The sequence below is a fragment of the Strix aluco genome, chromosome 3, assembly GCF_031877795.1.
Source record: "Strix aluco isolate bStrAlu1 chromosome 3, bStrAlu1.hap1, whole genome shotgun sequence".
In the NCBI taxonomy this organism is placed as follows: domain Eukaryota; kingdom Metazoa; phylum Chordata; class Aves; order Strigiformes; family Strigidae; genus Strix; species Strix aluco.
In genome coordinates, this window is record NC_133933.1 from 74,785,130 (window position 1) to 74,856,909 (window position 71,780).

Genomic DNA, 71,780 nt, shown 5'->3' on the forward strand with positions numbered 1-71,780 from the left:
GGATATTAGGAAGCATTTCTTTACAGAATGGGTTATTAGGCAGTGGAATGGGCTGCCCAGGGAGGTGGTGGAGTCCCCATCCCTGGAGGTGTTTAAGAATAGGGTTGACATAGAGCTGAGGGATATGGTGTAGTTGGAAACTGCCAATACTAGGTTAATGGTTGGACTAGATGATCTTCAAGGTCCTTTCCAACCTAGATGATTCTGTGAAATTCTGTGATTCTGTAATTTTTTACTCTTCTTAAGAACTTACTTTTGGATATTAAAACCTATTTGACAAATGAAATGTTTGTATTTTTTAGCTGAAGCAGTGTCCTCAGTATTATGATGTCTCTATTATTAAAATATAATTTTTTGTTTCTTGATTGTCCAATTATTTTATGAATGTTTTTGAGGAGTATTTTTTCATCTTGGACTGTTCTCTTTTTCAGCCTATGTTCATCTTCTACATAGCACCACCACAACACCTAGAAGGTCCTACAGGCCCAATGCTATTAGTACTTTTAAGAAATGCAGTCCCTAATTAATCTGATGTAAACTTTATATGGTTTTTTACGGCTTTTATGGGATTAAGCCTACCTGTTAGTATTGCTCAGGTGAGGGAAACTACAGCCGCTCAGCTCCAGCCTGTTAGCTGGTTTTGGGAGGTGTTGGGAAACAGCGGGCACTGGCAGCTGTTGCGGGGAGGCTGCCCCCTCGCTCCAGGCAACACCTTCCCGGCACTCCCGCTTTAGGTACGTGTGGGAAGGCCACGGAGCAGCACAGGCCAACTCTTAACCACTTTATACCCTTTTAACACACCAGGGGAGGTGACCGACACGCCACAGCCGGGCGGCCTTTCCAGGGGGCGCCGAAGGCCGCGCTGGGGGCTGTGACCAGCCGGGCGGCCGCCGGCCCAGGCCAGCCGCCGGCGGCAGCGGTGCGCGGGGGCAGCGGGCCCCGCCCTGTCACAGCCGGGCCGCTCCGAGCACACCAGCCCCTTTTCCGGTCACAAGCTCTGCGACGAGGAGTTTAAACCTAAACGTAAGCCTAAACCCGAGTCTGCGCGGAGGCGGGGGCTGGCAGCGGGATGCCCACCGAGCTGCCCCGGCCCTGCCACCGCCCCGCCCGCTTTCCTCTCCCCGGAAGTGACGCTGGCGGCTGCCGTCAGAGCAGCCGGAAGCGCCGTCGGGAGCAGTAAACAAGCCCCTCGAGAGCCCGCGGCCGCCGCGCTTCCATCTTGGAGGAGCCGGGCCCCGACCCGGAGCCCGCCGCGGACCATGGGCGGCGTCCTGGGCCTCTGCTCTCTGGCTAGCTGGGTAAGGCGGGCGGGGATGAGCGGTGCGGCGGTTCCCTGCCCCTCACTGCCCGTCGCAGGCCCGGACCCGGCGGTGGTGCTGCCCCACCTCCTCCCCCAACCCCCCCCCCCCCCCCCCCCTCCCCCCGGGCCTCGTCCGTCGCCTCCCCGGGCCTTTGTCTCCCAGGAGCGGGGGCGGCTGTGGCGCTGCCTTCTCGCCTCAGGCGCGGGGAGGCTGCGGGCCCGCTCCCACCCAGGCTCTCTCCACCCCGAGCGGCCACCGCCCCCGCTCCTCCGGGGTAGGGCTCACTCCCCGGCAGGCTGGCGGAGGCGGGCCCTGGGGCGGGTCCCCGTGGGGGTCCCCCCAGCTCGGGCTTTGCCGGGTGTCCCCGGGGATCGGCCGAAGCCCGTTCGCTGGGGCTGTGGGGAGCTTCTTACTTATTCGGGCAGGCCGGCCCGTCGCGCTGCTGGTTGCTGCTTAGCCCGCGTTACTGTGCGGGAAGTGTTGTTATGTGCGCTGAAACTTCCCCTCCCCAAATCTGTAAAGGAGTCAAAATCTAATTAAATGCTTTGAAATTCAGCCTTTTTTTTTTAAAAAAAAACCGCCTGTTTTCCTGATCCTAGTAATTGTATTTAATTCCTCCTTCTTACGGCTTTGTCTGGAGCAGCTCCACCCTTTGTAGCACCTTTGTCTTACCGAGCCATCGTTTTCTCACGGCACAGTAGTCTGTAGTGATGTGTCACCACCATGCTGAGCGTTGTCAGGTGATTTTTCTTAATGGGAAACAGTAGTTTAAGATGGTTTTAAAACTGTTGGCACTATGCAGAAAAGCAGGGAAGTTGGTAGAGATCCTACATGGCAGTTCTCAGTTGAGGCACTGCTGTCTTATCCTTAAGCGATGGTGTCTTTCCAAGTCTAGTCCCTATGCAAATAGACACAATGGGGTGGATTGTGAATCGTTAGACGTCAGACTTAAAAAGGTCAGTGGGATTGTGAAAACCTGAATTTTCCATACCAAAAATATTGTACCATACTTGGACAAATGAAATTGCGTGTATTTAAACTGTTCATATACACAACTTAGTGGTCTAACAAAACCTCATATTGATTCAAGCGCCTATTTTTTGTGCTATCAAAATACACGGACTTTGGTTCCCCTAGTACAGAGTGATATTTAATTAGAGAGATGATACTTAACTCCTTAATATTCTCTACAAATTCTGTGAAATGATCTCAGAATTGGTAAATTTATATGAGCTAAGCTTCCAGGCTGATATGCATGTAAATAAGCAACTAGAACACTGATAATATCCTGTTAATGAAGTAGTGTTAGTATTCATTTTGCTTTAATTAACATTTTTAAACACTACTTAATGGATTAGCCAGTTAGGCTTTAATTACTAGCTGAATATAGTTAACGTTAACACTTTAAATTATTGTCAAATACTGAGTGACGGTATAACTATACATTCTAATTCAAATACTTAATATATACTACGTTTCCAAGTGCATAAACAGCCTTTCTGATATCTTGCTGGTGTTTGTAGTGCATGAAGAATCCTCTTGGTTTTGAATGTTTGTTTCTGCACAGAGAAATGAGCATGTAATCTTGATTAAGTCAGATTTATTGTGGGTAACTGACCCCCATTCCTTCCTTTAAAGTGCCCGAACAAATAAGTTTGGGTTGTTTTTGTTTTGGTTTCTATACTCCCCGTCCCTAGTGGTTTTAAAGTGTTGTTTTTCTTTCCACATTTTAAAACTGCAGCTAATCAGCATTTAAAGCCTATATAATAGCTCTTATAGGAGAAATCTGCCTGTGCTGGTCTCTAAGGATATGTCAGTATAAACGCCCTTTGTGGCTCTGAAAGAGAAACAAACTGAGGCTGAAGTAGCAGGGGAACCAGATGTAGTGGAGTTTGTGCTAGTTCAGACTGTGCCACGGCCTGGAACACTACTCCTCTTTTGTCTGGGAAGACTCTGCTGCCGGCATTGCTTCAGCTGTGTAGCTTCTCTGGAAGGCCGTGTGTTGTGCCATGCAGAGCTCCTCGGGGTAACTGACCCCAGCATCTGGCCTCAGACCTTTATTCTGGATTTTTTGTGTGGTGTCACTGCCGGTTGTAGCTCTGTCCTACTGTGTGCTGATCAGGCAGTGTTTCAGTTTAGGGTTTTTAAGAGCAAAGATGAGCCTGTTGGGCATGGGGGGGAAGGCCTTAAGAGCACTGTCATCTCACCAAAAGTCTTCTGATTCTGATGACCTAGATTGGTCAGGCAGTGCCATTTTCACTCTGCTGGGTCTTGCCTGTATTGCATTGTTCTCTGAAATAGCTCAGCTGCTGTTTAGCTCACTTTATGAAGGCAAAGATCTTGATTGAATCAGTTCCTTTTAAGTGTATGAGTATGATGTAGCTAAAACCTGACTAGGCCCAGCAGGGGACTTAGTGTTTTTGCGAATACTTAATTCAGTATATAATCATTCAGTTACTACCCCAGTAAGAAGATTATGTTTGGTATTAAAAACTTGTTCTGTGTGCGTCAGGGACAGTAAAATTTGACTTTCAGTGGTTTTGTGGGGTTTTATCTCTCCTGAAATATTCCTGTTGTTATGTGTTCCTCCTGCAATTTCCACTGCCGTAGAGAATGAAGTGACTAGTTCAGCAGGCATGAGTTAACTCGTCTGCCCAGCTGGCTGCTCCCAGAATAGGTGTGTGGGTTATCTTTTCTTACTTTGCCTCAGGGAACACCACTGAGCTGCTTATTTTTTTCAAAAATGTATAGGGATACAAGTTGGTTGGTAGGTACAAAAGATACTGGATAGCAATAGATTTATGTAGTTGTGACTTAGTAACTGTTGTCCAAGCTTCCTTACAAAAACAAGCTCAAAACTAATTGCAGAGTAACTCTTTGTCTGCATCTATGACTAAGCTGAGTTTCACCTGGGGAGTTAAACTTTGATCTATGTGGTAGTATCTTACTGTTCATACTGTAGTATTTTTTGTAGGAGGCATGCTCTGAATTTAGGAAGAAAGTGACACAAACTGTCCTTGTCTCTCCTGCTGATAAACTCAGTTTCATGAGCTCAGTGTTCTTTCCTTTCTGTTCTTTTTGAAGTCTGTTACTTGTTAAAGGGCTTTTGCCAATAGTATAATGTGTATTTAGTAGAATGGCATATATTTTATTGTGTGTTGCCAAAAGAAAGAGAGGCTTGGACTGTAATGTGATTCCTTGTGAAAGTGTCCAACTTGTACCAATAGTATCAATTATCAATAGGGGTGTCTTGTTCAGAGGTGTGCGTGATCAGAGCTTGTAAGCATGAGCTGTTGGGGGCGAAATGCTTTAGAAGTTGGTATTGGAGCTCAGGCACTTAAGTGAGGGCTGTTGCCTTGTTTGGGACACACTGTTTCCCAGTGAGGACAGCCATCTTTATTTCAGCCACTGTAAGCCTCCCATTGCTCTAGAAACAGGCGTTACTCTGTGTTCCCCTTGATGCACTCAGGAGGAAGCTGCTCGAGTTATTTATGTATTTAACAAACAACACTGGGATTCACCAGAGAAGTGAGTTCTGATGCAGGGACCGTCTGGTATAAATTTTCTGCAGCAGATGAGCCTAGGCTTACATTCTACTCTGCCAAACTCAACCTTTTATTCAACAGTATCTTTAAAATATATTAATGCAGACAGAATTAGTTCAAGAAAGTAATTTTTTTAACAGAGAATAGAAATGTTCTTCAGTAGAAAGGCTATTTGTGTGTGTAGGAAATAGTGTAATACATTAGTACTATAAAATCCTGGTGCATCCTAAGCCAGTATTTGCCATACATTTCCTGCTTACTAAGCATAGATACCCCTAATGTAGTTTCTTGCAGTCATAAAACAGCCTTAGAGGATCATCTGGTCCAATCTTTTGTGGGAAAGGGAGCCTAGATAAGATGATCCAGCACCCTGTCTAGTCACATCTTGAAAACCTCCAGTGATGGGGGCTCCCCCATGTCCTTGGGGAGGTTGTTGCGGTAACTAATTGTTCTCACTATAAAAAATGCCTTTATTATATCGAGATGAAACCTCTTCTGGAATCAACACTTTCATACTCTGTGTGCTATAATGATACTGAGTGGAGGAGGAAGTAAAACAGGGCAATATAATATCTTTTACATACTGAAATAGTTATAATGAGAATCTACCTAGTTTCACTTTTAGCAAGACAAGTTTAATAGTGAAGTTTGCTAATCTACAGGTGATCCTGTAGCATAGCGGAGTGAAAATGCTTGGATCCTCTGTCTTTGGAAAGGAACACAAGTACAAACAGAATACAAGGAAGTTATTTGAAAGACCCAGTTTGTGGGTTCAGTGTGTGGGTCTGGTTGAACCTGTAAGAACAGTAATCTGAGCCTTTTCCTGAGGGCTTCTCTGGAGGCTGCCTGTTGTGGCAGTCTTGTCTGCTCTTCCCTGCAAGCCCTGGGGCCTTCCCGGTGGCAGGCTGCTGGCATTTTTGTTTGTCATATGACTAAACTTTTAGGAACTCTTTCTGACACATGCCAGTCTTACTGGGTGATTGACATTCACTGGTCATGTGGCCGTGTCGCTAGTCATGATCTCGTGTGACTGGGTATCTTTGATGATGTGGTGATTAACACCTGTGGCTTTTGTCACATGGCAGAGGTGTCCCTGTGTGTGTGCTGGGGAGAAGGTGAGTTTTACCCTGTTCAGTATCTGTCAGAGGTTGCATTGTCTGTTGTAGCTCAGATAGGGCAGCGCTCGCTCAGTAACTTTGCCTTAGCTGGAAAATTCGTGGCCTCCAAAATTTAGCTGTTACTTGCTCACAAGGATTTTCCATGTCTTCTAGGCAAAATAATTTATTTGTAAATTAAAAACAAACAAAAAACAACCCCAAAACATTTTGATTGTGCCTTTCCTCTTTTGGCTTACGTTTACTTGTGAAACCTTGCCCTTTGGCTTCCTGAATTGTCACTCAGCAAGTGGCAGAAAATTGCAAAGGGGGATGAAGTATGTTTCCCGCTCCTCCCGCCTCCCCCCGGTGAAATAGCACTATCTGCTCCCTTTCCTTCTTCCCACGACTTTCTGTTTAAGAACTGAATACAGGTAAATTTTGTCCTCTATTTTTTTTCACTCGTATCATTACAGCTGTACAGCATTCCTGTCCACTTTTGCTGTTGATATTTGGTAGCAACGATAATACGTGTGGTGTGTGTTTGCTTTGTTCTTGTGGTTTCTAGGTTTTACATCAGGTAAGTTAACTTTGTCAGCTAACAGAATTAGGCGATATGCAAGTAGCTGCTAAATATGCATTTTACCTATTGTTTGTGTTCCAGTACCGCTCATGACCCCGGTGAGGATTGTGGCCCAACTCTGCCAGATGCTAAAAGTGTACCTTGATGGCAGTTGTGCTCAAATTTTTTTCCTGTGGTACATTACATTTGTTTAATCTCTGCAGCTGTGGAAGGAAGGAGGTAGTTGTTAACTAAAAGCAATCCTTGCATCTCAGCTGAAATTAAATATAATTCAAGAGAACAAATGAGCCCGAATGCAGTCTTTATTTCCTCTGAATGGATAAATGATTACTTTTGACAGAGCACTAATTTCGCTGTACGGTGGCGAATTAGGAAGCGCTGCCAAGACTCTTCAGGGGCTCTGTAATGTGTTGCAGCGACTCAGTCTGCCCTAGTGTTGGGATGCATAGGATGAGTCATGTTCCATCATAACTTCTGATGATCTGTGCAACGGGATTAAATACTGAAATCTAGCAATGCAAAACTTCTTAAAGAGTTTATATTCTGTCTCTCTGTCAGATACCGTGCTTATGTGGAAGTGCCCCGTGCCTGCTTTGCCGATGCTGCCCCAGTGGAAACAACTCCACCATAACTCGGCTGATTTATGCATTCTTTTTACTTCTTGGCGTGAGTGTTGCCTGTGTGATGTTAATACCAGGCATGGAAGAGCAGCTGAAGAAGGTCAGGTTACTTCTTTGCTTAAGTGTTTGGTAGAAGTGTCACAGATAATTGTAAATGACATCTTGAAAGCATGGGTTTTATTTGGAAATAAGTAATCCTGCTGCCGCCTGTGCTTCACAGTCATCATTAATTTGATTGTAGATCAAATAAAGAATTTGTGGGATAGTCACTGCATAGATGAAAAGCACTAATTAGAAATAAAGGTGCACCTCTTTAATAGCTCAGAGCAGAAAAAAATATCTCGTATCAAACAAGAAAATGTAATTTATGTATGTGGAGTTTTAAATTACATATTTTGGAGATGTTTGTATTTGTGGCATTTGATTTTGATTGCTGTTAATAAAAAAAAATAATCTAGGATGTCTTCTAGTTTCATTGTGCTGTACTAGTCAAAATTCTATTTTAAAGTCTGCAAAAGCATAACAAAAATATTTTTCACTAATGATAGTAGCATATTTTTCACTAAGGAAATTAGGAAGTGCTTATAGGATTTTACAGTTTATTAGTTCATAATATGAAGATATGATAGCTCATGTAAAAATTACAGAGTGATAATTTGAGTTATGGGGGAGGGCTTATAGGTTCACTGAACTCAGATTGCACGTGCTTTGGTTCTGTTAATCATTTTGCTGTCTTCAATTTTTTCCTAGTAGGTAGTAAGTTCTGTTAGGCATGCTTTTGATTTTTCTTCTCCCCAAATGATCTGTAAATGTTTATTTCAGTGTGGTGTAGTAACCACATTAGAGCTTCAGTGAGAGCCACGTTAGTCACCTAGGAAAGAAAATTACAGTCTTCTGCAGTGTGGTTTGATTTCAGAAAGATGTTGCTCATGTCTGGTAATGACTGGAAAGGATATTCTCAGCTGTTTCATACGGGAGTTACAGATACTTCTGGTTGATGGTGATGTTACTTTTTGGGGGAAGGCTGTTTCTGTTTTAGAGAGATGTGAAGAGGCTGCCTTCTCTTAGCTGTGTCATGAACCTGATAGTAACTGTCAAGTCAAATTTACCAAATCACAGATCTTTTATTTATCTCCTGATTCAGATCAACATGTGAAAACTGTGTATCTTTGAGAAGTTCTGAAATGGCTAATACCCCCCCCTCCCCCGTTAATAAGATTTGTTTTTATTTAAAATTTGCAGGATTTTTTTCCTTGAATGTGTTTAATATTCTGGTTGGACTATAACTGACAATACAGCCCTTCAGTATCCTATTGGCTAGCAGTGTTAATAGTTGCATAATATTACAATATTAATGAATTGTATATTAATTAATTGCGATTAGGTATTTACTCACAGAAAGCCTTTTACAGATCACTGAAGTATCTTGTTTTTATCACAGATCCCTGGATTTTGTGATGGAGGGATGGGAACAACTATTCCTGGTGTGCATGGCCATGTGAATTGTGATGTACTAGTTGGTTACAAAGCTGTGTACCGAGTGTGCTTTGGTATGGCCATGTTCTTCCTTCTCTTCTCCTTACTGATGATCAAAGTGAAGAGCAGCAACGACCCAAGAGCAGCGGTGCACAATGGGTAAGATACAGAAATGAGGGCGGTGTGTGCATATGAGATACAGCTACTGTGAAAATAAAGCCTGTGGCTGAGCATGCTGGTCACATTTACTGTTCCACAAAGAATTTCATAGTAGCTAGAGGAGTGTTGTTGCAGTAGAGGGCATTCAAAGTTATTAGAGTTCTTAGACATGGCAGATTAATTTTTGTAAGAGGAAAAGATACACGTGACTGTCACTTCTCAGAGCCTGAACTATGACAATGGATAATCTGTCCGGAGGTTTCCCAAGATTAGAGATTCTGCTTTTGTCCAGAGATGACAATATTCAGACATGAATAATGGTACTAAGTTTCATTCCACTGAGATTTATTTCAACAAATGGAAAGATTAAAAAGCTTCATCTGTCCTCTAGGAATTACAGTCCTCTTAACTTTGATGTTTGTAAGGGCTTGCTCTTTTCTGAACAGTTTTATTTTAAAGATTATAACAGTTATATATATCGCTATATAAATATATAACATACCTCTTTCCTCTGTGCTACCTTTTCTTCAGTCTCCCCTCTGCATAAAGAAGAGCAAGTTATGCATTTAGTTTCTGAGCTTCCCAGTAAATTTTTCCTTTGTATTTCTGCCATTTGAGAATTCTAACTATAATGATAATGGTGGAATTTCAGCTTGCGAGTTGACAGAAGTGGTAGCTTTCATCCAGACTCAGCCTATGTGTAATGTAGCTTCTTGAACCAAGGAGATGTAAATATTTGTAATAGGGCATGGCACTAAAAAGCATAAAACCATTTATGGTGCCTAGTCTTGGTGGTCACAGTGATTGCTTAGACTACTACTTTTTCAAGATGATTATACTTAGCAGAAGCTGTGAACAGCTGAGCCATAAAATTAAAGAAATTTTATATTCAGTATAATAAGGTTAAGCATTTCTAGCGCAAAATGAGAAACAGTTTCAAATTATTTCTGTAGGGGAAAAGAAGATAATTAAGACTGAACAGAATATTGCTTTGTTTACTTATTTTGTTTGTTTTGGTCTAAAGAAAAAGAGGCCTGGTAAATGAGCAGTAGCTCATTTCAGCCTTTCTCTCCGCCCTGCTTTGTTCAGGAGAGCGTATTGTTACAAGCAAGAAGAAAATGGTTCAGATACTGTAAAAACCAAAGTGTTGATATAGAATGTAAAATACACCTTTTACATGATGTGTAATCCTTTTACCTAAAAGTGCTTCTTAAGTGTTTGGGATCTTCTTGATACCCTTATCTGGGGTTGTGCTCCCCCGTACAAATTTTGGTTTTATTTATGCAGCCCATAGCAGTTTACTCTTCTTAACCAATCTACTGTCAGCACTAGGATAGAAGGAAAAATGATACTCGTTAACTGTTACTGGTAAAACATTTAATAATGTTACTTCCAACACTTCTGTAATAATTTGTTGCTTCAGTAGTATGCATTACAGGTAGCTTTATGAAAACCATGGTTCTGATTTTTGAAATTGTATGTGTCTTCAGTAATACTTTGATATGTAATCTTTCTGTCGGTGATCTGAAATATTCAGACTATTAGATTTTCCCATGTATGTGTACTACCTTTCTTTCATACTTGCATGCAAGCCCATTAATGTGATCCAGTGCCAATGTTAACCTTCTTTGCTTTTGTAACAGCAGTCAGAATGGTTTCTTGCCTCAGGTTGATGATGATGATGATAAAAAAATCAGTTATAATGTATTCACAGGATTGTTGGTGGCTTGCACAGAATGCATAGCAACTGTAGGTGTTACTTCAGACAAGTATTGTTTTTGGCTGTCACATGTTGGATGGATACAGTGTTAAGATCCCTTAAAGTCTGGAATTAGAGATGAAATTTATACAAACGTGAACCTGTTCTTATTTCTGTAATTGAGAATGACATTGATTTAAAATAAAATTCGACATGTGGATTCAAAAACTAGTTTTAGTGGGGTATGTATTACACCATAAATGTTATAAGTTAATTCAGCTTTCAAACTGGGTTTCTTCACTTCTCTATGTCCCAGTGAATTAGTCCATTTTTCTAATATTCTTCACTTCTGTCATCTCACATAGTTCCTCTCCACACAATTGGAATTTATTCTTCTGGTCACCATCACTTGATTGTAACAGCCAGAAGGAGAGATTGAACTTGTGCAAAATACGGGAAGAAATGGGAAGGGATAGAAAGCTTGAAAACTGTGCAAGTGTTTGACATCACGGGGGTGTGATACATGTCTCTGTGCTATATTCAGTTTTGAAGTACATATAGATGGTACTGTGCCTATATTTGGAGCTGCCTGTCACTGTGATTGGAAAAAATAGTCTTCACCTTCTTACAGTTTGTTGGCCTAACTTTTTGAAGTTTGCTATGCAGGGTATATTTGTACACAGTCTCTATTTGGGGTGAGTTTGGTAAATCTTTGGTGGAAGATATTTTCTTGTCTGCTTTTTTGTTTGTGCATGAGTTCATACCTTTTACTGGGAAAAAAAAAATCCATTGCTATTGCAGTGGAACAGGGACTTAGAATTTGATTGTGTCCTTTCTGTGAAGGATAAATCCTTTACTTTTGTAGTTGTGATAAATCCTCATCACATGTTAGGCCTAAAGAGTCTGAAGTTAGGTGGGAAGAATCCAGGCTTTTGTACATCGCTCTTGTAGGAAATAAATCGAGACCGGTAGGGAACTCCAGCATAATGTTTTCTGTCACTGTAGGCACCAACCAGATCTCCTACCTTTTTGGTTTTGATATTAAAAACAGGTAGGGATTTTTTTTAACCCATTTTTCAGATATGCAGGCAGTTCAGTAATCTCACTAGTAAAAACCTTCTTAAAAAAAACCAAAGCAAAACTCACAATTACATTCCACCTTGGCTTCATTTGTAATACGTGAGTGAGGTATCTCTAGGAAATGTGTAAACTCCATGTCAGTCTAGCACAGTTTAAGCATGATTTTCTGGAGAAAAAGTCTTGAGCAGATAAAATAAGATTTTTATCCTACTTCAAAAGAAGTGCATTAAGAATGAGTGAATTAAAAAACAACTCTTAAGAATGTGCATTTTGTATACTTACAAGTTTTTGTGAATTAGATCAGACTTCAGCAGTTGCCTGACTTTTTGGTTTTTTTTTTTTATTCCCTTTAGATTCTGGTTCTTTAAATTTGCAACAGCACTTGCAATTAGTGTTGGAGCTTTCTTCATACCAGAGGGACCATTTACAACTGGTAAGGGAATATTGTCTTCCACTGTATCATGGTGCAATCCTAACTGGTTTTAAAACAAAACTAAGTGCATGCTGGTGTTTTATAGCTTTAATTGTAGCTGTGTAATTATAGCACTTTCCTGTGTTAGGAACATTAAGACAGGTTGGTAAATTATCTATGGTTCTGAACTGGTTTTGTTTTATTTCTCTTTTAGTGTGGTTTTATGTAGGTATGGCTGGGGCGTTCTGCTTCATTCTTATTCAGCTGGTCTTGCTAATTGACTTTGCCCACTCCTGGAATGAATCTTGGGTTGAAAAAATGGAGGAAGGAAACTCGAGATGCTGGTATGCAGGTAAAGGACTGTACTACAATCAACTTGTAAATTTCATTGTGTGTTATGTTAAATAAATTATTCAGAGTAGTGCATTTTACCAGAGTGCAGAAGGGCTGCTTCATGCATAAGTATTGTTTTCTCGGATAGTGTAGTTCAGCTCCATTGTCTGGCTGTCCTTTTGATGGCAAGTTAAGTAAGAGAGGGGCAGCAGCCTCTGAGATCTAATCCCTGGGAGCAGGGGTTCAGTTTATAATAGCAGAGAAGTGGCAGTAGTAGGTTTTTGGGTTTGGTTTTTTTTTTCCAGCCACAGGTTTTGTTACATCTCGGTGCTGATTAAAAATGAACTAGTCTGTTACTGCTTTATGTGAGCATAAGCATCTCAAATGCTTTTTCTTTCTGTCATTCTTAGAATGTATATGCTGAGTGAAAGACTTTGATAGTGAAGGAGAGTACAAGTAATCTCACTGGAGAAATAATATGTTAATATTCATGAAGCATTTCAGATGTAATAGATTAGCTGTTAGAGAAGACAGCACAGCTTGTCCGTGCAATGGTCACTTCACTCTAATGTTTTTAATAAGATGGAATTTGGAAATAAGACTTTGTTTTTTTTCTATTGGAGAAGTAGCTCTTCAGTTTCTTTTTTAAGCTTTTAGCCAAAGTGTATGTGGTATACCTGTATTCCTTCATACTTGCTGCTCTTGGTTGCTGTTAGAGCACTGGAGAATCAAGTATGACTTCAGGCTTCCCCTTTATTGTGTTCTTTCTTTTCAACACCTCAGAGTATTGAGAAGAACTTATTTACTTTACATTTCAGTGCCCAGAGCTGCTCTCCAATTGTCATTGTATACCATATCCAAAACCTGATAATCATGCAATATTATTTGTTTTAATAGTCTTCATTATTAACCAGTTTAACTCTGTTTTTGTCTTTTCACAGCTCTGCTGTCAGCTACAGCTGTCAATTATCTGCTGTCTCTAGTAGCTATTGTCTTGTTTTATGTTTATTACACTCATCCAGAAGGTTGTTCTGAAAACAAGACATTCATCAGTGTTAACATGCTGCTGTGTATTGGTGCTTCTATAATGTCAATTCTGCCAAAGATTCAGGTATAGTTTTGATTGTTACCTTTTAGGGGTTTTTTTGTGTTACCAGTCCCGGAAACCTATAATATAATCGTGCCTGAGACTTTTGTTTGCCTAACTTTGCTGTGTCATGACTACTTTGTATAGGAATCTCAGCCAAGATCTGGTTTGCTGCAGTCTTCTGTCATCACAATTTATACAATGTATTTGACTTGGTCAGCTATGACCAATGAACCAGGTAAGTGTAGTAACCCTGTGTGGCTTTTTGGGTAACCAGTTCAGCAGTAACTTGTATCTTCACCTTTTTGCAAGGCAATGTTAGAATGGGGTACTATAATGCATGCCAGTTAGAGGCAGGACTCACTCGTTCGTGTTCTCTTCCCCCCACCCCAACTTTCTGTAATAATACTGAAGAAATAGTTCTTCCAAAGATAATGTGTTTTTCACTTGCTCTTATGTTTATCGTATGGAGGAATTTCTACCTATTATTTACAGGACTGTAGTATTCTAAAGCTTAGATATTGCAGATTACCATCACTCTTCCAAGGTGTCTGGAAGGTTCATCTCCCTACCAGGTTTAATGTTTCTTACCTGGTGACTGAGATGCTACTGATTGTATTTTTCTGAACTGAGGATTTAAAAAAAAAAAAAACAACTTTATTTAATTTAAAAATTTATCAATTTGTGTCTGAAAACAGCTGATCATCTATAAAACAAACAAACAAAATTCAGAAATTCTGCTGATTAAAAGAAACAGCCAAATATTGATTTTGGTGTTTTTAATTGGGTCTCTGGCCCTTTTATCTTAATTATGGACAATCTTCTGTGCTTCTGTGTAACAGCACACATGAGTCATATCTAATTCCTGCAGTAATTATGGGGAAATAAGATTGTCTGCTACTTACGGCTGTTTCATCTGTTATCTGTGGATGCTGGGGGTTGGGAAGTGTTGTTAATATGAAACCGAGTTTGTAGCATTCTTTTCCAACTCTGAGATGACTCTGGTTACCCCATGTATAGAGTATATGTTTGTCAAACTTCTAGTGGTAGAATTCCTAAAGCTTAATATGCAAAGCATTTTTATGTTGTTGCATCTAATTATATGAGATGGAACAGTAAGGCTGTTGATGCATATCTTAAGTTTAAAATCCTTTTATCTGCTTAAAGAGACAGATTTTTAGGCGACATACTGTCATTTGCCTGCTTTAGAGAGGCTCAGTAGGCTAAAATTAGATTCAGAGCTTTTTTACTTCAAGGCAGTCACAGTCACAAAGTTCCTTTCTATTACCATGCATTCAGTGTGGATATGTAGTATTAAATATTTGTTCTGTTCTTGTTTTATGTAAGTTCTACTGTAATTTCCCCCACAGATAGGCGCTGTAACCCAAGTTTGCTGAGCATCATTGGTTACAACAGCACCACCATTCCAACCCAAGGTCAGGTAGTTCAGTGGTGGGATGCACAAGGAATTGTAGGACTGGTTTTGTTTTTGCTGTGTGTTCTCTATTCAAGGTAAGATTCCTTTAAAAAAAATTCCTGCTAACTTGTATTATTTCTAATTGTCAGATACTGAATTGTGTTTATTTGGGTAACTGTGCTGTGTGCTTTCCTGTCAAATACAGCATCCGAACATCCAACAACAGCCAAGTTAACAAGCTGATGCTGACCAGTGATGAATCAACACTGATAGAGGACGGAATGCCCAGGAGCGACGGCTCCCTTGATGATGGAGATGATGTTCACCGAGCCATAGATAACGAGAGGGATGGAGTTACTTACAGTTACTCCTTCTTTCATTTTATGCTTTTCCTGGCATCGCTGTATATCATGATGACGCTTACCAACTGGTACAGGTATTTATGTTTGATAACTTACTGCACTCATAATGAACATCCAAGATGCTATCTTTTGCTGGACAAGGAGGCATAAGTTATATGCTCTGAGGAATGTAGGTCTTGAATGGGACTTCTCAAGGGAAGTATATTGTTTGAGCTACATTAAATGAATTGTATTTGTAAATTGGAGTAGCCAACCTTGTTCACATGTGCCTATCATATTTTCTAAGATAATTCTAAGGTAATTCTCATGATTCATTGCTGAAATACGTCCTGCTGAAGTGGACAGGATAGAGTCTTAAATTCTATAACAACTAAATATAAGGGGAGATGGGACATGTTACATCAGCAGGCTGAGGGAGGTGATCCTTCCCATCTACTCAGCACTGGTGATGCCACACCTGGAGTGCTGGGTCCAGTCCTGGGCTCCCCAGTGTGAGAGGCATGGACATACTGGAGAGAGTTCAGCAAAGGGCACAGAGCTGGTGAAGGGACTGGAGCATCTGTTATATGAGGAGAGGCTTAGAGAGCTGGGACTGCTCAGCCTGGGGAAGAGAAGGCTCAGGGAGATCTCATCAATGTATATAAATAAATACCTGAAGGGAGGGTGTGAAGAGGACAGAGCTAGGCTATTTTCAGGGGTGCCCAGTGACAAGACCAGAGGCAATGGGCACACACTGAAATACAGGGTGTTCCCTCTGAACATCAAGAAACACATTTGGATTGAAAGGGCAATCACATGCTGACACAGGTTGCCCGGGGAGGTTGTGGAGTCTCCATCCTTGGAGATACTCAAAAGCCATCTGGGCATAGTCCTGGTTAGCTGGCTCTAGGTGTCTCTGCTTGGGCAGGGGGGTTGGACCAGGTGACCTTCAGAGGTCCCTTCCAACCTCAGCCACTCTGTGATGGCGTCTGGTGGAAAGAAATCAGGTTGTCTCCTCCCTGAAAAAACCCTCACAATAAAATAGTCCTCATATATGTGAATTTTTATTATGTTAATGGCTTGAGCAGATGTTCTTCAGAATTTGAAAATGTAAATTATGGTCTCTAATAATTTGTTAAAGGACAACTTGTATCAAAACAGCAACCTTCAAAAGCAACTCTTAATAGATAGTACTGCTGTAGATGTGATTTGTGGCCCAGCTTGGGTCAATGTGACATCAAGATTATTGGTTCTTCTAGGTGTTGTCTTTTGGCAAGGTAAAACGCATTATTTGTATCTAGAAATGCTGTCCGTTCCCTGCCTTTCCACAGATTTGCTTAAAGATGCCTCATAATTATTTCTGCTTCTTGACAGCTTCTCTTACTAAATATTTTTTGGGCTACTGTTGCTCTCCACCTTCCTGTGACACCAGCTTACAAATGGTGTTCTTGTACAGATTGGTGTGAACAGCCTGGAAGAAGGGTAGAAGTGTCCTTCAAGGTGTGGAGCTGCAGTGAAAATGATCTACTGTGAAAACAGTGCTGACGAGTGGCTTACTACACAAGTATGTCATAATGAAACAAAAATAGCAAATTCTTTTTTCTTTCTTTCACAGTCCGGATTCTTCTTATGAGACAATGACCAGCAAATGGCCGTCTGTCTGGGTGAAGATATCTTCCAGCTGGATTGGCATCGTGCTGTACGTGTGGACTCTGGTTGCTCCGCTGGTTCTTACAAACCGTGACTTTGACTAAGCTGTGCTGCTCTCTAGGGAGATTGTGCTAGCTTCACCGCGTCTTTGAAACAAACAGTATTCCCGATAATAGTGCAGTTGTAAATATGTGTGTGTGCACGCGTGTGTGCGTGTGCTATCCATGTAGTATCCCCCGCTTTCTTCTGCATGATCACCTTGAATCATGTCTTTTGTCATTTCACTAAATGACGTTTTCTAGCTGAGCTCAGTGACAATTACTATAATGATGGTTTTCATAGGATTACTCCTAGATTGAGTGCTTCGGGAGCATTAGATGTAAGATCAAGACCTTTTGGAAGCAGGTTTTTTTTCCCCTCAATTGCATTAAATAGCTGTAGGAAAAGAAGTGCAAGTGTTAATTAGGGTAACAAAACAGTGTTAGACCAGGCTTTGCAAGTGAAGGAGGAGCTGCCTTTGATCCCCGTTGCCTTGATTCCAAAGTAAGTCTTGAGTAAGCATTGTTAAGACTCAAAACTCTGCATGTTGGAGTTTACAGGACATCTTGCAGCATTTTGGCGCTAACGGGCTGACCTTTTCGTGTACGGAGGGCAGCAGCACCCTCAGCCCAGATGTTAAATGGGGAAACTTCCACCTGAAGCTGCAGAGGAGCTGATGTCCTCCTGGGTGCTGTTGGGTTGACGTTGCAGACAGGAGGACAGACACCCTGGGGAAAAACATCCTGGTATCAGATGCTCCAAAGCATGTTTTTTAAGGCACTTGTTTACAATGTGCATCTATGTATTATTCTTTTTTTTTAAAAGTAGTTTAAATGAGATAGCTGTGCTGTAATTTATTGCTGGTTTGTATTTCTTGGCTAAGCTACAATCACAGAGTGTGTGAGGAGCCAAGTGGTGAAAACTGTGTAAGCCCTTTAGAGGAATTTTTTGAGTATTGTCGTTAAAAAAGAAGTGGAGGAAAAGGAGCACTGAAATTACAGTAACTGAAGGAGGCTTGCATTAACTGAGGCTTCAATAAAAGTGTTTCTTAATATATTTGGGGCTCTAAATTTTGAAATCTTTTAATGTATTAAGTATTTTGCTTGTTGTCCAGTGCCAGAGAAGGACTTGAGCCTAAAAAGTCTAAATCTAGGCATGAGGCAAGACATTAATCTGTTTGATTAAAATACTGTATAGTTCCTGTGCAGTTAGGAAATCTTAAATGCTTTTGTGCTTGCTGCTTTGTCAGGGCAGTGTGTAAGCTGCAGTATTTGTATGTTACTTGCTACAATTTGAGACTAGAGCAGCCTGACTGGGAGTGACCCTTGAGCCTTCAGCAGATGTCATGCTGACCTGTCACCGTGGTGTTTATACTGTTACTTACTCTTGCTGATTGTTCTCTAAGCTTTTATTTTATTTCTGCACCTAAAGACTGACATTTACTGCAGAAGTCTGACACGTCAAACTTGAGATGGTAAGGGAAAGATTAGTAAAGGCTTGTAATAATTTGGAATATGTTGTTACCTTATTAATAAATAAATTTGGATGAAAATGTCCAGTGACTTTTGATGTCTTGTACTGCTGCCACATGGGGCTAGTATGGGGTTTCATGTTGTCTCCTCTTCTGCTCCTGGGATGCTTTACAGCACTTGTCAGCTTCTGAGAAGTGACAGCTGCCAGCTGTCTGCCAAGTACCCTGGTGTGGCAGTTCAGCAGTTCCTTGCTCTGGGGCATCACATGTAACCCCTCGTGTGGGGTTTCTTCTGGTTCTTCTTTCTGTGCTCTTTGCACCGATCTCTGAAAACACAAACATGCTTCACAGAGGTGACTGCTGTCCTGCTGCAGTGACTGCTGCTGTGCATCCTGTGTGCATGTTTGGGTAAGACACCTGAGCACCAGCTTTAATGCAGCAGTTCCTGAGGCCTGGAACAAATATAGTCACTGAATCAGAAGGATGACCATCACCTGTGTCTCTGGATTCAGCTGCTTGTGTGAGTGGCTAGACTATTCCTTTAAAAAAAAAAAAAATGCAGTGCTAGTTGTGCAAGATGTTTTTCCTGTTGCATGTATGAGGTTACTAAAACCCAGTTCCTCCCTTCAGTGGAGCATCTTCCCCGGTGGAGCTTCTCAAAACTGTCTACAGCTTTGAGGGCAGAAAGGGAAGAAAACTTTTCAGTTATGGTTTAACTTACTGTTTATATTAAATCAGGAGCTCAGGGTGAGATGATTGAAGTTAAAAGTGTCAACTGCACCTTGACTGAGTGTTGCAGTGACCCCTCTGGCATTCAGCTGTGCGCTATAACTACAGTTAAGTTCACGTGAACAAATGCAGGCGGCTTTGGTAAAAGCAACACTGAAAACACTGAGTAGGGGTAGAGCTCTTCAGGGGAAGTAAAGCTACAGGGCTCTGCCACAGTTTTTAGAAGAAAGCAAAGGAGAAAACATTGTGTACTGCTAAAGGAAAACACAGTTTGCTGCATTGGCCACATGTTTTGGAGGCTTATAGGTAAACTTTGAAGTTTGGAGATAGATGAAACTATTTTCCACCAACCATGCCTGGAAGCAGACAGACCTACCTCCTTGCACAGCTACTAGGGCATGAAAAACACCAGCTGGCACACACAAGAAGAGACAACTCTTAACAAGTGTCACACTTAAGTAACATTTATTTTCTCAGAGTAGATGGTCCAGGTTAAAAGCACTCATGCAGTTGAGGGGCCTGGCGGCTGTAAAGAACTTTTCCCCAGTTTGTGCTATGTGTGAGCACTTCCACTGAAGTGAAAGTAAGGCAGAACCAAGATTGAGCAAGGTACAGGCACTTTGTTCCCAGTTCAAGCAGGGAAAAAAAAAAGCCTACATCAGGTCCTGGTCCCCCCCACCCCCAAAAAAATCCTCATGTTTGTTAAATAAAACATTGTAAAAAATAGAAAACCTAAGATACAGAAAGTCAGTGCTCCCTAACCGTACACTACTAGTTTATGCCATCATATGTAAGACCAGAAGTATAAGAAATCATAAAATCAAAGCTTACTGTTGACAAGTGTTCAGTTAGCTGGGCCCTTCAGCGATACGTATCATACCAAGTACCTGGCAGCAGGACAGTAACAGTCTGACGTGGTAGTGCCAGCTGTGCCCAACAGCCTGTCTAACCACGTCCCTAAACAACTGCTTGGAGGAAGTAACATAGGAAAAGTATTTTAGATTCCACGTTATCTGGTTACATAAAACAGTGATTTACAAAAGACTCATATACCAAACAATATTCTAAATAAATAGTTCATCTTCATGACTATATACAGAGTCCCCATGACATCAGTTATCCAAGAAGGGCATGTCTGCGTCCATGGGCACCGGGGCAAGTTCACATAGATAGAAGAGCGTGGCTTCGCTGGCTTCTGCCTCCGTCAGCGGCTCCAGCCGCACCAGTTTGCTCTGGGTGGGCTCGGGATCCAGGCTGCTCTCCAGGAGCTCGTCCACTTCCAGGGATTTGTCAACAGCCGAAGGAGTTTCAGCCGCCCAGCTCCCGCTCTCCATGGCAGAGCCCGGGTTCCCATCAAGGAATGCAAGGAGTGGAAACGCTGTGTACTGTATGAGCTGCTTATCTAAGGGAAAAGAAATGCCCAAACCATGATCAGTTCACAGGCCTTTCTACATGCAGAAGGAAAAAACAAAATCCAACCCACAGAATTTATTTAAAGAATAATCAATAAAAACCATTATAGGTGTTTAAGTGAGTGATTGAAGAATTGTTACACTCATGCATATAACATTACTTGTTCAGATTCTCCTGCAAAAAAGAACAGCTTCTCTGCACCTGGTACAGTGCCAAAAACATAAAAAGCAAATATAGTGTTTTAGTTATTTGCTTATCAGCATGACACAAAACCAGGCAAAGAGCAAATAACCGAGATGGTTTTTAGAACAATGCTTCTTCAGCAAAACACTGCAACTCACCTGATTTAGGCTTGGAAACTTGTGAAGCTGTGGGACCAGCATTATTCTTGGTGATTTCTATTCCCTTTGTCTCCATCTGGAAACAAAAGCAAAATCTTCAACACACACTTCAAGCCTTTTCCAATGTCACTAGAGCACACAGCTGACCAACTATTAAAAAAAATTAAGTTGTTCTTTCTGAAGGGATGCAGTGATATCAGCTACCCACACTAACAGACCCTGGCTGAGAAAGTGTGAAATGTAAACACAGGCTGACTCAAGCAAGAACCAAAACTAATGCCCATAAACGAACAAGACAAATCCAAAGAGCTAGATCTTCACTCTGCTGCTTATTCTTGTCTTTCTTTTCCCACCAGACAATACAGGTGCAACCATTCTGACAAAGTATGTACCATGTTTGCAAGTGCTAAAATCTTAGAGGATACAAAAGTCAAGAGCCTGGTACAATACACAGATACTGGCCTCAAGGTAGTATGAGTTTTAAATGACACTAATTAGTGTGCTTTTCCCTTTTCTGCATAAAACCTAACAAACAGGATGAATTCAGCTGCAGCCTTCCTACTCTCATGGAAAGCCTTCAAAGCCAGGGCATGAAAAAAGTGCTATTATACCAGTAAAGGAAACAATAAAGGATGAATGTTTGCATCTCTCACTAGTGTGTACATCGAGCAATGGATTTAAGACTTACTTTGGCATTAGTGATATGATCTGTGGGATTCATCTGCACGGAGCTTGTAAAAAGCTGAATAAGACAAAACACATCAAGTTTTAGGTATATCGATGTTGCTAGTAAGAATACAAGACCATCACATCTGCCTGTGTGAGAATAATCCCTATATTTAATGTTTTCACCCTCTATCAGGATTAGAGTTTATTTACAGGTAGTTACCACTTTCACAAAGACAACCTAGCTTTGGAGCGTAATGGTTTGGAATTCCATGAACCTCAGTCACAAAGGAAACTGCATTAACATCTGACAGTTTGCTGCAGTCTGAAAACACTGATTCCTCCTTACGTTGCTGCATAGAGAAGCCTGTGTACAAAAAGGAAGAACACACCCTGATCAAATCTGCAAGTGACACCAAACTGGAAGGAGCCATGAAAGCTGCTGTTAAGAGGGATCTCAGCAAGGTGGAAGAGGAGCCAACAGGCACCCTGTCCGGTTCAACAGCCGGATGCACTTAGGACACGATAACCTCACGCACTGGCCCACGTGAGGAAACAGAGAGACAGGGAGCAGCTCCTCGGAGAGGGACCTGGGGGTCATGGTAGGCAACACCCTCCCATGAGCCAGCAGCAGGGCCCTGCTCCAGGGCAGCATGCTCTGGGACAGGCAGTGCGCAGCCAGGAGGTCAGTAGAAGCAGTCATTTCTCTCTGCACAGCACCTGAGGCCACGTGGGGAAGAGCCTCCAGTTTTAGGCCTCCCAGTACGAGGGTGTCCAGAGGGCCACAGGTGTCTGGGGGCTTAGGCCATGAGAGGCTGAGGGAGCCTGGCCAATCTTGTCTGCAGAGGGCAGACAACGGGGGATAACTGCACTCTTCCACTGCTTCTGAAGAGGTGTTATGGAGGAGACAAACTCCAGAAGTGGACAAACGACAAGAGGCAAGAGCTACAAGCTGCAGCAGGGGAAATTGTGACTGACTGAAGTAAATTCTTCACAAAGAGTCAAGCACTGGAACAGGCACCCGAGAGGCTGTGGAAGCTCCCATCTTCAGAGATTTCAGAATTTGAGTCAATGAGGTCCTGAGCAACATGATCTAACTTTCAAGTTGGCCCTCCCTTGAGCAAGGGGGCTGGACTAGATGATAAGCACAGATCCCTTCCAACCTAGACCATTCTACTCAACAAACATCTGAAGAGAAATTGGGAACATATACATACTCCTAAAAAATAACCTGAAATGGCAGAAAGACTTCTAAAATAAATGCCAAGAACCTTTTCAACCCCAGTTCATTGAGAAGACCACAGATTATGTACTGGGCTATTTCAAAGCAACAGCATTAATCTAACTGGTGTTTGAGTTTACATAGCAACAAACGTAAGCATTATCTCATTAAGAAAGCCATTCTTTAATCAAAAACTTAAGCATTTGCTTGAGCAGTGGCATGGCACCGAGAATTATACCAGTGCCCCAGAAACTGGCGTTCCTCAGGCGTCAGTGTTGGGACCAGCGCTGTTTAACATCTTTCTTGGTGACATGGACAGTGGATTGAGTGCACCCCCAGCAAGTTTCCCTGATGACACCAAGCTGTGTGGTGCGGTTGACATGCTGGAGGGAAGGGAGATGCCATCCAGAGGGATCTGGACAGGCTGGAGAGGTGGGCCTGTGCAAACCTCATGAAGTTCAACAAGGCCAAGTGCAGGGTCCTGCACATGGGTCAGGGCAATCCCAAGCACAGATACAGGCTGGGCGATGAGTGGATTGAGAGCAGCCCTGGGGAGAAGGAATTGGGGGCATTAGTGGATGGAAAACTATGAGCCAGCAATGGGCACTTGCAGCCCAGAAAGCCAACTGTACCCTGGGCTGCATCAAGAGAAGTGTGGCCAGCAGGATGAGGGAGGGGATTCTCCCCCTCTACTCTGCTCTCGTGAGACCCCACCTGGAGTCCTGTGTCCAGCTCTGGGGCCCCCAACATAAGGAGGACATGGACCTGCTCGAGCGGGTCCAGAGGAGGCCACGAAGATGATCAGGGGGCTGGAGCACCTCCCTTATGAGGATAGGCTGACACAGTTGGGGCTGTTCAGCCTGGAGAAGAGAAGGCTCCAGGGAGACCTTATAGTGGCCTTCCAGTACTTAAAGGGGGCCCACAGGAAAGATGGGGTGGGACTCTTTATCAGGAAGTGTAGTGATAGGACGAAGGGTAACAGTTTTAAACTGAAAGAGAGTAGATTCAGATCAGATGTAAGGAAGAAATTCCTTCCTGTGAGGGTGGTAAGACACTGTAACAGGCTTCCCAGAGAAGTTGTGGCTGCCCCCTGCCTGGAAGTGTTCAAGGCGAGGTTGGACGGGGCTGGAACGAGATGATCTTTAAGGTCCCTTCCAACCCAAACCATTCTGTGATTCTATGATACACATATTTGCAAATATTTACAACTTGCCTGTTTTAAAGGAAAGAAAGAAAACAAAATCTGTTGTGTTTTAAATCTATTTTAAATGGTAACAACCCACACAAATATTTTCTGTAGTGTATTACCAAAATACTTAAACAGTGAAAATTACATCGACAAGGAGATCTGGATCTATGCTGAACTGTCGTCCTGATAACATAGCTTGGAAGTCCTCTAAACTGCAGTCGATACTGTCAAGATAATCCAGAAGTTCCACTCTAGAGAGACAAACAGTATTTTATTGCTGTATGCCTTAACAAAAGGATTAGAAATCCACAATAAAGCTTTACACAGAGGTACTACATGCATTTAAAAATCTTCACCAGAACTAGAATGAGCTAAGTTTTTCATTAGAAACAATCTCTGTAAAAAAAAATGAAAACTTTTAGCATCTTTAGAGGAGAACCCAAGTAAAGCAGACAGGTGCTCCAAAATAGGTATTACATCAACATAACACTATGACATGACATCAGCAGAGATGCACTTCTTGCATCCAGGTAGCCCTAATGCGTCCCCATCCACCTTCAAGAGCTACACAGGTAAATCCTGACAGTTTAAACAACGATATCCACACATTACACTGTCAGGTTATCCACCTCGACTCACTCGCTTCATGAAGAAAATCAGAGGTCCTGTCTTACAATACTTAAAAGGTGACCTATAAATCTGTAGTTCTCAATAGAACCTACTATTTAGTTCTTTTTACTTCAAACAATCAGTTCTAATACTTGAAAAAACAAAAGATCAGGCTACTCACTTTCCAAGAAGATTTATATTCTGTGAAATTACTCCATTCTCATTGAGTATGGAATCCATCATTGAGACTGGATCTTCTGCAGTTAAAGTTGACTGGTTATTCAGCTGTACAGCACTTGACATGAGTGGGTTTGTACTGTCACTGACAGGGCTGAGGGGATCATGAGGTGGGAGAGCAACTGATTCTGTGCTTTTATCCCCTTGAATTACGGGGGCGTATTCCTCTTCGTTATCATCTTCCACAATTACAATATCAGGAGAATGACTACAGCTGTAATATGAGACAAATGAATTAAAGCATTTCATACACTTACTTAAATCGGTACTATTCCACAGATTTAGTTACTTCTCATTTTAGTCAAGCTACTACAAATAAATAAACTTTCCTACTGCTTTTTAATACAAAACACAGCAAGATACTCTCTATATTCCATTGATATGGTGCTGTAACAGTCAATGCAGTTAATGCAGCTCAGCTAACAGACACTGTTGTGCTAGATCACAATAACAGCTACTAAAAAGATACAGGAACACTGATAGTTTTTGCATTAGAACAGCTATAAGCTTGCATATAAATGTAAAGTATGTACCAAGTGGACCAAAGCATATGAGGCCATCAAACCAGACAGACAATATATATTTTGCATCTTTCCTGTTGAACAGAATCAACTCTGGAACATGCATAACAAAGAATCTCAGTCAACAGTGTTGTAGTTAATTAACCTTGTTATGTATACCAGGAAAGCAACCTAAAAATCAAGAAAGAGTCTCAAATAATTTGCCTTCCTCCCTGTTCTGGTTTTCTTAACCCTTAAGCAGCTGTTAGCTGTGCTGCCTCTCCATCATAGCCTTATCTTCAGGAAGCTTTTCTATCAGAGAATGCATTCCCAGACATCAGCTGAACAAGAAGAGTTCAGGTACCAAGCTAGAAATATCTAAGTTTTATTCCTTGAGGCATAATACGTGCCCTATCAATACAAAGCAACTCAGGAAGAGAGCTGCATCACAATCCCTGGACCAAGTTTCAACTGCTCATAGCTGAAAGATTAATTACTTTTATAGTGTTAAGTACAGACAGGAAGGAACACAGTCACAAAACACTTGGGACTGAAAAAAACCCCTGAAATTAACTGGCTTGATAAAAGTTCAAAGACCACACCAACACTTGACAAACAGCACATGCAAATCATTCTCCGTAAAAATCTGTAAAAGCAAGGGAAGTCATTCCTGTCTGTATTCGTAACCAAAAGTAAGATGACATCACTTACTCTGTCTTTGGACAAGTAAATATGCAATAACACAGACTGCTTCCCACTACTTTCTATCCTCAGCATATTAAAAGTCCAACAGTCAATTAACTATTTGGAGGTCAGTGAATTGGAACCTAGTGTGAATTCACAGATGAAAGCTTCTATATGTGAAGGAGTACTGAATAATTCTGGTCACTTCATTAAAAAAAGAATTATCTAATACATCTGAATTATTGCATACACTGGAAGCCAATTATCTACATAGACTTCTAGAGACTTCTTACTTGGAAGAATCTGAAGTGATATCTTCATTTGCTTCTGGTTTAATGGGAAGATTTTCTTCATCACCCATGGGATTTTCTTCATCACCCACATGCCCAGTGACATCATAAATAATGATGTCATCTGAAATCTGTTCCCTTTGTTTTAAGCCCTCATTTCTGTTGAGAGGTACCTGAGAATTATTTTTAAAAGAGACAGGGGACAGAGGGACAATAAGCTTCAGCATTCTGACAGTTATCATTGTATCTTACAATGCTTCAATTCTAAAGAGGTGTAAGAGCTTTCCTAAACCTCAGAGATTACAAGCTGTTTGTACAGATCTACATTTAAGAGAAAAACCATACAAATAAACGAACAAGCTGGAGAATAGCAGCTACAGAAAAAAAAAAATGGCTGGCAAATACTACAGGCATAGAAATAAAAATATACTAGCACTGTCAGCAAAAGCAACAAAAAAGCTGCGACAACAGGACTACACAAGAACTAAAAATATTAAAACAGTGACTGCCCTTTAAATAGTACTTTGTTATAAAGCTATTAATTCTAGTACCATGCTACAGCACTCATTCTAATGATTTCCCCACCAACCATTACTTGGACAGCACAAAATAACTTTCAGCGTCATGACACATTCAAATGGCACAGGAACTTGACATGGTTTTGCTGGCTTGGATACTGCCTTGCAGAGCAACACGCTGGATCCTTGTCCCTGTGTAGGGCCAGGGGCGCCTAACTCCCAGAGATAACACCACAACATACATATGCTATTTCTAACAGCACGGCTATTCAAAGCAAACTGCTTTCAGTGGGATCACAACAAGCTGTATTTAATACACAGTTAACTAGCTTATACATGCTTATATTGAAAAGTGAATGGTGATCATCAACACACTTGTCTTCTGAAGGAAACACAACATGGCGTGTCACTTCTGAAAGTTGATAGCTCTCAGTACACAGCTATGTTTTATTCCTCCTAAGACAAGCTACCTGATCTGCCTGCCCCCCTCCTGTCCTTCCTTCATCACAACACAGAGTATGCATAAAAGAAAACTTACATGGTGGTTACTTTCAGCTGGTTCTTTCACAATGTGTTGAAATACATTTGACTTTGTAGGCCCATTAGTGTTTAGAAGTAGAGGCCTAAATCAGAAGAGTAAAGGAAGAAAGCCATCCTGAAACTAATTCTTTGGTTTTAGTCAATAAAACATGTCAGTATATTGACGGACAGCAAGTTTTCAAGACCATATTTACCTCTTGCGTTTTAGGCTCACTAGTTGGTTATTCTGCACCAAGGTAACAATAAATTGTACAATCTGTAAGGAAGAGAACACTATTGTTAGTCGCTCTACTCTGTAATTGTTTCTGTCAAAGAGTACCAATGTATCTTACAGCAGAAGACTTCAAGAATAAAATCTATACATAAACAGCAGAACAATTATTTTGTGTAGTAACTTCCATATAGAACTGTTCAGAAAAGTTAAAAATCGTGGTAGAATAGAAAACACCGCTGGTAACATTTAAAAAGAATAGTTATTCAGTTGTCTGAGAAAGGCTTTTCAAGCAGCAGTCAATAAGAGCAGACTTTTACACGACATCCTACAGCACACGGAAAAACATCCAGTAACTCAAACTATTAGAAGAATTCTAACAAGCAATGACAGAAGGCACACAGGGATGTTGACTGTATATGTAACCTATATCTGTAAATACTGGTCCTGGTAAAAGGCATTTTTGACAGATTCAGAAAAAAATATATGTACAAGTAACAGTATTCATCAACTGCCTTTCTTTTTGAAATGTTAAGACCTTCTTCCCTTATGTTTTAAATTTAAGGATTAAATGTATGCATCTGGCTTGAACAAACTGGAAAAAAAAAATCAGTAACAGTCTCTGCCACAAGGCTGTTTTCAGTGATGCTCTGTCTGATACGTAAAAAAAAATAATGTGTAAACTGTTTGCATTTACATCAGTTTTGGTGGATCATAAATCTAACTGTTAAACTAAACTAAGCTAACATATTATCAGTACAGAATATTAGTCATCCAATTCCTGAAGTAATAGAAAGATGCACGGACCATTTTAAGGGTACTTTAATGAATGATGTGATGCTCTTGAACCTCTTTATTTGAAAACGTTTACAGGAGTTTGGCCTTATCTTGTGCTTATGCCATAAAATACACTGACTGTTTCACAAAGATTTGTTCACTATACACCACCCTTTTGTTTTTTCTATTAAAGAGACATTTCACACACTACAAAAAAAAACAGAGGGCAAGGCAAGACAACATGTGGCACAGTATTCCTAGTTCAGCGGCACTCACTCACTCATCCACATATGACACCTGAATGAAGCTTTACCTTCCGAATAACCTGCTGTTGTTGCAAGTGTTTTGCTCTCAGTTCTGCCACTTCCCTCCAAAGGGATTCATTCTCTCTGTTTGAAAACAATGATTTAAAAGTCAAATTAAAACTATGTTTTAAAATATTTACATTAGTATTTTTTGTTAAAGATTAGTTGGCTTCATTAAAGCTCTTTGAAATGTGCTTTTAGATTCGGGGGGGGGGTGTGTGTGTGTGTCACACAGTCAGCAGCCTTAGCAAATAATTACAAAATGGAGACCCAAACACATCAAATAGCCTGCAGAGAATTTCCAGCCCCCTTTAACAAAAAAAAAATTTCCAGATTTGGCAATACTTATTACACATACATTCAGCATTTAAAAATCAACTATTTTGTTTCCTTTCCCATAAGAAAGTTATCTTTTCCTCTTCCTTCTAGTAAATAAATCCTAAGGAATTAAATAAAACAAATAAAAAAAAAAATCAAGCATCCAACTTGTTCCTGGCAGCAGCAAAGGACCAAACAGCGTAAGAGTGCAGTTTCTCTCATCACTTAAAAAAAAAAAAAAAAAAAAAAAAGAGTTCATACATATCAAGCCTGTTTGTCCTCCTTCACACACATCTTGCTAGACACAAGCCACCTGTCAGCAACTGTACATCCACCTTGAAAGCATCTTTACAGAACAAGCTCTCAAGTCACACATGCAGCTGTAGGTCATCCTAACAGTTGCCTCTACTAGCTCCAGTAAAGGGCACGTTAGCTGCTAAAAAATAACAGGAGCACAGCAGAGATGGCAGTTTTCATGAAACACTGCCATTTTACAAACCTTGGTTGTTCCAGTACTCCAGTTATGGAGACAGTGTAAGAACTGCTGTAAAGTGTCCCTTGCTATTTTATCCATGATCTCGCTGCTTCCAACAGCATAAAGCATATTAAGGAGGTAGATGACGACTACTGAAAGCTTCAATGAATAAGGAAAGACAACATACAGCCCTCCTCTCTTTTGCAGTGTAGTTTTCAACACAGCCAAAAAAGAACAATCTCTCCTCTGGTGTTTGGGTTTTTAGGAAACCTTAAGCTAAGCCTTCAGAAACAGCTGTTTATATGCAGTGTGATGAAGCTTATTACTCACTCTTCAAACTGCCCTATGTCCAAGGTACAATTTCAGACCACAGTTCCATGACAAATTTAACAACTAAGGTTCGGGATTCTGAAGTTCCTCAATTTCCTCACTACCTTTATTAACATGTTTTGTAGGACTAGGTCTTCTGATTTAGCTCCAGTTTCTACTTCAATCATTTTAAACTCATGGGTCAACAATATGGATGTCAAAGATGAACGGAACCATTCTATCTTTTCACCTCCACAATTGGCAGGTCATTAGCAACCAGAAGTCGTTTCAGTCAAAGTCAGCCCTGCTCTGGGCAGGGGTTTGGACCTGACAGCCTTCTGAGGTTTCTTCCACTCTAAATTCGTCTATGATTTGGAAAGGATGAATATGAACATTGTTACTCTAGACTGATCAGATTCTAATAAAGGCTTTTCCTAGACAAAGTAAGTTTGCCTCCTAATATTCTATCACTCAAGTAATTAGAACTGAAAACTAGAAATGACAGCATTTACTTCTTAAAACTTGAACTAATCAGTGACCTCTGGCACAGAGGTACACAATCATTTACGTTCTTAATGTAAGTTAAGGAGTCCTGAGACAGAGTTACTGTTGAGGTGCTGTGACTTACAATGCATGAGTTTATGCTCATATATCCTGTATCTACATACGCTAAGGGTTAAGCAATTCATGACACACATCTCTCTCACTGTTAAAATAAATCGCAATTACTAAATAGGTTAAAATATAATTCTAAAAATACTCTATTTATTTGGATTTGATATTCTGTACCTCTGCCACTGAGGTAAGTAATGAATTTCCAAAGTGGATTTCTAAACATATTTTCATAGGTATTAACTCTTATAGAGCTGTTATTAAAGGTGTTATCTAATTGCCCACTACTAGACAGTTCTTCAAACACCAACATTCCCTATTACTTTTAGCCATATCAGAATATTCAATTTTTAATGCAATTCTTATACTGAAATTTATTTTCCTAAAGCAGTAAGAAATCAAGAAACACCTAAAATTAAGTCTTTGTCCGCTATGTATTATCATAGAATGATTCAGGTTGGAAGAGACCTTAAAGATCACCTAGTTCCAACCCCCCTGCCACGTAATGATCAGAATTACTCAAGTTTAGGGATCAGCTGCTGATGGAGCAACTTACTTCTTCAAAGCAGACAATCGAGATTCAATAGTCTCTTGTTTAATTTGCACCTTTTGAGCACTACTAATTATTTTGGAGATATCTTCCTGACGTATCTTGTTTTCTTCAGGTCTCGAAGAAGAAACCTGTAAAAGATTAGAATCCAGAAACAACACTTTTCTTTACTCATTGTTAACTGTTATTTTCTTTTGGTGATCAAGTATTTTTTCTTCTAGCATTCATAAACTGCATTTAAGTTAATAATAAACCAAGCATCAAATAAAAAAAATACAGAAACACACAGAAATTTATTCTTACAGCTGTCACCACATTAGCTTTAGTTGTTACATTTGTGTACATACGGATTCTTCAGGCATTCTCTTAAGTGCTCTACTTCCTAACGGCTTCACAGTAACCCAATGTTAGTAAGTACATCCCTCTCTCCACAGTTTAACTCGCTGTATTTCTATTCGGTATCTATATTCACCTGACTCACGGTTAACAGCAGAGCATATTCCAGAACCACATTTAGCAGCATAACAAACCTGTTTATAGGTTTGCCCCCGTTCTCTTTGGTGAAAAGTTTAATGCTTACAGCTTGTTCTGAAACAAGCTACATAAACAAGCAGATTGCTGCATTACTGATGGTAAAGTCAAAGCATGCTCTGCACTTCTAATACCCATTTGCAAAATGTCATATTTGCATAACTTGCTCATTTTTGCCACCTGTGAAACTTACTATAATGACAGCAAAGCAGGTTAAATAAAGGAGACTTAGTCAAATCCCCCAAAATATCTTAAAGCAAGTCAAGATATATATGACAGCAGCACAGTTTGCTTCCCCAAACTTATCTGCACTCCCAATCCTGAAATTAAACTTGACATGAACTTTGCTATTCATTCATACTTACTCGCACAGGTTTTCCACATACTGAGTTTTCACTAACCTTCCTTTTAATGTGGTCCAACAAGTCTTCCCGGCCCTGCTTAAAATACGGGTGCTGAAACTCTACTGGACCATCTCGCTCCTGTTTGACAATCCCAGAATCAACATGGACAACTTTACGGAAGCCATCTGTAAAAAAAGAAGAAAAAAAGCCCTCTCAAAACTCATATTAAGAAATTCAAACTATGCTGTTCCAACTATCTTCTTATCAGTTTTGAGGATGAGACAGTATCCTAGTTGCAGAGAACAGAAGCCACTGCTTGAAAGCCACTGTCTATAACTGAACACGTACAGGATCTAGAACTATGCTAGAAAGCAAAAACCCAAGAACTTACACATGTTTAACTGTCTGACAAAGCTTGCCATGTTGCTGTGCTTGAAGTACTTGGGAAGAATCTCTTTTGCAAATCTCTGTTCATCCAACACCAAGAAACTCCGGCCATTCTAAAATAAGAGAGACACATTAGGCTACTTAAAGACTGTTGTAGAAAACACGCTGGGCTTTTAGAATTAATCATCAGATAGGAATGTTTCCTTTGTGCATGCAGTACGTAACTGATCTTGGCTACAGTTTTCCACAACAGAAAGTGTACAAACCCCGCAGTTGCAAAGCAACAGAGTGTTATCAGTATACGTCGCTATCCATATATGAAGGGGAACAACTCTATTGTCACTCATTGCTTCCTCAAGAAATGAATTGTTTACCAGCAATTATCACAGTTTCACTACAGGACAATACTATCCATTTTGTAGGTAGCTTCAAAGTCTTGGGAAAGAATCTAACAAAAAGACAGTGCAAGGAAAAAACACCACCAACCAGCTGAAAGTCCCTTCTGCTTTCCAGTATAAAAGCAGAATTAGTTTGATAGAACTTGGAGAGCAGATGGAGCTGTCAAAGAGCTGAGGGTGTCCACTAGGTTTTGGAGTTACCCAAAAGGTAACCAACCACCCAAGGCACTATCCCCCTCCTCCCGGGGTACCAATTGTGAGGGAGGACTGATTTTCTTATTTCATCCACAGGCTTTGACTAAAGTAGAAGGCAATTCTACTGAAATGTTCTTCAATGACTGTGCTCCATTAACTAAAGCACAAGTAATTGGCAAAATCCTAATTAGCTACTTCAAAATGGTTTAGGTTTTGTCTGTACATCCAAAGTACTCTCACACTGTATTTAATGAGAAGCCTATCACCTTCAACAAATGTCAACAGTAATGCTGCATCTTCTTAGAAGCCCTTTAGTTCAGCGAGTCGCATTTATTTCTTACCCCCAAATGACAGCAGTTCTATGATTCCAAGAAGCTTGAAGAACCAACCATGAGACCATGTGAAAATCCCTGCCCAAGAGCTTGTTTCTGACAAACCAGCAAGGACCATCAGAAACAGGATTTATAAATGGTTCACCATGGGATTGAGTTAGAAGCTTAAGACTGAGGAGGGTAGGAAGATGAAAACTTCCCAGTAATGCCTACCTACCTCCTGCTGAGAATCAGTCAGCAGAAGGGAAAGAGGAAGCAAAGGGCAGGAACAGACCATTTTAGCCAATGCATTAATGAAACTCACCAGCTGAAGGGACTCAAACAAGCGGCACTACCTGTGACACCAACAGACAGCTTTCATGCAGCACCTCACTTCCTTGTCACTTTGACATTGCTCAGGCCTAGCACAGAAAAATCTGGGAAACACATCTACTCGTTCCTGTTGCCCTGACAGTCGTTTACAGCAAAGCTGTACAGAGTTAAGGCCTGACTTGAACTCACTGAAGAATTACTACATAGCTAAATACTGTTTTCAAGTCCTAGCGCTACTGACTGCAGCACACAGCAATCTTTCAAGTACTTCATTTGGTTCTCCTTGTACATGTTTCCACAGACAACATATACCCGTGGCTTCACTATGTATGCAGGGAGGTAAAATTTGGCTGTTCAGTTTCAGATAGTGGTCATGCTTACAGTCTAAGGATATCGTAGAATAGAATCATAGAATGGTTTGGGTTGAAAGGGACCTTAAAGATCACCAAGTCCCAACTCCCCTGCCATGGGCAGGGACACCTTCCACTAGACCAGGCTGCTCAAAGCCCCATCCAACCTGGCCTTGAACACTTCCAGGCACAACTTCTCTGGGAAGCCTGTTCCTGTGTCTCACCACCCTCACAGGAAAGAATTTCTTCCTTACATCTGATCTGAATCTACTCTCTTTCAGTTTAAAACCATTACCGCTCATCCTATTCCTACACTCCCTGATAGAGTCCCTCCCCACCTTTCCTGTGGGCCCCCTTTAAGTACTGGAAGGCCACTATAAGGTCTCCCTGGAGCCTTCTCTTCTCCAGGCTGAACAGCCCCAACTGTGTCAGCCTATCCTCATAAGGGAGGTGCTCCAGCACAAATATGGATTTGTACATGAAGAAAGTAAATACTATAGTAACCGTACTCTTCCTCCCCTATACCTCATAATATTGACATAGCATATTTTTAAAAGGTGTCATCACTTGTGTACCAAATGATCCCAATACCTTCCCTCACACAAGAAGTGCTGCATGTCAGTAGCATCAACTGTGATTAGTGGATCTTCCTTCACAGCCTTACAGAATCTCAAACAATTAGTCTTTACTTTTAATTAAGAAAATCATACAAGAATATCTAATAGCCTTGGTGTGCTTACTTGAGATAAGCATAAGCAATGATTTGGAAAGTCTCCATTAAAGGCGTAAGGTGGCACTTCTTAAGACAGAGAACATCTGAATCTTCATATAGCCCTTAGCAACCCTCTTCCAGAAAAAAACAAAAAAAATAGAAGGAAAAGCTGCTGTAATCTACCTGCTTCCTTCTTCAGGAAGTTCTGGCTGAAGTTTCTGGTAATTCATTATCAGTAAAATGTTTAAGACGACATTTGATCATTGCTTGAGCATTTAAAATAAACTCAGCTGAGAGCTGCCATCTCAACACCACTTGAAGATGTTGATACAGTTTGGGAACAGGATTTTTAAAATATACATTATTTTTAAAACATCTAAAATAGAGAAAATTATTAATAAAAAATGCTTAGTATTTATCACAAGAGTTAATGATGCTCACTGCAGCAAACTTACCAGCCCTTCATTACATTGTAAGAAGGTGGTTACTTCCTACCTTCCAATACCTCAAAATACTTATAAACTTTGTGCTCTGATAATGCTGCTTTATTATTCACTACAACAGCCTCCATTTGAACATATAGGATTCAAGAAGAAACGACATTCAACCCAGGTTTTCCTTTTTTTTTTCTTTTTTAAACAATCAAAGTGGATGTATATCAACACGGCCACTGTATGCCTTTAACCTGCAGTTCCGAGGAAAGGGACTTCAGTTACTGGAATAAACAGAAGCAGATCAACGCTCACGTGCGTCCCCCCGCCCCCACCCCCTCCAGCTACTGACGGGTACCGAGTTTGACCTTCTCCAGAGAGGTGCCCCTGATCCATCCCCGCCACGCCGCTCCCCAGAACCACACCGGGGATGGGGGGGGCAGGGGATGCCCGTTCCAGCAGGTGGACACCAGACCCGGTGAGCAGCCGCCGCCCGAGGCAGCAGTTGCCGGCCCCACGTGGCCGCCCGCCCGCCCCCACCGCCGCGGGCGGCACAGCGCGGCACGGCCCCCCCCGGCCCCGGCCCAGCCGCCATCAACGCTGCCGGCCCCGGATCGGTGTCGCACGGGGGAACAGCGGCCCTGTTTGTCTGGCGTGCTGGAGACGCTAACACCCCGACCCTCTTTTCCCCCGGAGCAGGACGCCGTCGCACAGCCCCGGGCTCCCCGAGGGCGAGCCCCTGTTATTTACGAACTCACAATTCCACCGCGGCTCTGCGGTTCCCCTGCTACGGCTTAATAAAAACTGCGTGTCAGCGCACCGCAATACCCGACCGCTCTCGGATCCCTGCCCTCCCCCTCGCCAAGCTCAGCAGCGCCCGCCGACAGCCTCCCGGGGAAGCCCCCAGCCCGCTCAGCCGGGGCCGGCCAACAGGCCCCCCCCGGCCCGGCCCGGCAGGGGACGCGCCTCCCCGGCGGGCACCGGCGCTCGTACTCCCCGGGTACCCGCAGCCAGAGACGAGGCAGCGGCTGCGGGCCGGCGAGGCGAGTCGGCCTCTCCCCAACAGCCCCGTCGGGGCTGGGAGAGCTGCGACGGCCCAGAGCTGCTCGGCCGGGGGGGCGCTCCCTCGGGCCGCCTGAGGGGAGCCCGACCGAGCCCAGCGGCCGTGCCCGGTCTTTCCACCCTCCCCACGCGCGCCGAGGCCCGCGGCTGCCCGCCCCGACGCCACGGGCCCCGCGGCAGGCCCGCCCCCTCCCGGTCCTTCCCCAGCGGGCCCCGGGTGCCCGCAGGGCGCGGGAGGAGCCGCTGCCCGGCGCCGCCGGAGGAATACGGAGCTAAGCGGGGGGGGGGGGCGGGGGGGGGGGGGCACCTCCCGCCGCCCCGCGCACGGGGCCGCCAACCGCCGCGGCCGGCGCGCGCCGCACCTGGCTCCAGGTGATGAGCTGGTTGCTGGGGGCCTCGCCCACCAGCGCCCACAGCTTGCTGAGGAAGGCCGGGACCCCGGCGCTGGCGGAGGGCGGCGGCTGGGGCTGGGGGGGCGGCTGCTGCTGCCGCGGCTGCTGCTGCTTCATTGTCGCTCGGGAGCCTCCGCCGTCTGGCCGGGGGAGGGGCGCGGGGGGGGGGGGGGGAGGGAACAAGGAGGAGGAGGAGGACCCAGCCCGGCCTCCCCCCACCCCTCCCCACGCGCGCGCCTGCGCGCCGGGCGACCCCCGCATGCGCAGCGGCCCGCCGCGCGCGCGCGTGCGCGCCGCCCCGCCGCCTCCCCGCCCCCTTCCACCCTGCGCTTTACATAACGGCCCCACGTGCGCCGCCCGCACGTGTCACAACAGCGCGGGCCCGGCCGCCCGCCCGGCAGGGGCGGTGCGCGGAGGAGGGAGGCCGAGACGGGTAGGTCCCGCCCATGCAAATATGGAGGGGCCGGGGCCAATGGGGACGCGCCTCTCTCCCCGGGGGGTGGAGCCACACGGTGGGCGGGGCGCCCGTTCCCGCTCGGGCGTCGGTGCGGAGGGAAGCGGCCGGAGGCTGAGGGGAGGTCCCGCTCTCCAGCCTCTAGGGAGGGGCTTTCCCTCGCCTTCGCAGAAGTCACGCAGGACAGAGCAGGCAACCATAACTGCAGGTACTGGGCACTCCCCTGTCGAGCCCGTTGCTCAGGGCGCGCAGAGGTCTGCAGCTCTAAGGGCTGTCCATCAGTCCCCCCCACGTGGCCCAGCACTACACACATGACAGAATTAACACTTCTTGTAACCCCGTGTGTTAATAGCAGCTGTATAATATGTTAAGGACAGTATCACTTCCTTAGGGCATCCCTCAGTTGAAGAAAGAAAGGTTACGTGCACCCTTCCCTTCAGGAAGTATCCAACATATAGTGGAGAGGGAGAGTGGCAAGAGCTGAGGTAGCACCAGCCAAAAAGCCTCAGCATCTTCCCCTTGGACCTACTGCTTGACTTCCATTTGGGCAAGTTACTGCCAGTGTAGGCATAGCTGGAGACACCCCATCATCCTCAAGCTTCTCAGAGTAGTTATAATTAAAAAAATAAATTGAGTTCCAAGTTTTCAAGTTCCTCAGTTTGATCACATTTTCAATGAAAATAAGTACAAAATTGTTCAGGTTTTTCAAAGCTAGCCGTAACAGTCATTGCTGCTGCTGGTTATCTCTCAGCAGCCTGCTCTCACCGGTGACTGGGATCCAGGGAGGGCAGCAGAACAGGCTGGCAAGGTCTCGACAGCACCTTACAGGTGCAGAAAATGTGCCTTTATAAAGGCTACCTAGTCCTGTGTTTTCAGAAAGGTCAAGAACTAGCTATTCCTCTGAAAAACATGGGCACACACAGCATGGTAAATCATTATACACATGATCTAAGAACATATATTAATATAAGCATATGCACAACAGAAACATCCAAGCTAACTCTAGAAAGTAAGTCAGGCAGTCCCTAAGGAGCACTCTCTCCAAAGCAAACTGTGTTTAGACTTCAGACTTACTGGCTACAGAGACTCTGAAAAGAAACTGATTTAAATCAAAAGGATATCTCTAGGAAAATAGCCTAATGAATGGTAAAATCCAATAAAATTATTTCCATACTGTACCAAGTATTTTGCAAAACTGAATTGCAAATAATTTTTAAAAAAGTGTTCTATGTAACTAAAACTAGTATTTTCACAACAAATCCTCATCAATTGACAGTGATACCAATGTTTTATTTTGTTGAGAGTTCTCAAAAAAAAAAATCTCAAAGAATCAAGGTCAGCTTGATCTGCTTCAGTTTGCAGCGAGAATAAAGCACAATGGCAGGGGAGAAAAATTTGAGAACCTTTAGCCTGGTAGCCTGCAGGAAAGTGAATTTAAATATTTCCATTTGATGCTGTATAACACACAGCTTCTCTTTTCTCATAGCATTAGTAGGCTACAACAGCCCATAACAAACCCATTGACTGACAACCGCTAGATCATTCCTGAGAGAAGTCACAGTTACTAAGTTTATGGCTTAGCTTTTCAGGGTCAGCATTTGGAATGATAAAACTTAAAAGAATGCCTTTTAAATTTAAGCACAAGTTTACAGGAATTGTCCAAGTAATTTTTCATCCTAATGTGCATGCAGCAAGCTCCTACCAGGTTCCATTTATCTAGCTACAAATGCTAGATAAGCAGAGAGAATATGGTTGTGATTTAATCTGGACACAGTATTGCTTTCCACCTTACATTTTTGCTTTACAACACACATTTGAAAATAGGAATTGTTGGACAATATTTCAAATTGTGCTTTTAAATGATGAATTATTTCAAAAAGGAAAATTCTGTATCAATATATTTTGCTCAGACAGCAGTGGAACCATGCACTTAATTTTTTTGCATTTCACTAGTAGATAGCACATCATCTTGGTGAGAAAGACCACTGTATAACTTGATTTCTAATGTCTTACAGTTGAAGGAAGTCTTTTAACCTTTCTTGCCAAACCTCAGCTTAGGGAAAATATTTTTTTTTGAAGCCTTAGGGCTCAAGAACTGAAAGTTATTAATTTAATACTTAGCATAAAACGTTAGCGATGTACAACTCAAGTAACGCTTCAATTAGTTTTTTATTATCTTACAAGGTCTGAGCACAAGGTAATTGCTTGCCCACGTTCATAAAGCTTCCCGTTACGCTATTTTGTAAGTCAGCAACTGTAGAACTCACCAGTCTTTAACCTGCGGCTATTTGACTTCCCACTATCTTCACAGACAGTGCTATCAATCATCCTTCTCCACTCTGCAGTAAAGTTTTTCTCCATTCAGCTTGCAGAAATCTGGTAATTATCAGTTCTGAAACAGGTCAAGCTATTTAAATCTTTCATAATACAGTTCTCACCCTCCCCTCCCCAGAAAAACAACACTGTAAAACTTTTTAGATATTGTGAAATGCTGGGAATCCAGAAAGAAAGGATCTCTTCCCATACCCCTCAACTAATGCCTTGAGCCCCAACAGATGCTGTTCCTCCCCCACCTCGTTCCCCCTCCCGAGGGCCCACAGTCCCCCCACAGGCAGGAGTTCCAGCTGAGACCTAGTACTTGGGGACTAAGAAAGCACTGCCAACAGGGAACATCTGATTTCCAGCACTCTTTCTTACAGCTTTCACAGAGATGCTATATAGGTAGCAGCACCTCAGATCTGGGCAGGAAGCCAAGGGAATAAAGCTAGCTATCTGTTCATATCACTACCTGTTTATTTTGACATCACGTATGCTTAGAATCCCAGCCACCACTGGTCTCTTCCTCTCATGCTAGAGCAGCAGGCAACCCCACAGCCATCCCACACTCTCTTAAAGGAGCTTTGGCCCTGATAGCCCAGTTTTGATGTGGTTTCAGAAACAGTTTGGGAGAAGGATTCTTTGTTCTACAGCATACTTACAAAAAGAGGTCACAAAACAGCCCTCATGTAACAATTATTTTCTGCTATGAACTTCACCTATCTTCTCTTGCTTCCTATTTTCTTCCACCATAGTGGAATACACAGCAAGGGTCAACAGCCAAGCTTGCCTTGCAGGCTGTTAGTATGGCTCTTATAAGTCTGAAGCGCAATCTGTGTGAATTCCTGTTACATCAGACTCTGAGTAAAGCCTAAGTCAACGCCCCAAGGGATACCAGTCTATAGATTTTCCTTAAGACAAACAGCACGATGCAAACCAAGCAACTGAAAATGGCAAGGGAGACAAAGGTAGGGTGACAGATTTCAAGGCAATACTCTCCTCTTTTTGTGATCACTATTTGTCCTGACTGACATGCATGACATCTGAAGGTTCTAGCAAAGAACACAGTCATCCTGTAACTCAGGCACGCTATAATTTTGTGTTTCAGATCCAGTCATCTTTATTGATTTGTCTATACTGATCCCTGTGAAAGCAAAAGACAAATCAGTCACTGATCTTGCACCTATGTTTCCCCTGGAACAAGCACAGAAGGCCACAGGTAAACCATCCTGGAATGTCTGTAGTGCCAAATACTGTGGACAGCACTTCACAGCCAAATTTGATGCAAGCCTTTCACCTTTAAAAAAAGGTATTACACCATTTAAATAACTGAAAGTGTTCCTAGGAGTCCCAACTCTGCATGTATATTAGGATCTCCTTGAATTAAAAGTGGCTCTAAAAGGCCTAGCTTTAAATTAAACCTCCCCGAACAGCCTTTGAGATTTCTGTGTTCATGATGAAACCGACTAGCGTAGGCAAAGCAGTGACATTTCAGAGAGCTTCTGAAGAGTTTGTTCTTCCAAAGCCAATATCCTTTCAGTTAGTTTTGTGCTGTCCTTGTGCATCTGATTCAAGTACTGTTCACTTTTTTTGGGTGGCTAAGGGATTAATTTTCCTTCTCCACATGCCCTGCAGGAAAAGCAGATGGCACAGTCAGCACACCGGATATCGAACAGACAATGGCAGTCTAATAACTTAATTTTAAAACTGACTGCCAGTCTTTATGATAACTGTTCCCCACAGTATATTTAAAATTAAGCTATGATAACTGAAACCCACTGCCATTCACGATCAATGGCTTTTTTTTCCTGAAAGGAAAATTCAGACCTACATTCATATTAACTACTAACCCATCAAAATAGCTTGCTATGGAAATGGCACGTAAGTGTTATCCATTTCTTATTTGCTTATGTATGAGGAATGCTTGTTTTAGGCTTTTCCCAATTAGACAAAATCTTCTCTACTCAATGAAAATGCTCAGTGTATCTTAACAGACTGTTTTCTCATACTATGAGGAGAAGAGTTACAGACTTGGAACAGGTATGTTTTAAAACAAGCTAAGAGAGCATTCAATTAAATGCAGGCAGTTTCTTTAGAAAATTCCAGTCTTAAAATGCTTGAAGACATAAAAAACCCCTGCACCTTTGAAAAGGAGACTAAAAAAAATAATCTTGAGTCTAAACCCATTTCTTAACACACTAAGGAGTTCCAAATTCAGGCCAGATTATCAGGGCTTTCTGCAATGTTAACCTTTTTATTGAAGCTTTTGGAAGAATGGTAGATTTGGGAAAAAAGGGAAGGAGTCTTCATGGGCAGCATGCCTAGCATAAAACTTTATAGAAGTTTTAGAGCAGTTCACTGTGGCCATGTGTTGGTAATCGTGGAAACAGTTCCTATAGTAAAAAACCCCTAAGCATATGTGCTCATTTGGTCATCCAAACTTAACACTGTTTTATTCCAAAATGAAAAGTTGATATGAGAAACTGTTAGCACAGTTTCTCAAGATTTTGTTTCTTCAAGTAGGATTTCGTAACACAGAAGTTATGAACATTATGGCAATGAAGGGCTCGTAAATCAGAGTAAGGCATGAAAAAGAAGCTGTTATCTAACCTGAAGCTAGTTTAACAAGAACATACTACATTCATGGTTTAGTTATTCAAAAGCCTCCATTTCATGCTATTTCCCATTGCAAACATTAGGACCTCCATAAAATAACTGTTCTGCCAGCTCAATTCCAGAGCATGGGAAAGCTTTCTTCAAAGAATACCCCTTGCATTGGTTTACCCTCATCAAAAGCACAGTAGAAATTCTTCACAAAGTACCAGTGAGCAACTGTAATCATATACTTGACATGTAAAATTAACGGTGTTCTTATTAAGTTTTAAAACGAAGTTTATTTTCAAGAATAAATTATACAAAAGACACCTGCTCTGTGGTTGTGGAGTCTGTCATGCCATAGCTCTCCCCCTGCTAATGGCCACTTACCAACTCTCTTCAGCCTGTTTAAACTGGAAAACCCTCAGCCTGAAAATAGAACAAGCCATATCTAATTTACCTGAATCTGAACAGGTGGAACTGTAATCTTCCATGTCTATGTCTAATCTACTGTTGTTCATTGCTTGTTCAGATTCCTGTAAGTTTTTATAAAGGGGAAAAAAAAGGACTTTATTTAAGAAAAATGTGACCCAAATTACTAGTTTTCCTGTATTGTGAGAGATACTAGAGAAAGTAATGATTTGCTGTAGTTTTCACAGGATTTGGCTATTTCCTTCCCAATTTGGTTAAAACTACTGCTGTAGCAGCCACACACCACAGTTCAGTGGACAGCTGGTGACTGAAATGGTATCTATGCTGCAACTGCAATTGCAGCTGTCGTCACCTTTGTTTAGCTAGCAAAATAATCAAGCTATTTTTGAATTTGCATCAATTTTTTTTTCTTGCTAGCTGCTTATTCTTCCCCACACAAATGGGCCATTATGTTGAGAGCATATGTTAAAAAAAAAATAAAGATAAAGCTGCAACTGGTAGTCTTCTGTATTTTGCAGATGTAAGAACTACATACAGGCAGCACATCTGGGCTTCACAGTTCTGGCAGATTCTGTTTGCGGTTTGTATGTTTGATACCTTATCCTGAAACTTTAATGTAGTCTCAGCAATGTATCACTTCCTCCTCTCCCCTATTCTAGATAAGAGCTTCAAACATATCCCAAGGTGATCTCCTTTAGGGACATCACACGTAACAAATTAATATTTAATTTCCCTACTTATCATTAAGGTCTGTCACTCGGTGCTGAGGAACAAGTCTCAGGCTATGCTGCTCTGTATTAGTGACAAGTATTATGAACCCAAATCTGTACTCGAAAGCTGTATATTAAATTCTTCTACCAAGCCAGTCACACACACAGAGAACCACTAGAACTTTCCACTTGCAGATTTACTAGTTATATTACTAAAGAAGACCCATAAACATAATAATCTTTTCTTCTCCCTGAAGAATCAAAGCTTGTTTCCCCATGTTACTGTTCAAAAACAGCTGTCCTCTAGTTCCCTTCAGCAAGGTGCTGCTCCTTCAAACCCTCAAAACCAGAGAACACTGCAAGCAACCTCAGAACATAAAAGACTCTAGTTTTGCAACATTCTCCCCTCCCTACCTCCCCCTGCAATACCATGTTATTTGATCCTTTCTACTCCCTCCCTGCTGTGCCACCCCCTGCACCATGATGCAATAACTATCAGATCAAGGCAAATTGGATTTAAAATACTATATAAAAAATAATTCGTTAAACACCTGAGGGTGAATAAATTTTTAACCGGTATCAGTTCTATAATCCAGTTCAGGTAATTCAGGTGCAAAAGCAGTTGCATCATCCTGGCTGCAAGAATGGTCTAGGAGTGGAAGTGAAGAGCTAGGAAGCTTGAGTTAAGGCATATTATACCTTGAGATTATCTCCTCCCGGTGAAATATTTATGAACAGGGGTAAAGTGCAATAAAAGCAAGACAATTCTGTTTTCAAATACTTTAAATCATAGGACAAAGCATAGGTTAAAACCATATTCCAAGTGCTTGGTATTTTCCAAGCAGACAAGTGCCAAAACAAAATTTGTGTCAACAAGAAAGTATTAGAAACAATATAGCCTTGGGTTATAAGAAATCTCTTTATGTAAATAAATAGCAGGCAGAAGAATACAGTACTTTTTTTTTACTAGATGTTCTTGATTTTTGCAACTTCTATTCTGATGTCTGAGTACCCAATCTGTACTGGATGGATGTATTCTGAAAAGAGAAAGTAAACCTGAGTGTAAGCTGTGTGTGATAACACAATGCATAATTTCAGCCATGGAAAAAGCATACTTTCAGACCACTTCAAGTTTTTTCCAACAGTGAAAACAAGCGTAGGAATTAAATCCAAACACACAGCAACTCTTCCACTAGTTTCAGAAAACACCTTAAATTGCGGAAAACATCAGGGATACTTTCTATAGAGTATACCCTTGCCAAATCTTAAAATACCACTGGTGTGCTGCCTTGCTCTCACTTTCTTACATGACTCCTCTACCATTCCCAGGGTAGCTGCATCTGTTCTGAGGCTGGAAGAAAGATTACTTTTTAAGAGATTCATCCAATCCCATAAACTGTCTCCTTAGCAAGCCTTTACACTTAAAAGATTTTCTGCCCTTTTAGCTTGCCAGTTTCCCTAACTTTTCAAAATCTTGGTTTGTCAAGGTACTCTTTCCTCATTAGTGAACCTGAACATTTTTATTGCAGTTTTATTCTGACCCTAAAGCAGATCTCAGGCTTAGTAACCTTATTATACAGACTAGTTTCTTTTCACAACTATTCACCAGACCACTCCAAATCCAGCTGGCTTTAAAAAAAAAAATCTAAGACAGTTGAAAATTTTAAGATTACCTCTGTAAAAACTGTATTTTTAAGAGGACAATTAAAATGCCATTATAAAACTAGGACTAAATCTTTTTTCCTGTATGCATTTCTATTGAAGCATGTAGGAGATATTGTGGAAGTCAAATGAAAGCACTATTTGTGTAACACTATACTAAAAGCAAAACCAAAACACAAGTGTACTCAAACATGTAGCCAGGGTAACCATCAACAAAATACAGAAACACAATGTTTGTCTATGCCTGTAGACCTAAAATTACAAGTCTATTGATATTTCATTCAGAATTTACAAACACTTGCTGTTAGATCTGTGGAGTTTCTCTGGATAAAGAAAAAAAAAATCTATAACCTGACAATAGCAGTTTGTAACTATGGCTAAATCAAGATGATGTAACTTGAAAAGAGAAAAAACACTCTCTCTGGTATTGTGTATGCAGTTGCCAGGTGACCATGAAGCGCAGAGCTCTCTGTTCGAAGGCTCAAAGGCAGGGAAGGCCATAAATCTGACATACGGGCTCTAACCACAGTTTGCACAGGATGACTTTCTGAGAACTCTTTGTTTATCCTCACTGTGAGGAGGGGTGTTTCTACTTAACATCCGTAGGATGGCACTACCAAAACCAGCAGCAGGTGTGTGACTGGTACCCCCTGCTCCCAACCCCTGGTAACGTGGTTAGCATAACTAACGCCATTTTATAAGGAAAGAAGCTGTTCTCTGTGACCGAGTGGGTCACAACATATTTGTTCCCTTTCCCTCATCATCAGGCCCTGAAGGTCCTGCAAACCAAGTAGACAAACCAAACAGATTTTTCTCCCCTCCCTCCCAGCCTCAAGGTTCCTGGGCGCCAGGCCGATTACTCCCTTTCTTGCCAGCCTTGAAGGTCCCAGGCACACGGCCAGCCAGGTGCTGTTGATGACCCTGAGGGAAGCATAACAGCACACAGAGCACTGTCTGTAACATCAAGCAGTTCCAAGTCCTAAGTGGGGCACTTGGACCCAAACTGCTGCTGGACAGTGAGACCGGGACAGCCCGGTGACCAGGAACACCTCCACTGTTGCCTGCTTCCTCCCAGGACTGAGGAAGTGACTTGCATTCTGTTATATGATTTTCAAGTCTAGATTATGACTATTACATTGATACAGCAAACCATCTATTAAGATTTGACCCGACCTGCAGAGGGTCCAGGTGATTAGAAATTGTTAAATTGTATCATAAATGCTGTATTACACTACTTAGAAACTGTACCACATTGATCCTGCTTGTAGAAATCCCGTGTCATTCTAATAGTAAATTCTGTGTTATACTAACCATAATATCCTGTTAAGAAAATAAAGTTTTGATTGTAACTATAGCTTAGTGCCATCATCATCCACCCAGGATCCCTAGAAGAACCTCTCTGTCCCCTTCGTGTCAGGTGACACAGGTGTGGATACATAAGGACTGAACACATGAATTCAGTTTGCATGTACACTGTATATATCTCTACTAAACAGTAGGGATGCCCAAGTCTTAACGGAGACTTTTCTGACTGGGCCAGCCACCTACTTTCAGGCTCAGGGGGGCTGCAGACCAGTCACCTGCTGTATCATGCATGTGCTGCAATTCCCCCAAATACCAGACTTACTCTTTCTGCATAGAGAGTGAAGAAAATGTTCACCATACAACCAGCCTGAGAAGTTCCTGTGAACACTGTTTCTACTATAAGACCACAGTCAGCTCAGTTCTCCTGGAAAATGTTTTCCCTGTCAGTGTAGAATAAAACAAAGGATTGAGGCACTTTCCTCTCTTCTCTGACAGATGCAGCAGCACTCCGGAAAGGCTGCTGTCACCTCAGTAATGTGCCAGTCCACATCCTGCCCCAAGCTGCCAAATCAGTTATGCTAACAGTTGAGCCTTCCAGATTTAGTGAGCGTTAGTTGTAGGACTCCAGCTTCTGACTCATCCTCACTGACAGGACAGCTGGAGAGGTTAAAGACATCTGACAAAGGCATTTTGAGTCACCCTACTACCTAAAGTGTAGGATCAGTGGGATTTTAATCAGAGCCCAACCCTTTAAATACCCATTTGAGATAACTCACATAAGCTGGACGCTGCTATACTTAGTCACCAGCACGAGGCTTTGAAGAAAAAGCTGCATCATAGAGGAAATTAATATAAAGGGGGTAGACAGACATGCTTTTACAAAAAAGTTCAGTTAACTCACCAGATTTTGGATACTGACATGCCAGAAGTAGCATGTTATGCACAGGTATTTAAGACTCACTTTCCCAAGCATTCTGCCAAAGAAGATCCAAACCTGGATGCAATGCTGATTTGAGTGTTGAAGGGCTTTGACTTAATACCTGCCTTGCTGATCCAGGTGAAGCAGCATCAATTCTGCCTATTTCTCCTTTCCTGATGTTATCTAGGTTTTCACCAGTGGTGGTTTCTGCTCATCCCTGAGCAGCTGTTAATGAGAACAATATGCCCATTTACGAGTACAAAGCTGTCTATACAGACTCAAACACAGCACGGAATTCTCACATTAAAACCTTTTCTACCCTGAGGAAAAGTGAACTGTATTAGAAAATGCTGATATTAAATACAAAAGTATAACTACATACAAGACTGTGGGTGTATGCTGCTCTACTTTTTAGATACTGATCTGGAACTGGCAAAGAATACAGAGATACTGCTATGAATCAACTGTTTACTCAGGATTTTTTTTTTGAAGTTGTACATAGGCGTTGACAGACAACACTAATTTAACTACAGTGTTACTGAATGAAGCATGCCATATACTGACAACAAAATATTTATTTTTTTTAAAAATAAAGAATAAAATTGTTTGTTGCTGCGTAAGCGAGTAAAGGACCAACTCTTAAACCCAAGGATTTGCAGATAGTAGGAGTCAGAGGCTGACAGGCTCTGTGTATGCTTGGCCAGTTATTATTTTATCTCTTTTCTAAAGAGAAAGCTTCCTAGGGAAAGCTGTCAGAGCACTGGTAAAAAGGGAAAGAACCACAGTATCTAGCCTTACCACCTGTTTTCCCTTTTTCCACTGTGGGATCACAAGATCTGTGAATCCTGCTTAACAGCAGTTCAACGCCAGTGTTGCTTCTAAAATGTGCTCAATAACCCTGAGGAGCCCACTGTGAAAAATGCAACTTGTGAACTACAGGCTACTAAGTTTGTTAGTATTTTTAGATCAATAACCACCAAGGTAAAGCAAGAAGAGGTAGCAACCTCTGCTGCTTTGCAAATATACAGTGTTTTGTATCACAACATCCCAATAGTTTTGTTTCGGATGAGGATTATCCAGTGAAAAATCACCTCTCAGACACAACTCAGCTAGCAAGTTGTATTTTTTAACAGGCATGCATCCTCTTTTAGGCTCCTTCATTTCACAGTGGCTTGGAAAAAACACTCAGATTCTCCCCAAGTCTGACAGACCTTGTTTTACACTGCCTGCACTAATCACAAGTAATCTAAGTAATCTTTCGATCCTTCCTCTCACAAAACGCTAGGCATCCTAGAGGAGAATATTTCAGATTTGCTCCCAAAGATGCTCTCAACAAATGTGACAAATGCTGATTTTAGATTAAAAGCCTCTAAATAAGATTTTAGTTAAAAAACAGAGGCTACTTGATTTTGGGGTGGTAGTGGAATGTGTTCAGACCAAAGGCACCACAAAATGTTGTGTTTGATTTTTAGTGTTAATGACTTAATAAATCAGTATCTTAGCATCATCATTCAGTGCACTCTAAAAACATTTATAGGCAGATGGACCGCAAGGAATGTGAACAAGGAAAGCCAGCTCATGCTGTAGGGAGGAACACATAGTTCTGGCATACTAAAAATAAAAAGAAAGCATTAAGACACCATATGCTGTGCAACAGCAAATAGAGTTATTTAGAAGTGTTCCAATAAAAGCTAACCATAGCAAAAGTTCAGACCTACTAAAAAAAACCAAAGGTGACTTAAAGTCAGCCACATGCTTAACTGCATAAAATAAACACAATTTAGTTTGTTTCATTTTACACAAATCTTTGGATAACATATACCCAGTTAAAGAGTTCTCCTTAAGTTACTAACCATGCCAGACAGGAGTTGAAATGCAAATGGTGAAGCAAATTTTGGTTTGTACGTGGCCCATGACTATATTTTCTTAACTGACTTGTCTTGCACCTCAGTTGTAGTATGTTTCTATGGAGTAAGTTCTGTTTTAACCTATTAGTACTACTGTGCAGATGCATATTCTCTCTCAAGCTGTATGAGCAAAGGGAGAAGGTCTGTACTAAGGCAAAGAATTTTCTTGTAAGCAAAATTATTTGTTATCACAAACCCACATAATTTCAACTCAAGTAATGTTCATTTGCAGCATTTCTGGAAGCTGCAGGCCACATGGGTGCAAGAATATGGGTGCCTCTGTGTGCATACATAGTGAATAGTCAGCTAACAAGCAATTTTTTTCATAACTTTAAACTGAAGACAGCAATCAGGACTGGATTATTTCTTAGAATGTGTCAGTTAATGATCCTGCAACTGAGGAGAAGCCTAAGGAGACTTATGAGAGGTAAATCTTTTAAGCAATAGAAACACTTCAAACTGACACACAACAGACAAGGTCTACTGACTATAGCATGGAATTGGGTGAAAAATGATTTAATGACACCACAGCCTTATGCAAATCTTAATCTAATTTTCACTTTGTTTACAAAATGGTGGTAGCTTCACATCCCCCGCAGCAGAGATGTGAAATCAGTTAGTTATGCTCTGAACTCTTCAAGACTGGCAGCAAGCTTCTCAATCTCAGCCTTGTTGAAGTGCTCACTCATACTTTTAGGGTAACCAGCTCCAATTACAGAAGTATACAGATGGCAATCACTATATTTTCTTAAGTTTTTGTTCTGTTCTCCTGGTGTCAAAACACAACAGAGGTCTTGCTATTGACTTACTTGATCTTTTGCTTTGTAGCAAAGTAGTTAAAGCATGGAATCAAAACAAGACATCTTTGCTCAACAGCTCTTTAATTCCAGTCCATCAGAAAAGATGGAGGGAAATACAATAGACTTAATCCATATTAAAAGGCTTCAGTAAATTACCATTCTGCAGTGGAGCCTGTGAGGTAACCCAACATCAGCAAAAAGGTATGTCAAGGATTAAAACACTGTTAAGCATATTCTAGAAAGGCACATTTAAACCAAAGGATGCACGGTTCAAGTTTGTTAGAGTTTACCTGACAGGTCACAAGTATTACTGAACTGTCTGAAAGAACTACAGTTGATTTAAAGCAGCAAACAATGATTTCACACGTCTTTTGTTTTGTTCCAGAAGATATATTTCATTAGCATCTCAGGTGGAAGTTTCAGAGTCCACAATGTATGTTAATTCTGGTATACCTGTATGCTGAATACTACTTAAATTCCCTTTTAAAAACATAACTAGGACATTTGTTCTTAATGCAACGGAGGAGTAGCACTAAGAATTGGCATTTGCACTCTCATCAGAAAGGGAGCTGAAACAAAAGCAACATTCCCACCTCATACCAACACTGAACTCAAGCTGCCATTCTGAAGCCTTTCTTTTGTACATGGCAGAACTCCATTCACATTCAACAGCACCTCATTGACTCATTTGGAGCAACTGTTGGACCACAATAGCTTACATTCACTGAACACTTTCCCCTTACCACTGCCTTTTCTGCTTTAACTCCATTTCCAAACACATAAAAAGCCCTAAGACTCACTTTTCAACTCATAACCTGACAAGTGAAAAGGAGTAATACCCTGAAAATCAGCAGGCCTGTAAGGAAGAGGTCTCCACAGAGACAGAAAAAGGGTCCCTTTTCTCACTCTTGTTCCTGTCAACATAAGGGACAGCTCCCAGCCTCCTAGTATCTGAAGGGAGTTTTTAGAAGCTCCATTTCTTTTTCTTAACTCCTGAGTAGAGCAGGCCAAGCAGGGATGGAGGGTGGCACACTTTTTCGAGCAATCTCATTCCTCTTTTCCTACATTCAAACATGGAATGCCTACTAACCCTTCCTACCATACACTCCTGCTCCATATAATACTCTCCTTTTCTCCTACTACTCTAACCATTTTTTAGTTCAAAACCAGCTAACACAAACCAGCTATGACCACAAGCTAGAACATGCTGAAAGAATTGCCATGAATCAGAACAACTTCAGACACAGCCGAAGGCGAACAGGAAACAAGGAGGAAGGATATTAGTTTGACTTGCTTACAGCAAAGTTGTCCCCTCATTGTTACACAGAGGCCAACAATGTTCAACTCCAAGATCATTTTCCTTGCTTACACAGATCTAAGAATTCTGGTATTGTTTTCCCTTTAAAATTAAGTTCAGTGCTCTTACTCTTCAGCCATCATTTTCTGTGTCTGAGATTTGTCTGCTCCAACTCTTCATTGACTGAGGCTGCCAACTCCAGCTTCAGCTTTGTTTCTACTTTCTGTCCCATCACACTGATTTTCCAGACTCTGAAAGAAAAAAAAAAAAAGACAACTCAGTGATTGCTTCTAGGCAAAACCCCCACAACTTTGCCCTATACCAAGCTGCCATTTTCTCTGAAATAATCAAATCTTTATTCAGTGTAAAACAAAATTAAAAAAAAAAGATTCAAAACTATATAGTCCTATTTATTACACAAGGAATTATCTGAGTTAAGTTCAGGTTATTCACAGAACGTGAGGAGAAGACTGGTATGGGCACAAACAGAGAAATGAGGATACCTAATGACAGTACTGAGTAACCTATAAGATGCCCTTGCTTCAGCATTGCTAAAGGGACAACAGAGTGGATGGATCTCCAGTAGTTTGCTTGCTCCAAGTGTAGATATTACATGGTACGTGAGGGCTTTGAACTTCAGTCACTGATAACATGGATTTGTCAATCAACATCAACAAGGATCAAATATAGGCTTCCTAACACTGTACGCTCAAATTCAGAAATTTGATACATTGAATTTATCAAAATTCCTTTTCAAGAGAACTAAATTTTCCATGACATTTTGATCATAATCACCACATTTAACTTAATAATTTTTGTCCTCTTAGTTGTTTAGTGTTTTTATGGGAACCTTTGTAGGCAAACTATCAACCTCATTATCTGAGCAGCTTGAGCAGCAACAGCATATTATCTGTCATAGAAAGGAATGTTGTTCTCTGATGACTAGAGCTGTGAAGCCACCAACTTATTTTTCTACTCTTTCAGCAAGGCACCCTATTTTTATACAGTCCTTCAAAACTCTCTCATCTCTGAAGGCTTCAAACTCCATTTCAGTCAATACTTTAATTGTACCATGACTTTTCAAACTAATCCAGAAAACAGATACAGCACTTTAAAATTCCATAGGGAACTGAATGATCCCAGGTAACAGTCCCAAGAATATAAGAAAATGTTTTCATTTAAGTAAATTCTATCCTTGCTTGCTGAATTACAGCCCCATACAACTAGTATGTAAAAGTTTAAACTCAAGTTACACAACATTCTTTCTCAACATTTCAGATAAAGCATTAAGTAGCATAGCAATAGTTAATGTAGCATATCTTTCAGGAAGTTAATATTTTCCAAATGGGTCTAATAAAAAAGCTAACTCCTCAATTTCCATGTATTCATATTACCAGGCTAACAGGAGAGTGTGACTACTAAAATATTTTTCCACACTTTGAGGTTCTTTGTCTCAAGACTGAACAAATGCCATTTCAATGCTGCATGATATTAACTTGAATGCTTAAAAATAAACATATTCTTAAGAACAGCAATTTAGAATGACCATATGTAGGTAGTAAGAATTACTGTCACATAAGGCATAATTTCAGAATGCCATGAAGAATATGCTTTATTCAATCAGATATTTGACCCTGAAAAATACACATCAGAACACACTAAAAACTCTATCATCTGCATCAGAGTTGTTTTAAGACCACAAAAACCTAAAGAACTAGCAAGAGTTAGAGCTCAGGGCAGTACTGACTCTATACTAATTAGCTACTATGGTCATTGTAATCAATCTATCCATAAGCTATGAATTCAAGTGTAGACTGAGTGTAGCTCCAGCCATGTCAGAGTAAGTATGTCCTGAACACCACCAGGTACTCTAGAGAAGAGCTGTAAGTTCTTAAGCTCTGTGGTAGAACAGTTACTGTCTAAGAACATAGGAAAAAAAAAAAAGAAACATGAGAAATTTTATGTGAGTTTGAGAACAGCTGTTTCCAACCAATGTCTCAAGTCTGTGGATCATGAATTACTTTTAAGGGACCTGCAAAACACAGCTGGTAAAAACAAACCTAAATAAGCTAATACTGTAAGTGCTGGATGTGTCTGTTCTTACCCATCACAAATTTTCCAGGAGTTCCATTCAGAAAGAGGCTTGAAACAGCTTTAGACATAGACTTCAAGTACTACAAAGTCTACCATGTTAAAAAAGAAGTTCTGAAAAAGGTTTTGCTCATTTACAATCACTCATATAGAAGTATAAAATTTAAATCACTCAAATAGCTATGGAGCACATCCATGATTTGTAATCAAATGATCTTTAAGTAATCACTTATCATCCTATGTGTGTATTTTGCAAAGGCAATAAAAAAAACACTACTCTCACATTTTGATGACTTCAGTATCAAGAGAGGAAGTGTTTCCTGGACTGGATCTGACAAAAAGAGACTACAATTCTAAGAGAAACTTACAGGAGATACCATTTTAATGACACAGATCCGTGCAGAAGAACACCTGGGTCAGTCATTTGCAGAAAGTTAAGTTTTATCATCTGTTTCACTTACTGCTTTTGTGACAGGCCTAGAGTTTGACTATAAAGCTGTAATGCAACATTCAGGGTGGAGGTGGGAACTGGAGAACAGACCACTTGCCACTCAATAGTTAATAAAAAATAATCTTTCCTACATCAGCCTAACTCTAGACGTTCATTCACAATCAAGACAAGCAACATGTCATAGTTATTGTTTGTAATCATAAGACAAAAAACTCAGAACCATGATATGGCATTAATTATATTAAATTCCTCTTTCCTAGGATTAAGGATGCTTCCAAAACAAAAGAATACCCTGAAGAGGTTGCAAAGTGAAGAGTCAGAGTACTGATACCCTGTGAAGGTAAGGATAATCTACTGGTAACTGACTAAAATTAATGTGTCATCTTCAAGAGTCATAATAAAAACCTATAGTATTTGGAGAAAGCTACAGCTGGAGGGATATCAAATACTTCCCCATTCTCCTATTAGTTAGTGAAGTATTGTAATTTCAATAACATTGAAAGCACACTGAAATTTGGCTTCTTCAGATAATCATTAGAAGACCTGTGGAGCATTTGTACATTTTACTAGAAAAGTAAATGCACACAGTTTATGAAAATTTATACATGGTGGGACACTATGGCTATGTTTTCAGCTCTTAAAAAAAGAAGCAGTTTTCTCAGTAACTAATTGGATCACAGTAAAAAAAGCCCACGAACTTACATACTGGTAAGCCATTAGACGTTGCCAACACAAGGCTTTTTATTGCTAATGGAACAGATGTACTACAGGGATTGTTAACAGTATGAAAACCATCACGTCAAACACCCATTGGAAAGGAGCCTTGCTGGCTCCATCTTGATCATTGTAGCTGCCTAGACAGATATGTCATATTGATATTATTTATATACACCCACACACATACACACACACTCATTTATGAGAAGAGGAAAGACATTAAATATTCCATCTGAAATACCTCAGAGTAACCAGGTATAAGTAAGGAATTCTGAAGAGTAGTAATGTAAACCACCACTAGATATTCTTATTTAAAATAGGTCTTAGAAGTCCACACAGCTGGCAATTACAGGTGGACACTAGTATATTCCTCAGTGTCAGAGATACATAAGCAAGCTGGACATAATCACACAATTTTAAACTATCTAAAGTTTTTTATTTTAGCATCACTTAGTAGCTATGGTTACTCATTGCCTCAGAGCTGTTGATGCCTCATTTGCTTCTGCTTAAGATCAATAACTTCCTTCCAAAGAGTTTTTTTCCCCCTAAAAATTCAAGGGAAATATTTCTGTAGATCTTAAAAAGCCCAACGCTGATAGAAAAAAGGTGATAGGAAACTGGGATTTTGTAAGTAACACTAAACTCCTCAAAACAATCACCAAATGCTTCCTTCATCATGAAGTAAAGCCTATTTACATGTAAACAGAGGAGATTTATGGAAATAAAACAGGGCAAGTGAATAGATCATTAGTGACATATCCTAACACCTTATTAAACTGCTTTTGAATTTAGTTATCTCAAGCAGGAAATACATCCTGCATAAAGCAGGCATCAAAACCAAGTTTCTAGTATCCTTCACTGAAAGGCAACAATAACTGTCATCCCATAAAGCACTGTGTAGCTCATGAACACAAATAAGTTTTAAAGCAAACAAACATGACATGGTGATAAATCACACATGCTTATACCTGAAGCATGGATGACCTTTAGGTTCCCAGAGTTATTCACCTGGGTCTCATTTATTAAAAACAAGCTCTAAAGTGATGTTGAAAGATGCCAGAGGCCCTGCGAAGTAAAATTTTCCATTTCAATTTAGACAAATTCTGTGTCATAATTTACTTAAAGACAAGATGACATTGATTAAAAGAGGACTTCATCACATCTTGAATATAAAAACCCTAGACCTGAAAAGTGCATATGGCAAACGAGAGAGGGGGGAACTGGAAACAGTACACAGAAGAGCATCTTGGTCAGCCTCGGTAATGGTTGACGTGTCGTTGCATCCTTAGATCACGAAGGCTGCAAGTCAGGCAATGTTTCAATGGAGAGGTAATACCTTTTATTAGACTAACTAATATAGCTGGAAAAAAGACCTGATGTGCATCTGGGCACATAAATCCTCTGAGGTCACTGTGTGACCACAAGCTTGCATGATGCCCTGTCCTGTAATAAGCCAGTCTAATAAAAGATAATTACCTCCCTCCACAAGCCTCATCTGATATATATTATTATACCACATGCAGTCTCTGCAAAGAGGTGATAGTAAAAAAATCAGGATACTGGTTTAGCAAGAGTCATGTACCATCGTAATACATAATCTCTCAAGACTGTTACAGCACTTCATCAAAATGTCATGAGCAGCAAAAAAGCAGTGTCAAACAAGAAAAAGCTCATATGCAGGAAGATAGTATATTCAGGGAACTCCCCAGATTGAGGGGACAGCACCCTACTTGCTTATTTTCTGTCTGTAATGCAATGCTATGGAAAAAGGCAGCAGGAGGAAATTCAATCCCTGGGAGCTGGGAATAACTTAATTATCACAGTGGTATTTATTAAAAGGAGTTCCTGTATTACAGGAGCTGTTTCTCTTAGAAAAAAGAAGCAACATGGGAAAGAAAGTTAGCCAACAATCCATCCTGAACAGATGAAAAGAGACTGTAGCTCACCTGGAGAGCAGAGATTATGTATGTCCAAGCTACTCACACTGACAGCCTCCTGAATTAGCTTTAAATCTTCAAGAAAGTACTCACAAGCCCTGAAAAGGTCTCAGTGAGGTACCATTCTTCAGCTGGCTCCTTGGCTTTCACCACCAGGAGTTCTCTCAGAAAAGCCTCAAGTTGCACAAGAACATGGTAGGCAATTTAAGTTTCCCAACTTTCTTTTACAATACAGGATTTAAACCTCTGCTTAAGCAATGCGTTCTCATAATTCAACTGCACATCAGATATAACTGAGTAACTCTGCAACAAGTAATAAGACACTCCAGGCATACTACATTTCAGCCATCTTCAGGCATCTAAAAAGATGATGTCTAAGCTAGCGACTCCAGATTCAGGAAACCTCACACATCCAAAATGTAATTTATCTCATTCTAGAAGAAGGTGAATTAAGAAGTCTAATTTTCAAACTAGAGTTCCTCAGTTTAGCTGATAGCTTATTTCTTCAATTGTCTGCCCTGCTAGATACATGAACACAAAGAAAATTATTACTAATTTGGCAAGTACTGAGATGCTAAAGACATTATTTAAGAATGTGGTTCAACATTGTTAAGAAATGACAGTGCTTTACATAATGCAGTGGCCCAGCCTATGGACTGTAGTACACAGCAGGCTGTTGAGTACAGCGTTTCATTATCAGATCAGTCCAATCCCATTAAGCAGGCCCCTGTAGCAACTGACAGATGTACAATTTCATCATGGACTAGTTTTCCACAATTAAGACAAAACAGGAATGACTGTTTCCCAATAGTACCCAAACAAAGAAGGATTTTGACTACTGAGGATGGTGATACAGAAAAGAAAAAAACAAACCTCCCATCCATAAACCAAGAAAGAACCCACATACTCAGAGTCTCGATACATACCAGCTTTAGAAGGATTCAACATACTGTTTTAATGATTAAGGTGTGGAATCCATTACATCCTGTTTTCTTTGAACCTGATGAACAACTGCTAACACCTTGTCAATCTCCTCTGGATCATGCTTACCAATTTCTATACAAGGTAGAGGTCCCTAAAACAACCGAAATCGAATGCTGAATAAAAGCAGTAAGAAAGAGACAAAATGACTGCTTAAGAAGTTCTTTTATTTAGTGTCTCCCTCACATTCTCACAAGGTTCATGAAAAGGAAAGAAGCATGTATACATGACTGGTACTCTCTGCTCCCAACCCCTGGTAACGTGGTTAGCATAGCTAACGCCATTTTATAAGGAAAGAAGCTGTTCTCTGCTTTCCCTTTCCCTCATTATCAGGCCCTGAAGGTCCTGCAAACCAAGCAGACAAACCAAACAGATTTTTCTCCCCTCCCTCCCAGCCTCAAGGTTCCTGGGCGCCAGGCCGATTACTCCCTTTCTTGCCAGCCTTGAAGGTCCCAGGCACACGGCCAGCCAGGTGCTGTTGATGACCCTGAGGGAAGCATAACAGCACACAGAGCACTGTCTGTAACATCAAGCAGTTCCAAGTCCTAAGTGGGGCACTTGGACCCAAACTGCTGCTGGACAGTGAGACCGGGACAGCCCGGTGACCAGGAACACCTCCACTGTTGCCTGCTTCCTCCCAGGACTGAGGAAGTGACTTGCATTCTGTTATATGATTTTCAAGTCTAGATTATGACTATTACATTGATACAGCAAACCATCTATTAAGATTTGACCCGACCTGCAGAGGGTCCAGGTGATTAGAAATTGTTAACTTGTATCATAAATGCTGTATTACACTACTTAGAAACTGTACCACATTGATCCTGCTTGTAGAAATCCCGTGTCATTCTAATAGTAAGTTCTGTGTTATACTAACCATAATATCCTGTTAAGAAAACAAAGTTTTAATTGTAACTATAGCTTAGTGCCATCATCATCCACCCAGGATCCTTAGAAGAACCTCTGTCCCCTTAGTGTCAGGTGACAGAAGAAGGAAAATGAGGTTGAAAAACCAGAACAAGCAAGCCTGCATGCTTCTGACATTCACATTAATTGAAATGGGATATCTAAATTCCAAAATTAGTGCTGTTTATACAGCTCTTTAGACACAGATGTTAGATTTACAAGAATTTCCAGCATTTCAGGATCATACAGAATTGTGCCTTCTGAGACAGTACAGTTTCTGCCTTTGAGTCTTTTGACATTTTTAACTGAAGATAATGTATTAGGTTTCTCACCGTGAAAAGTTTTCTCCTAGTGCAAATACTGATGCCTACAAGAGCTGTAGTCTGTCTGCAACCAGAATAACTTAATAGTAGCAATAGTAACCAACACTCTCCAACAGCATTTGATAAAAGCCTCTCATACCTTACAAGGTGAATATGACTAATCAAGAGTCCAAGACTAGAACTCATCTCTATCTGCAAGATATCCTACGACTAAGTAGAATTATAATATTTAAAACCTATGAACAAACTCAGGATATTATTACCTAGAAACATAAATTGAAGTTAGTTACTTTCCTTTTTATCTTTCACAGCAACTTTTCCTGTCCTTTTTTGAAAAAGGGATGTTGGTGCTTGCCAGGACCATATTGTTCTTGCTTAGCAAAGCCCAACTCATATGGCATAACTTTATGAAAGTAATTTAAAATTAAAAACAAACACAAAGTTTGAGTTAAGTGGCATCCCTTTGGGTCCAGATGAAAAGTCAAAATAAAACAGTTAATACTTGCCTTAGCAAGGACAACAGTATGTTCAGCTGCCAAAACTAGACATGGATGTAGCCAAAGTTCTTACAACCTTATGTGAAAAAAACAGACTGAAGGTTTTTCCCCAAAATGGGACTGGAAGGTGGGGAGACAGAGGCAGGAATTTGATGGTCCTCTTAAGTACTCTTTAAAGTTTAAATGATAATTGAAGTTTCCAAGTTTGGACAAAGCTCCAGAGTAAAAAAAACCCAAACACCTCCTACCTACCCCCGACCCACAAAACCATGCCCCAAAATACTTTTGGGCTATATTCTCAGCTTCCGTAAGTAGATAATGCCCAGATGCTTGGTTCAAGTAAACTATACTATGCTTCTTGATACCCACTGAGCAACTACTATAAACAAAAAGTCTCTAATACATCAGAGTTCTTCAGCATAAGATTAACCAACTCAATTATTATAAGAGAGCAACTCCCCTACACACCCTTCCCTGAGCCAAAAACCCCAAACTTACAACTGGAACTGAAAAGGACAGCAGTTCAAGCTAAGAAAACTTACAGAATATTATTTGGGGGCCGAAAACATTAAGAGGAGAAAGTTAACAAAGGAATTGAAAGAGGAATATATGACAATTGTACTCTGCCAAAATCAGAAGAGCTTGTATTAGGTAAACATACACACACATTCTTTTTCTGCCTCCAAAATCTTATTTTTCAGCAAGTACAAAACTTTTTTCACTTTATCTTCAACTTTTTATAGCTGTTTCTGATGGCTGCCACTGAATTACCACGCCTAACAGATAAAACATTTTTTCCTGTTAAGCTAGGATGAATGTAAAAACTAAGGACAGAAGTAGCTGAGTGAAAAAAAACACATCCAAAGACTAAAACTTGGTTGCTGTCTTGGGATAACTAAAAATATTTATGAAACTTGTCACAATATTTGGAACAGATTTTTTTCACTAGGATATGACAGACTGATTACTCAGACAATTTGTGCAAAAATAAAGTAGGAAGAATGACAGCAGGTTGTTGGAATGTATCTATAAAAAAAGCTAGTAAAACAGTTTTGCTGGGTTGACTTGCTGCTTACATATTTATGAGATGCTTCTAAATTTCACTTGAACCAACAAAGAGAAATGAGCTAAGAAAACTAAAGTGGAAGGAAACTGATGAATGATCGTAAAATGATGAAGTTACAATCTTTTAAAAGGGGAAGATCAGGATAAAAACCAAGATAAAAATAAACTCAGAGAATTGATAAAACAGATCTCATCAGATGCAAAGTGACCTATAATGCATTAATAAATTAGACAGTAGACATGGTGTACTGTAAGTTAGGAAACACTACATTTTTCTGCAGAAAAATGAGAGGAACAATCATCTGACAGGTTCACAACTCAAGCCTTAAGACCAAAGCAAGTACTTTTTAAACCAAGGGTATGTATGCTTTAAGAACTGGGCTTTGAAGCTAAAAAGATTAATCCTGCCTTTGCTTCTGATCATCCTCTGTGACTGTGCTCTAGATGCTACATTGGCCAAGACAATCAAGCAGATATAATACAACTACAGCAAGTCTGATAGAAACACAACTAAAACAACCCAATGTATTTTTAGGGCTATAGGCACAGACTCACAATTCCAGAATCCCAGATTTCAGCATGCACGAGCTTAATCTTCAGACAGGAAAAAAACCCAAACAACCAACTCAGAGGAACAGAGAGAAGCTGAAGAAGTAAGCAGGTGAAGGCTAACATATATGGAAAAAAGGGTAGAGAGAACAGATTTTTAGTAACTCTTCATAAAGAAATTATGTGAAATACCAAAGCAATATAAAATTTTAAATAATGCTAAGCAATTTACAAAATTGAGATAATTAGGTATTTTCATTCTTAATCTGCACTTGTCAGAAAGCTTAGCACAGCTTTCCAAATAACATGTTGCTCTTCCTGCCAGTGGAATTGCTAAGATAGTACTACAAATGCCCAGAATGGCACACCGCTAATCCAACAACTTGGGCCTTTATCTGAGATCTGTTTTTAGTAAACAGACTATGTTTTCAGCCTCCTGGCTCATAAGAACAGGTTTAGGCTTGTACATTTTACTTTCTTAAAAAAAAAAAGTATCAATCACCATTCAATCCAACAGTCTTTCCATGCAATTGCATTCAATTTTTCATTCCTATGCCTTGGCTTACAGCTACATAGCTATTACAGGCATCCCTTTCCCACGAAAAATTTCTCTTGGGGCAGGTCATCATTTCACAAAAGACAAGAGAAAACTAATTCTTGCCTTTTCAATGTGAAGGTTAAATTACTAGGCTGTGCTTTCAGTCTTCCTGACATCACGCTCCAATTCTAGATGATTACTTCGACTTTGATTTAGCACTCCAATTGAGAACGGTGGTGTAGAAAGAAGCAGCAAGTGCTTTGGCTATGATCCTTCCCATGCAAGGGAGTTGGGCAATAAGTACTACAGCATCCTATGAGTCTTAGGCTGTTCTAGGAACTATTATGTACAGAAAGTGGAGGGAGTTCATAAAACTGAAGATCTGTTTTTTAAACTTAATCAGTAACATAACCAAGAGTCATGATGAATGTACTTCAAGAACAAACCAAGTCAGTAAACATATCAGTTAAGGCTTTTGTAGGAACTTCAGTACAAATAACCTTGATTTTGTAATCCAGTTTGATCATTTTAAACCTTCACAGAAATACTTACTACCACCACTACCTTTTTTAATTGTTTTCTCTTTTTAAGCATATGCTCACAGCAGAATATTTAACTCAAAAAAGATATCCCAACCAAAGAGTGATAACTGACCCGGCTCAGCTCCCTGACCCACTTGCCTGCTGGCAGACCCCTGAAGGCAGTGCGGGGTCAAGAAATAATACATCAAGTCACTTCACTTGCAACTCACCTGCCTGCTTCTCAGCTCACCGACAGCAACTGGCTGCAGATCAGAGTGCTCTCAAGGGCCGGTTCTGTCACTAAGAGGAGCCAAGCAGGTTCTTCAGAGGCTAAGAGATGAAGTGTTAACTGATCCTGTCATCACAAACAGGGAAATAATAGAAAAGTTCCCTCTGGTCCCTGAAGCCCATTTGGGAGACACCGTTCTAAAAAAAACCCAAAACACCACATACCACAACCCCAAAACTACAAATAAAGAAAAAAATACACACATGAAAGAGAAAGGAGTGATGGAATGAAGATTCAGAGAGATGTCAATACAAAAAGGACATTCTAGGCAATTTCTCCATCTCTTTTTAAAGAGAAGATTCACATTTATCCAGTGGATCTGTTATGGATCATAATGTTCTATACTTGTCGAATTAGTTGCATATTTACATGCTGCACTGAAACTACCACAACATCACACCACTAACTTGTAACAGACATCTTATTTAAAAGATGCACTGAGGGGCCCAAATACATTTCATTTACAGAATAAGCTACAAAATGAACATTTTAAAAGTTGAAAAGCTTTTACTGACTCAGGATTTCAAAACTCTAGCATTTTAGTAATGAATGACAAATTATTTTGCACAAATCTTTTAGAATTGAAATTCCTTATTTCACTTATTTTAATGGAAAACTGTTGATATTATTTAAACCTACACAATACTTCTGCCATCACATGGTGTGGTTTCTCAATGGCAGCATTCCATGAAATACCTGTTGGTCAGAGAAACCTTCATTGGCAGTTCACAACTAACTAGCCTCTTCAAAAAAAAAAAAAGTCTAAATACTTTTGACTCTTCCCCTCCAACACACAAGTCTGTAAAGACAAAGAAGATCGGCCCTTGTTTTTTAACTATCATCCTAACAGAAACAGCCAGTCTGACTTTTGAGTTCAGTGACAATTCTGAAAGTTACCGAATCAAATAAATCCCACACAATCTAGCCATGTATATAGATACACTCCTCACTCTGTCTCAAAAGACATCCAAACAGAAATCTCTCACACTTGACAGGTATCTTTTTTTTAATATACAGAGAACAATGAAAAGTCTCAAACCCTGACATCTAAAGCACCATAAAAAACTCATGAGCAGTTATGAAGTTTCTTGGCGCGTGAGCAGTTAAGTCCTCTGTGTGAAGTCTTGCCCAGTGAGCCATAGATTCAATACTATTCTAAAATAATAAATGCACAAGCCCAATGCAATGCATTCAATTAACAAAACAGTGATAAATCACAGTGAGATTATTTAATGAAACAGTTGTCAAATTCCAGTCAAGCATGGATTAAAAAGTGGTTTTCAGCCATGACTGTCAGTTTATCACTCAACAACCTAAACATAATGCAAACCTGTAAGTCACAAACTTCATGTAAGTAAAAACTCCCACATCTTCTCCTGACAGCTACAGTCCTTCCCAAGAGGGCACTCAGCTGGGGCTCTCCATTCTGTCACACCTTTCAAGTCACACATGCTGCAAAACCAACTGAGCCTCATCCGCATATGAAGCCTCTTCATTGTATCTCAAGTGAGACAACCCACACATGTAACAGCTCAAACAGTACCCATAGCTTTTCTTGATGAGGCTTCTTACAAGGAGCTCCTCTGCATGTTCCTACTCTTCCTCTGTCCCCTTTACATTGCCACAATTACTCCCCAAGCCCCTACTTTCCCTTATCTATCCACCTGGGTTACAGGCAAGATGGGCTGCACCTGACTTGAAGGTCTGACCAGCATGCTCCAGATGACCACCCTGTGGCAGCGTGCCCCCCTGACCCCACTGAAGCCATAACCACCAGCGGAGGTTGGATGGCTCCATCCAGCCTACTCTGGACTTTGGGGGACAGATGGCAACACGGTAGCCAACGGCTGTCTGGAACAGTGAGACAGACATCTTACTGGTATGCAAGTAGTGACTAGAAATTAATCCTCTTACTTTATAAATAGCAGACAGCCCAAGGCCTGTGGAGCAATCCTGCAGGGCAGCAGGCTGCATGCCAGGATCTCCCCTTGTGTAGGGACACCTCTCAAGGTTACTCCTTGAGGCCAAGAGAGTCCTTATCATGTCAGATACTCAGTCAGTGATGAAGAGCATGCTGAACTTTGAAATCTTAGCTAAGCGATATAGAATGATTTCTGCATATATAATCCTTTAGACATAAACCGCTGACCAAAACAGGGACTAGGATTGGATCCAGCCTCACCTAGACTCCTCTCTGAGAAGGATTTTAGAAAGTAAGGGGGTCCTTTCTGAACCCCATGACTCAACAGGAGGGTGTCCCTGAGAGGTTTGGCTGACCCTGTATACTGTGGAGTAACTAATCAAGTGTACCTTGCCATCGAATCTTGCTAAACCGCTGTCGCATTTACCATTGTGCTTTGTTAACTCACTGTTTAATATCAATAAAGTATATTGTTGCTTCTCTTTTGCGAGTGAAGTGTGTCACTATCTGCAACACACCCAACTGACTACTGCCTCTTGCAACAGTTGAGCTGCTGAGTTCCTTCCTTAGGTGGTACAAGTAACCTGTGACTTTCTTTTCCATGAGGGCACTAAATTTTATAAGATTTGGAGGACCCTATCCTTTTCCAGGTGTCACAGGAGTGAATACAAACACACACCTCGCACAGACTTCATAAAGGCGTTGACCTTTACAGATCAGCTGTTGGCCATGACTGCCAGCAGAACTGATCAGACACAGAAACCTTTAATACTACTGACCCTAAGGAAGGCCTGAAAAAAAAAATAACAGATTGAGAAGGACACAAAGATCTATATTAAAAAAAGAGTCCAATTCCTGCATTTCATCCCTAGTACTTCAACCCGGATGTCTGGATTATAGTTGATTTGTCAAGACACAGCTGAACCAATCAATTCCCCCCCCCCACCGCCTCACTTCCATCTTTTCATATAAAAAAAATTAAAAAAAAATCACACAGAGAGCCCTTTGCTATTTAAGGCATTAGAAAACCAATATTTTATTTTTTAAAAAAAGAATCATCGATGTGGCATTATTACTTAAACTGACATTTCACCTAAAGGTAAGCAGCAGCCTCAAAAAGACTGTCTTGTTTCCATATTAAGTAGTTTCTTTTTTTTAATGCTTTTTCAAGAACCGAATAAAATCGACAAGAAAAGACAGCATACATCTTTCCCAAGCTGTTTTTGTGAGCCTCAGTCTGAATCACTAGGCCATTGCTAGGGACACTTTTAACTACTGTGACGCCTTAAAAGTGTTAATTTATTCTGAGAAACAGGGACATACAGAATCCATAACATTACCTGAAGACAGGTATTATTAAATACTGTAGTATCCCTGCATGGCCTTCCTTTCAAAAGGGGCTCTTTCTTCATTTAGGAAGATACATCCTAGTTTTAAACTACAGCCCATGCTCACAGCAGGCTGGCAAGGATTAACACCAGACCCACCTACATACATACCCAAACCACATGAAATTCCGCCAACTGTACCAACTCAGCCAGGCGTTGCCTGGGACCACTCTCGTGGCAGCCAAAGCCACCTAGACACAAGGCAGAGGAAGAGTTTGTTACCGACACCAAGGTACTGGAGAACCAGCTTCGAGGCCCCAGCACGCTGCCCCACAGCCCAGCCGAGCACAGCCGCTACGTGACAGCGCCTCAAGCTCTCACCTGGCTGAGAGCCTCCCGCACCGCTAAGAGTTATTAAACCCCCACAAGTTGGCAGAAACAGCAGCTTAACTTGGGGCAGGGCAGAGAGGCCGAAGCCCCGGCTCTCCCTCACCCAGGAAGCAGCAGGGGAGGCACAGCCGGGCCGGCCGCCTCGGCCGAGCCCCCCTCGCCTCACGGGGGTGGGGGGAAGAGGTGCACCCCGGGCCGAGCCCAGCCACCCCGCACGCCCCGCCGCGGCACTCCCTGCGCCCCAGGCGCTGAACCCGCTGCCGTGCGGATCCCCCAGCAGCGCCCACAGCCCGCTGAGGAGCCGGGGCCCGGCCACCCCGCCACCACAGCCCGCTCCGATGCCGCGGCCGCCCCGCCGCCCCGCGACCTGGCGGCCTCCCGCGCCGCCGACGCCGGGCAGAGCAGAGGGCCGACAGCTCCCTCCTTCCCGCCCCACACAAAGGAGGGAAGCGGCAGCCAGCGGACATCTTGGTCTAGGGCGGAAGTCCCGTGACACCGGCTCCTTGCTCATGCCCGGGAGAGGGAAGGCATCGCCCTGAACCGAGGTGACTGAAAACCACTCCTGGGTGGCGGGAGCACCTCCCTCGTTGCTCTGGGCCGGGACGGGCGTTTCCCCATCGCTGCCTGCTTGCAGGTGCATGGAGTTGCTGAGATTTCCTTAGTTTCCCATTTAAAGAAGCCCTTACTGTTCCCCCTGTCAGCTGGCAGTTTATTTGTTACTGTCAGCTCCCCGTGGCAGGTGGCTTCCAGCACGGCTGTTAGTCTACCCCTTTTCTGCCTGCCCGTGTGTGTGGCTTGGGTGGCTAGTGCCACCTCAGTGCCTGGCTGTAAGTGATCGCTTGGTGGTAAAAAAATAACAGAGGACAATCCCAGAGGATGACTGGCACAACGTTTCCCTCTTTGGTTGCTGCTTGCGAGAGGCTGCCGGCCAAGCCCTGCTTGGGGGGGGGCACATGGCCGCAGGGCGGCCTGAGGCCCATGATGAAGAGGTTAGAAGGAGCCCTTGGCCGGGCCTGCCTGCCATGAGGCCTCCAGCCTTCACCCCTGCGGCTGAGCCCCCAATGGAGGGGGAGCGAGCCGCTCTGGTGTAGGACAGTTTGGTGGCCGGGGGAAGCACCTGGTCTTTCAGCTGGTATTGCACTAAGCAGTGGACAGACAGACCCCGTGGTGTCACCCATCAGTGTCCTGCCGTGTAGCGGAGCAAACACTCACTTGTCTAAGCTGTGTTAAAAATGAAACATTTGTGAATGACAGTGTCACAGCCTCCGTCCTAAGAAAAGAGATGCACAGTCCAGCCAGCAGCAAAACTGTCCATGACACCATTTTCCTGAATTTGAACACCTTCATATGTCAGAAAGTGGCACCTGTATATAACAACTAGGAGTTTCAGCTCTTACGCTTTATCTGGAAACGAGGATGCACCTTGTTTTGTTTTTGCAGAGCGCAGCTGGTGGATGTGTCTGTGGTGATGGTGAAGCCAGGAGGGTGACTGGACTGGATTACCTCCATGCTTCTATGAATTAATTTTTCAGGATCAAGAATCCTGCTATCACATTCACATCTTTATTTAAATAAAGTATGTATTTCCTGAGGCCTGGAAGAAATATTTAACTATCTAATGTGTGTTTTTCTGCTTAAGTCAGTTCACGAAAATGCTAACACATGAAGGCTAGGAGAGACAGAGGCTCCTGAGTACCTGTCCTATGTGACTCTGTGAAGCATTCAAGTGTTAAAAAGGGCACATGGTACGCTCAAACTGCTTGCATCTATTAGAAAGAGTAAGGTAGAAAGGAGAAAGAAAATTACACTGATAGCAGTCAGATGATACATGTAATGAAACAATTTATATGTAATGCAATGTTGGGATGTTGGATGAGATGTGAAAAAAACCCAAACTGATGTATTTTCATACTAATGCAAAGGACTGTAAATAGTCACAGTGAAATAGCAATAGTGAAATTTTAAATCATGATCCACAAAAATATTTTGCTGTTCAAGAAAGAAAGAAACAAAGACTGCATAATGGTGAGATATGGTATACTGAAGTGGTGGCAGACATGAAGAGAAGAAGGACAGGGTAGGCTCAAATTCTTCCTGTAGAAAAAGTTAAAAGAGGCTCTATCTTGTTGGGTAACTGCTAAAAGCTTTGTCTCTCATTTGGTTAGGGGTGTATTGAATACCTAATATTATTATATAAATTCAATGAAGTGGTTAGTCATGATGGCTGGATTTCATTTCACAGTATAGGTTGGAGAGCAAAGTTATATTAATAACAGGGGGACACAGTTGTTCCTAGTGAAAGTTAACAGACTTCTTCATCAAAGAGTCTCTGATCTGAGAAAAAATAGTATATTTTACTAAATAAGCTTTTAAAAAGCAGTTAGGATACCATAGAAAAGCTGGATATAGTGACTGAATTTATTCAGTTGAAATAAAATATGATAAGAAACAGACTCAAGGTCTTGTGTTCAAAAGGGTATCTTGAGAAATATCAAAAATTATTCAGAGATGAGAATGAGAACCTCTTCATTATCTGTTAATGACATTTCTGACACAATAAGTTTAGAAACTTTTTTGAGAGGATGAAGAAATGCAATATTGTACTAGGAAATGAGAAAAAAATGTACTGGAAAAATTAGGTAGTTTTGAAAAATGGAGTGATAGAAAATCTTTGCATGACTGAAAACCACAGGCATGTACTAAAGAGAGCTGAGGGGAACTCTGAAATCATGTCTCTGGGCAAAATGAGAAATGTCTCCAAGTCCCAGGATGGGGTGGGTGCAGAGGAGGCATGCAGGCATGCGTACAGTCAGCAGCAGTGGCCACTCCTGCAGTAACGTTTGTCCTGTCTCCTCCAACAACAGATGATTCCTGTCATTTCATGGCACGAGGGAAAAAATTTGATGAAATGCAAAGTAATGTATTGAGGGATCAACTGCAAAACTCTCCTATAAACTTAGAGATCATTTGTAGGAAATGAAGGACCTAGATATACTAGACAAACACAGGATGCCAGATAGTTGCTGACATGATACGGGCCAAGAAAAAGTCAGCAGTAGGCAAAATGTTTCTGAGCCTTCAGGAGATGCTGAAGGTGGTTATATATGGGAATATTCTCAAGGGAATGAGCTTACTTAAAAGACAGATCTGATCAGCTGTGTTCTAAATCAGGTGTACTAAGATTGTAATTTTAATAGAATTTGTTAATTTGTATAAAGACAATAAAAAAGAATTGTCGTGCTTTTTGTCTGTTCTTTCATTGCTGGGGAGCCATTTGTCCATTTTGATTATGTGAAATTAATTTTATTCCTAGGTTTCTTTCTTTGGATGCAGAAGATACGCAAAGAAAACATACTTTTTTGGCAATTAAAAATCTCATGTTGGATGAAGACATCGGAGTACAATTTTGTGTCAGAAATAGCCGTCAAAACCATAGGCCGAAGAAAACCTCCTTAAACGAAAGAGGTATAACGTACAGACATTTTCAAATTAAAATCTTTCTGGATAGAATGTAAGCGTGGTTTTAACGTGTGCCTCTAGGTGGTGCTAACGTTATTCCAGTGGTCAAATAGCAGTTTTAAGAAACGTTTTAACTGCCAGTGAAAACTTTTTGCGTACAGCTTTTGAGTAGAGGGAGGCACATCTATTCAACAGATGACGAACTGATGATTTGCAACTAAGAAGAATTCACACACTTAATTTCTGGTAAATGACTCACCCTTAAATCTATGTTCAAATAACATTTAAAGGTCTTGTTCAAACCCACAGGAGCTAATAATTTCAAAAAGAGAGTTAAAACCCCATCTTTAATCAAATGTTGAATCACAGAATTGTGGCGTGTTCGATATTAGTTTGCTCACTATTTGGAGCACCTTTTTACGCAAGCACTAATCTAATGACCGGGCTTATGTTTATACCAAATTATAGCTTGCAATTTTTATTTTACCTATATGTAGCATGTAGTAATTCTCATGTTGTAGCACTAGAGTCACAGCTCTTTCTACAAACAGTTCTCAAGGCCTTTGGGAAAGCAAGCCCTTGTAAGTCTTTTAAGTATTTTGGTGAGAAAGCAAAGCAAAACTTTCTACTGGAAGAAATTTGTGCAGAGTTTGCAGAAGGTGGAAGGACCTGGCATTATTTTATGCCTGCTGGAGAACAGTGTCTGTTCTTTGGTATTAAACAAAAGATAATTATTCATCCAGCCATGTTTCCTTTGGACTGTAGTGTAAAATTTCTGCAGAATTCAGGATACTTTTTCTTCCTCCTGCCTCATTCACACATACTTCCCTTGGCAGCCTAGGTTGCTTGGCATTCTGATGCTTACTTATAGCTTTTGGATACGAAAAAGTGGGAACTCACTTCTGACTCATTGTTGCTGACTGATAATTTTCTTTTTTAGCATTGCAGTTTCCAGTTGAGGCAAAGTCCAGAGTCAGGTTGTTCTGCAGCTCACCTCAATGTTTTATTAAATTAAAAAGAAATCTATTCAAAGCAGTGGCTCGTTTGTGAGATCATAGATGAGGTGCACAGCCTGGTGAGAGAAAAGGCGGCTGGGTGGTAAGGATGGGCCTTAAACTCACCATGTTCCAGCACCTCAGGAGGCACTTTGTCCTCAGCGCTCTGCCTGGTTGCATGCAGCGGGGACGGGCTGTGAACCCTCTCCCTTCCTGGCATGCACACTGGTGCAGTGCTGTGCTACATCTGTTTTGGGTCAGAGCGAGCACCAAATGACCTCACTGGATTCTCCTGGGGCTTGGGAGTACAGCGATGTCAGGGGAAACCTTGGTTTCACTATGGTCAATATAGTAAAACTCCACAAATTTCTCCAAATTCAACCAGAAAGGTCTATTTAATAAGGGGTAGCCAACTCTGCTGACCTACAGATTGCATGTAGAAGTCTTTGTATGACTGAAAACCACAGGCATGTACTAAAGAGAGCTGAGGGGACCTCTGAAAATGTGTCTCTGGGCAAAACAAGAAATTTCTCCGAGTCCTGGGATGGGGTGGATGCAGAGGAGACATGCAGGCATGTGTACGGCCAGCAGCAGTGGCCACTCCTGCAGTAATGTTTATCCCATCTTCTTCAACAACAGATGATTCCTGTCATTTTATGAGCACTGAACAGACAATAAATGAAAATTATTATAATCAGAACAAGAAGTATTTCATTTTGCTCTGGTGGGGCTTGGTTACTTAAATTTGCCTCTTCCTTTGCTTTTCTTGACTGTCTTATTTTCTAAAGTACGTTGTCCTAGGGCCTCCAATCTGAAATCCACCACAGTTTTGTCATCCCTTAGGAATATCTTTTGGATTAGGTGTTGTGCACTGTTCGAACAACAATAGGACTTGAGGACAGACAGTGCCTTGCAGGGCTGATCCTTTAATTTGTAAGGCAACACAGACATGTGCAATCAGCATGAGTCTTAGTGTGGTGAGCTAACCACATAGGTAATACAAATTACTCACTGCTTATGGGTAATTAACCTGCTAATTATTCACAAAACATTTTGCTCTGTGGCGGTTTCGTAAGTTGACAGGAATCACCCAAGCTGAAAGAAACCTTTAAAAATTCTTTTTACCATTGCCTCACTTCATGTCAAATCACATCATATCTCAGGACAACGTTTTTGTATATACAATGAGGTAATAGTGAAAAAAGAAACTCCTTCCTTCCACGTGAATGCCAGCTGTCATTTCAAGTAACCAGAGATACCCATCTATGTGAGCAATAAAGGAGTACAAAGAGTGCGCCTTTGAAGACCATGTACCTGTTCCTGATTTGAGTTTTAGTATTTGGATAAGTTTGAGATAAGATCTGGGTTTTAGATAACATCTGAAACTTAGATTCTGATCCTACAGTTTTATGCCTCAACAATTATTTTTAAAAAATAAGAGTTTCTTAAAGCTTGTGTTTTCTCTAGTAATTTTTTGCTCATGATATTCTACAAAGGGTAACCTGTGTGCCTTGTATCAGTGCACTCTTGGCACATATGGGTGCAAAAAATGATGGACAATACCAGAATCTTCTACAGTAATGATCAAGAAGAGTATAGAGCTGCACCAAGTATTGCAAGCTACACCATGTTCCTGGGTGCTGGGATCTTTGAGGCTGTTTGGGCAGTCGGGTCTTGTTTACTTAGGACTTCAGACTATGGTGGAGACAGCATCTTATAGTGGTACTGGGCTTGCTGGGACTTCCATTTTTATCCTTCACCCTGAGAGGAGGTAGGTTTCTCTCCATCTAACAATCCCCCTTCTCCTCTCTGCTGGGATATAAGAACTTGTAATAGTGCTCCCCAATAGCTTTATGAGAAAGGACACCGTAACCCAGCAGACCCTTTCCCTTACTTTCCCAGAATTAGCACCTTTTCTCCCTCCACTGCTCCAATACGTAGAACTTTCTCTAGCCCTGTTCTACCATTTTAGTAGAAAGGAGGAGGAGCTTTGACAGCTGGGAAAAGAAATGAGAGAATACAGACCATCTCCAATCATCAGGGCCATTCTTCCTCAAGATACATGGCATACAGCTATGCCATACCTGATGGACTTTTAGTGATGGGAAATGCACAGTCTCCTCTGGCAACATATTTCAGTGTTTCACTGTGTTATGATTTTTTTCCTTCTCCTTAAT

General features: G+C 41.3%; 2 protein-coding genes and 1 long non-coding RNA gene across 4 annotated transcripts; 1 reads left to right on the forward strand and 2 right to left on the reverse strand.

The window, feature by feature from the left end:
• Positions 1–1,121: 1,121 nt before the first annotated feature.
• Positions 1,122–18,398, forward strand: SERINC1 (serine incorporator 1). The gene is made up of 10 exons (XM_074819227.1): positions 1,122–1,298; positions 7,082–7,243; positions 8,585–8,778; positions 11,911–11,990; positions 12,184–12,321; positions 13,244–13,413; positions 13,537–13,627; positions 14,760–14,901; positions 15,012–15,242; positions 16,763–18,398. Exons 1-10 carry the CDS (start codon positions 1,260–1,262, stop codon positions 16,899–16,901), a joined length of 1,386 nt encoding a protein of 461 aa, XP_074675328.1. The 5' UTR covers positions 1,122–1,259; the 3' UTR covers positions 16,902–18,398.
• A 1,086-nt stretch (positions 18,399–19,484) lies between these two features.
• On the reverse strand, positions 19,485–36,405 carry HSF2 (heat shock transcription factor 2). 2 transcript variants are annotated; one of them, XM_074819229.1, is made up of 13 exons: positions 36,219–36,405; positions 32,069–32,177; positions 31,735–31,862; positions 30,809–30,933; positions 28,547–28,622; positions 27,440–27,501; positions 27,244–27,328; positions 26,191–26,360; positions 24,658–24,927; positions 24,013–24,118; positions 21,479–21,532; positions 20,791–20,866; positions 19,485–20,438 (listed from the first exon to the last, which is right to left on the reverse strand). In XM_074819229.1, the coding sequence occupies exons 1-13, from the start codon at positions 36,363–36,365 to the stop codon at positions 20,149–20,151; spliced, it is 1,698 nt and encodes a 565-aa protein (XP_074675330.1). In that variant the 5' UTR covers positions 36,366–36,405; the 3' UTR covers positions 19,485–20,148. The 2 variants fall into 2 exon arrangements, with proteins under 2 accessions (XP_074675330.1, XP_074675331.1); XM_074819230.1 differs by lacking the exon at positions 21,479–21,532.
• A 7,252-nt stretch (positions 36,406–43,657) lies between these two features.
• Positions 43,658–65,621, reverse strand: LOC141921812 (uncharacterized). The gene is made up of 4 exons (XR_012622785.1): positions 65,517–65,621; positions 64,931–65,010; positions 50,775–50,896; positions 43,658–43,792 (listed from the first exon to the last, which is right to left on the reverse strand). It is a non-coding gene; the product is annotated as an uncharacterized LOC141921812 (long non-coding RNA).
• Between the last annotated feature and the right edge of the window lie 6,159 nt (positions 65,622–71,780).

Coding starts and splice junctions, on each gene's coding strand:
- SERINC1 (XM_074819227.1), top strand. CDS start 1,260: ATGGGCGGCGTCCTGGGCCTCTGCTCTCTGGCTAGCTGG. Junction 14,902..15,011: donor CTGTGTGTTCTCTATTCAAG/GTAAGATTCCTT, acceptor TGTCAAATACAG/CATCCGAACATCCAACAACA. Junction 15,243..16,762: donor ACGCTTACCAACTGGTACAG/GTATTTATGTTT, acceptor TTTCTTTCACAG/TCCGGATTCTTCTTATGAGA.
- HSF2 (XM_074819229.1), bottom strand. CDS start 36,365: ATGAAGCAGCAGCAGCCGCGGCAGCAGCAGCCGCCCCCCCAGCCCCAG. Junction 28,623..30,808: donor CGATTGTCTGCTTTGAAGAA/GTAAGTTGCTCC, acceptor GTTTTCAAACAG/AGAGAATGAATCCCTTTGGA. Junction 27,502..28,546: donor AACAGCAGGTTATTCGGAAG/GTAAAGCTTCAT, acceptor TCTTCCTTACAG/ATTGTACAATTTATTGTTAC.